This window comes from Entelurus aequoreus, linkage group LG04 (assembly GCF_033978785.1).
Source record: "Entelurus aequoreus isolate RoL-2023_Sb linkage group LG04, RoL_Eaeq_v1.1, whole genome shotgun sequence".
Taxonomy (NCBI): Eukaryota; Metazoa; Chordata; class Actinopteri; order Syngnathiformes; family Syngnathidae; genus Entelurus; species Entelurus aequoreus.
In genome coordinates this window covers 52,620,391-52,692,479 of record NC_084734.1, presented here as the reverse complement: position 1 = coordinate 52,692,479, position 72,089 = coordinate 52,620,391, and the positions used below count along the sequence as shown (strand labels likewise).

General features: G+C 38.6%; 1 protein-coding gene across 2 annotated transcripts; it reads right to left on the bottom strand.

Moving 5' to 3' along the window:
• Positions 1-26,092: 26,092 nt before the first annotated feature.
• LOC133648823 (gamma-aminobutyric acid receptor subunit alpha-6-like) lies at positions 26,093-65,459 on the bottom strand. 2 transcript variants are annotated; one of them, XM_062045286.1, is made up of 9 exons: positions 65,142-65,459; positions 64,945-65,063; positions 58,932-58,999; positions 56,514-56,734; positions 53,470-53,552; positions 48,401-48,544; positions 46,684-46,836; positions 40,354-40,610; positions 26,093-27,189 (listed from the first exon to the last, which is right to left on the bottom strand). In XM_062045286.1, the coding sequence occupies exons 1-9, from the start codon at positions 65,228-65,230 to the stop codon at positions 26,647-26,649; spliced, it is 1,677 nt and encodes a 558-aa protein (XP_061901270.1). In that variant the 5' UTR covers positions 65,231-65,459; the 3' UTR covers positions 26,093-26,646. The 2 variants fall into 2 exon arrangements, with proteins under 2 accessions (XP_061901270.1, XP_061901271.1); XM_062045287.1 differs by lacking the exons at positions 58,932-58,999; positions 65,142-65,459 and having other exon boundaries at positions 64,945-64,959.
• Between the last annotated feature and the right edge of the window lie 6,630 nt (positions 65,460-72,089).

Here is a 72,089-nt window from a genome sequence, read left to right as displayed (position 1 = left end):
GTACATAATTTCTGGAAGCTGAAAACATCCCAGTTCTTGCATGGCCAGCATACTCACCGGACATGTCACCCAATGAGCATGTTTGGGATGCTGTGGATCGGCGTATACGACAGCGTGTTCCAGTTCTTGACAATATCCAGCAACTTTGCACAGAGGAGTGGACCAATATTCCACAGGCCACAATCAACAACCTGATAAACTAATAAATAAGCTTTGCTTCTTCCTACTCCTTTTCGGGCATGATGTAAATGAAATTATATGAAATTGTGTGATGTATTATGATGTAAATGTGTTCATGTTCGAAATAAACTAAAAGAAAGAAAGAAAGAAAGAAAACTCTATGCGAAGGAGATGTGCTGGACTGCGTGAGACAAATGGTGGTCACAGCATATACTGACTGCTTTTCTGACACCCCCCAGACCCCCAATAAAGCAAAACTGCAATTTCAGAGTGGCCTTTTATTGTGGGCAGCCTAAGGCACACCTGTGCAATAATCATGCTGTTTAATCAGCATCTTGATATGCCACACCTGTGAGGTGGGATGGATTATCTAGGCAAAGAAGAAATGCTCACTAACACAGATTTAGACAGATTTGTGAACAATATTTGAGATGAATAGGTATTTTATGTATATAGTAGAAGTTTTAGATCTTTGAGTTCATATCATGAAAAACGGGAGCAAAAACAAAGGTTTAGTTCAGTATAAGTTTCTAGCGCACCTGCCTCTGCTGGACTTAAAAAGCACCACACTGGATGAACCGCTCGGTGAAGAGGATGACGATGAAACCAGGCGTGATTTGTTTGTACACAGAACTGACATCTCTTCAAAAAGTAGAGTGTAACAAATGACATCATCCGTGCGGAGAACGCAATCATAGCACTGCGCAATGCAGATGAAACTTTGAGTGACGGCTTGTGCTGACCGCAATAATATTTAAGAGCCTGCCTCATGCATTTAAAGCCTTCTCTGTTCACGTGACAGAGTGATGACAAGTTAACATTTGTTGAGTTTAAAACAAAGCTGAGGAGCTATGAGAGGAGCTATGCTGCTGGCTTTAGAGAAGACAGCATGATGAAAGTCAAGGGAGAATACAATTGGAAGGAGAAACTCACCTGTTACAGCTGTGGCAAGAAACGACACAAAGCAGCGGAATGCACGTCAACCAAATCATTCAGAAAAATAGTACGACCTTTGACATTCATATAATTGAGCTACTGTTTTAAGCACTGTCGTGAATAAAGTTGATGAATGTGTGCTACGACATTCAGACCTGGCATGAATTTGTAGGCCACTGCAACTACGTTGACAAGTGTCACCAATGGGATGAATATTAAGGGTAAAACTGAGAAACTTAATTTAACATGTGACGTGTGTTTAAAAGGAAAGTTTGTGTGGTGAACTCGCAAGGCTGCGGCAGTGTGGGACCCCAAGATGCAGGCAACAGGGGAGTGATGTGCAGGTAAGAGTCTTTATTACTGTCACAATAGGAGGAAGCAGTCACATGTGTAAAGGTCCAGAACATAATCAATTCTCGAGCCCTGAGGAACAGGCGAGGCAGGGATAAATAGCAGCCTGATTGGCAACTGCAACCAGGTGTGCCGGGTTGCCAATCAGGGACAGGTGAGGGAACGCGCGCTCGGAGGAGACATGCAGGAAATGGAAATCAAATAGGAGCGCGGGCAGGAAATAAACACAAAACAATGAAACACAAACAGAAGTGAAGCGACAGATCGTCACATTTTGCTTAAAGCAGAAATAGAGATCCAGATGAGAAAGCAAAATATGTACTTGATCTAATTTAAGTTGATCTTGCTGGACCTACAGAGCCAGCAGGTTAAGATGGTTTTAGATATGTCTCAGCATTCACTGACGACTATTCAGGGGCGATATTTAGTTATTTCCTGAAAGCTAAGAATTATACAGATAAAACCACAGAGAAGTTAATTTCCGATGTTGCAACTTATGGAAAAAACAAATGTGCTAGATCAGATAATAGAACGGAGTTTACATCTGCTTTATTCAATTTGATGCTCTGCAACAATGCAATTAGACATCAAACCTCAGCTCCTTATTCACCCCATCAGAATGGGTTAGCTGAAAGAACCTGGAAAACATTGTTTGAAATGGCAACATGCATGCTGATTGAGAGCTAATTATCAAAAGAGTTGTGGACATACGCTGTACAAACTGCTGCTATTATAAGAAATAGATGTTACAACTGACATATGGGGCAGACACTATATTACTTATTAAACTGGAAGACGACCTGACCTTTCTAAGATAAATATATATTTGGTTCAGAGAATTATGCATTTAAATACGACACGAAAAAAATCTTGAAAAAGGGGGTCTTTGTTGGTTATGACAAGAACAGTTCTGCTTATCTTGTTTTCTATCTAGACAAAGGGAGCATACTCCGAAACCGGCTGGTAAAGTTTGTTACAAAGAGCACCATAGTGTGACACTCAGACAGATGGACGTTGTATGATCACCTTGAACATAGGAAGCGAGCTGAGACTCAGTGTCCAAAACCAATCATGACAAAAGTAGTCCTACAAGACATCAAACGGAGACGTGTGACCCTTATGATACAAATGATTAAAACATGAAGTGACCAGTGTAAATGTTATCCAAAGAGAAAGAGAAGACCCCCATATTTTTTTTTGCAGAACACAAGTGTGAAGTCAAATGTGATGAGGATCAGGCACAAGCAAGTATTGATTAATGTTATAGATTTGTATGTGATGTACCCCAAACATTGAAGGAAGCTATGAGCTCACCAAAAGCAGAACAATGGGCTGAGGCCATGAAGATACAAATGGGTTCTTTAATGGAAAACCATACTTTTCCATAAACAACATTACCTGAGAGTAAACATGCAGTGGGGGGAATATGGGTTTACACAAAGGTGTCACACTCATTTTGGCTCAGGGGTTATATAGAGCAAAATCTATTCCCACGTGGGCCGGACGGGTAAAATCATGGCATAATAACTTAAAAATATAACTACTGTACGTCAGTTTCAGATTGTTTTCTTTGTTTTACTTCGGCCAAAATAGAACAAGCACATTCTGAAAATGTGCGTATCAAAAATAATCCTCTTGACAAAACACTTAGATAGTCACAAGATAGTTCAAAATTCTGAGGAAAAAATTATGGTTTCAAAAACACCATGAAGAACACAATGAACTTAGACTTAATCTCAGTGTATCAACAAAATCACTACATTTTATGTCACAGCTCCTTTAGGATTAAACAACATACTAAATAAAGCATAAATAAAAACTCTTCTATCAACTACCTCGTTTGTCATTTCCATACATTAATCCTGTGCTAACTCAACAAACCATACAAACTTAGGTAGAAACTATTAAAGAGGGTTGAGTTAATCCCTGCCTTCTAGGCATCACTGTGTATTGATAAAAAATAAAAATAAAACTGTGCAACATGTGAACAATTTCAACAAACCAAAAAAAAAACTTAAGAGATTGACCTTATTGCAGTAAATCACACAATCTTTACTTTATTTAAAATTGCACAGAAGACAATACTTTTCACAGAACTATATCAATGTGCAGTATCTCATGCAGCATCTTAAGTGGGTTTACCAATTGCTTATTTTACTCCTGTTTGTTTTACGTTGGGTCGAGGGGCAGGAGTCGCAGCCCCGCTTTATCGTGTACGTCTTGCTTGGTATACTTACTCGCCCCAGTATAAACTATTTTCTTGCCTAACAGAATTGCTATTGCGACATCTAGTGGACACATTTAGAACGGCAGTTTCTTTCATTTAAAAATGCAGCCCAATTTTACACTTCGCAAACTCATCTCGCGGGCCAGATTGAACCTGTTCATGAGCCTGCATGTTTGACATCACTGGTTTACACCATTAAAGTAATGATAATAATAATCCAATATTTGAGGCCATATATGTGGCAAAAGGTTAGTCAGGTGGCTAGTGATTATGACGAGACTTTATCTCTTAATGTTGATATGACTTGTGTATGTGTTCTCATGCAGCTTGCAGCTCAGTATGACTTAGAACTACATCAAATGGATGTCCAACTCCATGTGAAGACAAAGTGAAATTTGACAATGAGGGTGAACCCGTTGATCCAAAGAGGTATTGGAAAGTAGTTGGTAGCTTTTTTTCTACCTAATGATGTGCACTCGACCCGATTTAAGCTTCATTGTTAGTAATTTGTCACATCTATCAAAACTGAAAGAACAACATTGGGTAGCAGCTAAACATGTGTTGAGGTACTTTAATTAAAACTAATACTCGTGGCATATAGTGACTACGACTGGGCAGCAGACCAGAGTGATAGAAGAAGTGTGACTGGTTACTGTTTTAGTTTGTCTAAGAGTGGGTCCATATTTTCCTGGAAATCAAAAAAACATTCCACAGTTGCTTTAGCCCCTTGTGACACTAAAATATGGTGTTATTAACAACTACACAGGAAAGCATGTATCTGCCAAATTCACTGAATGAAGTAGACAATGGACATGAATATGCAACAGTTTTAGGACAATCAAGGTGCTATTGTTCTTGCGAAAAATCCTGTGTGTCGTCAACATTAGATATCGTTTTGTCCGATTTGCACTGAGTGATGGAAAAATAAGTCTTCATTGCTGTCCAACTGCAGTTATGGTAGCTGGCATTTTCAACAAGTCTGTAACTACAAGTTTATAATGAGAATGGACACATTTGTAAATATAGGTACCTGGATATGGAAACATGTGTAATGCACTGTGTTGTTTCCTGTCAAACCAAGAACATACAATAACTTTTTTATTGTATGTTCTTGCTGACTGTTGGTCTGACTCTTGATGTGCGCCTAATCATCAATAAATGGCAACAGCTGGTTGATGCAGTGTGCAGGCAAACACAATGCTTTGTGCTGTTTGTCATCCTCTGTTCTCCGGCATTTCTAGCTCTTGCTAAAATGTCCGCACCAACAGTTACACTGGAGAGCAGTCAAGACTATGAAGTGATTTTTGGTCCAGAACATATTTCGCTTTATTCATTGTTGAAGTATTTCTTGCTGCCTTATGTTGTATATTTTTACACGAGATTTCCACTTCATTTTATCATGTATTATTACACCCAGAAATGTGATTTATTTTACTCTTTCAATGTCTACTCTGTCTATTTGTATTAGTGTGAATGCCAAAAGGCATTAACATATATGTCATTCTGATTCAGCTATAGTCCGTAGAAGTTTGACGCCCTTCTTCTTCCACAGTTTTCATTGAATCGGACCCGTTCAAGTATCAAAACGCTGGGCTCGGCTGGAACACCATTGCCAACGTTTTTCTTCTTTCTAAGTATCCCAAGTTTCCAGACAATTCTTGGTTTTCTAGTACATTTTTCCCATTGAAAGTGGGTGGGTCATTTTTCAAACATTCACAACTCCCACATTTCTCACCGGATTCTAACCATTCCACCATCCACACTCTCGACTCACCCTGGACATTTAAGCCACAATTACAGATTTTCCCAGAATGAACGTTTAACCAGGATTATGCAATGAGGGCGGGAGGCACTGTTTTTTTTTAAATGTTTTTAAATGTAGAGCACTTTGTGCTACATTATGTATGAAACGTGCTTCACAAATAAAGTTTGATTGATTGATTGATTAAAGCCATTCATGTTGAGATGTTAGCGCTGTATCCGTATTGGTTGTCAGTGAGTGTTCCACTTCCATTCATCATTCTTCTTCCGCTTATCCAAGGTCGGGTTGCGGGGGCAGCAGCCTAAGCAGAGAAGTCCAGACTTCTCTCTCCCCAGCCATTTCGTCCAGCTCCTCCCGGGAGATCCCGAGGCGTTCCCAGGCCATAGTCTTCCTAACGTGTCCTGGGCCGTGTATTTATGATTTTTTCCAATCTGCTGGTAAACAGTTTTTTAATAATTTTACAAAATTGTGGAAGTAGAGAAACAGGTCTGTAGTTTGTAAACTGGTGTTTGTCTCCAGTCTTATAAGTCGACAACTTTTGCTATTTTCATTTTGTTTGGAAATTTGCATGTTTGAAATGAAAGGTTGCTGATATATATTAAAGGTTTTAAAACCTCTTCAATAAGCTTTTTTATTGATTCCATATCAAGCTCATTATAATCAGTTGGATAATCATTCACAATTTTGATTATTTCCTCTTGTGTCATGTCTGTGAGGAACATTGACATGGGATTTATGTCTATGGTGTCTTTCGAGTCCTCAACTGACCCAGAATCTGGAATATTTACCAAGTTGTAAATATTATTACATTACTTCAGAAAACTACTGTAGTTGTTTATATGAAATTCTATTCTATTGTTTCTCATACAATGTTTCTTTTTAAAGGCATGTTTTATGTCAAAATTGTGCTGTTTTGAAAGCCAAGCTCCGATTAAATTGATTATTATTCATTTCAATGGCCGACGCTGTTTAACAGTGCACGGTTTTCGAGCTGTGATCTGCATCATAGTCTAATTAAACTCGAGGTATCTTATTACTTGGATTGCTTGAAGCATCTTTCATGTAGAAAAGCATCAGTGTGCTGACACCTCTGCACCAGCACCATTTGATTTATCAAACATGTGAAACGTTAAATGGAAAGTCAGCCAATACGAGGATGTGTAACGCTTCTCTCCCGCAGCTTTGGATGCATTTCATGTGAGTGAGCATTTATCTGCCGTCAGGGGTAACACGGCTGAAAGAAAAACAACAAAAAAAGGGAAAAAAAACATCTCCACAATATGGCGCTGGCAGCTCCATCAATCCTGCACACACTTATTTAGAGCGTGTAAACAGTGAACATCAATCTGTTGTTGACAAGCTCCTCATTAGTACGTGGTGGTGCTCTGCTTTTCTGCAGAGATCCATCCTGCATGCTGTGCTGGGAGCGCAACACAAGGGTAATAACGGCAAAATCAATTTCCCACCTGACTGCCTTCAGGAGGGATGAGTGGCGGCTGGCATCTTGATCTGTCTATCAGCCCGCGTGGCAGCACCATCCCTCCTGTTAGGCTCACACACGGACGGCGGCCAACGACCACGCGGCTGGAGAAACAAGGCACCACCGCATGTTCAACACACACACACACACACACACACATCCTCCTCTTCACACACTCCAGGATTCTGGCACTCAAGTCTCAATGAGGGGACAAAAGTATTGGGACACATGGCCACACAGTAGAAGCTGTTTAAGTGGACATCTCTGCTCTGCTGACCCGTATCCGCTCGGGATGGTCTCCTGCTGGCCCCACTATGGACTGGACTCTCACTATTATGTTAGATCTACTATGGACTGGACTTTCACAATATTATGTCAGACCCACTCGACGTCCATTGCATCCGGTCTCCCCTAGAGGGGGGGGGGGAAGCAACCCCGGTTCTTAACCGGGGTTGCTTCTCTTTTCTATTTTTATAGTTGGATTATTTTTATAGTTGGATTATGAAGAATAATGAGTAGAATAAAAATAACACTTACATTATAAACATTAATCAGGCTGTGGATTCAACAGTACACAAACTAGTAATTCATTGTGGACAAATGTGACTGCAATGCGTCCAATTGTGACTGCAAACATTATTTTGGCGACATTGGGACAAGCATACCAGCCAATAAACCAAGCTCTAATCTCTTTATTTTCCTGGTCCAGTTCCCAGGCAGCCTGTTGAGTACTTTGTCAAGTTTGTCATCTTGTGATCTGTTTTGTGTTTATTTTAATATATATGCATATGGATATGCCATTATCTTGTATTTTACACTGCAAAACAAATCTATCTTCGGGTATAAATAAAGTCACTTGACTTGAATTGACTTGAATCATCTTTTGCTTTCCACACAGAAAGACATTAACGAGAAGTGGCAAAACACACAGAAGCCTCATGTTAAAAAATACATTTATTAACACAGTTCAATAGACATATCTCAATAGATTATATTTATTTTGTGGTTTTAATATGTGTTTATTCTATTTTTCATCACGTCAAGTGAGCCTCTGCTTTTCTGCCTCCCCTGACCGCATGTCCCTACTTCATGTATAAACAGAATACTGCTGATTATCTCAGGGGGTGAACAAGAGGATGGGTCAAATGCAGAGGTTAATTTCACCACACCTAGTGTGTGTGTGACAATCATTGGTACTTTAACTTAAACTTTTATTAGTACACCAACAGAGGATGCAAATGTAATTATTCAGTGCTCACAATTTGATTTATCAAGGCTAAAACTGTTCTGCAGCCGCTGGTTGTGTCAATATTTAGCACATTTGAAATCTATGTACAAATGTGCACAGTTACACATACTCATGGCTGTAAAGACAGACAATGGACAGATAATATTCCGTCCTTCATGTGTTTGTCAACATAATTGGACTGTCAGATATGGAAACAAATATTAGACATATTGTCTATTCAGCAATAGCATTTTATAATGTTATAGCTCAGTGGTTCTTAACCGGGGTTCGATCGAACCCTAGGGGTTTGGTGAGTCGGGCTCAGGGGTTCGGCGGAGGTCAAAACACACCCGACTCATCGTGTAAATAAAAACTTCTCCCTATCGGCGTATTACGGATAGGGCAACAGCAGAAGTCAGACTGATTTGCAGGTGTGTAATTTGTTGTGAGTTTATGCACAGTGTCGGTTTTGTTGTTTGAACAAGGTGATGTTCATGCACGGTTCATTTTGTGCAACAGTAAAAAAACATGGTAACACTTTAGTATGGGGAACATATTCACCATTAATTAGTTGCTTATTAACATGCAAATTAGTAACATATTGGCTCTTAACTAGTCATTATTAAGTACTTATTAATGCCTTATTCGACATGGCCTTATTATAACCCTAACCCTCTAACCCTGGCCCTAACCCTCTAACCCTAACCCGAACCCTAACCGTAACCCTAACCAAATAACTCTAAATTAAGTCTTTGTTACTTAGAATATGTTCCCCTAGTGTCCAAAAAACTCTAAATGAAGTATTTGTTACTTAGAATATGTTCCCCATACTAAAGTGTTAACCAAAAACATATAATAATAACTTTGTCTTGAATTTGGAAAAAAAGGAGGGTTCGGTGAATGCGCATATGAGAGCCCCCCTAAAATGTTCTTAAGCCCCCCTAAATAATTTGGTGTTAAAAAAAAATAAAAAAAATAAAATGTATTTATTTATTTTTTTTTTTACAAATACATCCTGACATATTCATTATAAAGTGGCCCGAATATGAGTTTATATAAATAATCATATAACCTGTCATTATTCACTCAGTTTCCCCTCACTTCATAGCGTAAGGTAGAGAGCCCTTTTAGTGCGTCGGTATCCAATCCATTCCACTTGTTCATATAGAAAATGCCCACATCACTCAAAATCCAGTCCGCATTTTCTATGCGACCTTGCTTGCGGTCCTGCAGGTGTACGAATCACATTAGCACACAGCACTGCAGAACAAGAACCTTGTGTCTGCAATTGTAAATAATTTAGTTTTTAAGTTGTGTGTTTCTTGTAGAATCTATATAAAAGAATCTATGTAAAGTAATATACATTAGCCTGTTGTTAAAATAATGAAAAAAACATAATTAAATATATTTGTTTTATTGTATTGTTACATTAATAGCTGTTGTATTATTATAGGATGGCTTGTTAAACATTTCATAGGATTTTCAGAGGGTGGAAAAACATTTAATATAAAATGTAAAATGAATAAATACATAAAAAGAAAAAGAAAAAAAATGGTTAAAAGCCATCGTCCCGGGGAGCATTTAATTTCGTCCCGTGCATTTTTTTTTACCATCCCCGGGACGACAGGACTACGTTAATCTCAAGCCCTGGAAGTTACATTTTATTGTTTGCATTATTTGTTTCAGCATTGCACTTTGAAGATGGTCCCTCAGCTTTTTGACAGCTTTGGCTCTTTTTCAGATCAGGACTCTAAGTCATTCTTATTTACAGTATATATAAAAGTTTCTCATTTCTATTCAGACTTCCATATATATTTAATTTCCTTAACAGCTTGCCATAATATATATATATATATATATATATATATATATATATATATATATATATATATATATATATATATATATATATATATATATATATATATATATATATATATATATATATATATATATATATATATATATATATATATAGACTACCGTTCAAAAGTTTGGGGTCACCCAAACAATTTTGTGGAATAGCCTTCATTTCTAAGAACAAGAATAGACTGTCGAGTTTCAGATGAAAGTTCTCTTTTTCTGGCCATTTTGAGCATTTAACTGACCCCACAAATGTGATGCTCCAGAAACTCAATCTGCTCAAAGGAAGGTCAGTTTTGTAGCTTCTGTAACGAGCTAAACTGTTTTCAGATGTGTGAACATGATTGCACAAGGGTTTTCTAATCATCAATTAGCCTTCTGAGCCAATGAGCAAACACATTGTACCATTAGAACACTGGAGTGATAGTTGCTGGAAATGGGCGTCTATACACCTATGTAGATATTGCACCAAAAACCAGACATTTGCAGCTAGAAAAGTCATTTACCACATTAGCAATGTATAGAGTGTATTTCTTTAAAGTTAAGACTAGTTTAAAGTTATCTTCATTGAAAAGTACAGTGCTTTTCCTTCAAAAATAAGGACATTTTAATGTGACCCCAAACTTTTGAACGGTAGTGTATATATATATATGTAAATATATATATATATATATATACATATATATATATATATATAAATAAATATATTATATACAAGCCAAATTATCCCGATCCAGATATTACTTTAATTCAAGTAATTAAGTAATATTTCCAGGGCTTGAATTTACAACCATTTTAGTCACATATGTGCCCAGAATGTAATCTGTGCAACTTCAAAATATTTGGGAACAAACAATTATTGTATTGTGAGCTAAAGTGGTGGCAATAGCCTCTATGTTGTGAATTAATAATATAGAGGCCAATGCCATGACTTTCATTGTGTTTCAGTGTATCGTGCGGAGTTCCCCAGGGTTCGGTTCTTGGCCCTGCACTCTTTAGTATTTACATGCTGCCGCTGGGTGACATCATACGCAAGTACGGTGTTAGCTTTCACTGTTATGCTGATACATGCCCCTAAAGCTGACCAACACGCCGGATTGTAGTCAGCTGGAGGCGTGTCTTAATGAAATTAAACAATGGATGTCCGCTAACTTTTTGCAACTCAACGCTAAGAAAACGGAAATGCTGATTATCGGTCCTGCTAGACACCGACATCTATTTAATAATACCACCTTAACATTTGACAACCAAACAATTACACAAGGCAACTCGGTAAAGAATCTGGGTATTATCTTCGACCCAACTCTCTCGTTTGAGTCACACATTAAGAGTGTTACTAAAACGGCCTTCTTTCATCTCCGTAATATCGCTAAAATTCGTTCCATCTTGTCCACTAGCGACGCTGAGATCATTATTCATGCGTTCGTTACGTCTCGTCTCGATTACTGTAACGTATTATTTTCGGGTCTCCCTATGTCTAGCATTAAAAGATTACAGTTGGTACAAAATGCGGCTGCAAGACTTCTGATAAAAACAAGAAAGTTTGATCATTTTACGCCTATACTGGCTCACCTGCACTGGCTTCCTGTGCACTTAAGATGCGACTTTAAGGTTTTACTATTTACATATAAAATACTACACGGTTTAGCTCCAGCCTATCTCGCCGATTGTATTGTACCATATGTCCTGACAAGAAATCTGCGTTCAAAGAACTCCGGCTTATTAGTGATTCCCAGAGCCAAAAAAAAGTCTGCGGGCTATAGAGCGTTTTCTATTCGGGCTCCAGTACTCTGGAATGCCCTCCCGGTAACAGTTAGAGATGCTACCTCAGTAGAAGCATTTAAGTCCCATCTTAAAACTCATTTGTATAATCTAGCCTTTCAATAGACCCCCCTTTTTTAGACCAGTTGATCTGCCGTTTCTTTTCTTCTCTCCTCTTCTCCCCTGTCCCTTGCGAGGGGGAGTTGCATAGGTCCGGTGGCCATGGATGAAGTGCTGGCTGTCCAGAGTCGGGACCCCGGGTGGACCACTAGCCTGTGCATCGGTTGGGGACATCTCTGCGCTGCTGACCCGTCTCCGCTCGGGATGGTTTCCTGCTGGCCCCACTATGGACTGGACTCTCGCTGATGTGTTGGATCCACTGTGGACTGGACTTTCACAATATTATGTCAGACCCACTCAACATCCATTGCTTTCGGTCTCCCCTAGAGGGGGGGGGGGGGGGGGTTACCCACATATGCGGTCCTCTCTAAGGTTTCTCATAGTCATTCACCGACGTCCCACTGGGGTGAGTTTTTCCTTGCCCGTATGTGGGCTCTGTACCGAGGATGTCGTTGTGGCTTGTGCAGCCCTTTGAGACACTTGTGATTTAGGGCTGTATAAATAAACATTGATTGATTGATTGATTGATCTTGAAGGATCATGCAAGTAATTGTTTCTTGTTGATGCTGTAAACAAAATGTCACTGTGCAAACCCATGTTTGTTGTTGTACTGAACACAGATTGAAAATAAACCCACTGAAATAATAATAATAACAATGATTAATTTCTAAGTCTTTGTTAGCCGTTTGTGAGGTTTTGTGCTCGTGCGCTACATTCGCTCGCATCCCGTGCATCTCCTGGGGGCTAAGCCCCCCCCTGTCCTTAAAAGCTAGTGACGCCCCAGTTGGCCACCCTCCTCAGATGTTAGCTCCTATGAAAACTTTGATAAATTTATGAAAATAATTACCAAAAATAAATAATGTAATAGGAGATTTTAACGATCTCAGTGCTATTAAAAAATTATAACTGATAAATATGATTTTGTGCAAGTAACTAAAAGACCAACTAGAATAACCGCCACAACCAGTATCCAAATCGATCTAATATTCACAAAGACAGGATCACTAAATCGAACAATATGATTACTGGGCTTTCTGACAACAACCTCAAACTGGTGGCCAGGAAGCTAAATAACAAAAGATTCCACCCTCATATTAGACATAGACTCATTTGGCATTCCAAAACACCTGTATGAGCACGTTAAAACTGCAGTTTAGGACATAGATTAATTGGGACCACATTCTTGTTTATGAAACAGACTGTGAAAAAAACAGTAACTTATTACCAGTGACGTGCAGTGAGGTTTGAGGTTGGGGAGGCACTGACCCACTAGTCAGATTTACAAACATACAGTATGATGTTAAGTCACTGACTCACAAGTCAGATTGACAAACATACAGAATGATGCTAAGTCACTGACCCACTAGTCAGATTTACAAACATACAGTATGATGCTAAGTCACTGACTCACAAGTCAGATTGACAAACATACAGAATGATGCTAAGTCACTGACCCACTAGTCAGATTTACAAACATACAGTATGATGCTAAGTCACTGACTCACAAGTCAGATTGACAAACATACAGAATGATGCTAAGTCACTGACCCACTAGTCAGATTTACAAACATACAGTATGATGCTAAGTCACTGACCCACTAGTCAGATTGACAAACATACAGAATGATGCTAAGTCACTGACCCACTAGTCAGATTTACAAACATACAGTATGATGCTAAGTCACTGACTCACAAGTCAGATTTACAAACATACAGTATGATGCTAAGTCACCCAACACTGCAGCGCGAGCGCAATGATGTCACGTTATCGATAATAATTAAACACTTTTAAACTTGGGACTTCCCGCGGGCCGTATTTTGAACGCTGGCGGGCCGTAGTTCGGGGACCCCTGCACTAGACAGTATGTCTTACCTTTACTTGTAAATGAAGTCCATTCGCCTTTCCTTCTGGATGAAGATCTCTATGACTTTGTTGTAGAAGTCCTCTTTTTTCTCTTTTTCTCTGAGTTTTAAAAGTCTCTCTTTCTCAATTGAGATAATTGCCACGGAATGTAGCACAGCCACAAAGCCATTCTTTTCCAGAATACCAATCCTTTTGAAATGAACAAGTTATTTTCTGTCCTCAAACCACACACGTTTGAATCAAATCTGGCAGCTCTGGTGTTGGTCTCCTACTAACTTCTTGCTTTTATTGAAAGTCCAGTCTTGAAAACTTCCTTATTTTAGAAATCAGATCCTCCATTTTTAGGGCGAAAAAGCATCACAGCTTGCAGGAAGCGTAGCAGTTGTCTGTTGTTTTCTTCTTCTACTTCTTAAGGGTTAACCGGTGTTGGCAGTTCATTAACTGCAAGTTGACAATATATCGCTCCCTACTGTGAAGCAGAGGTACTTGCTGCCTCATGGCCTGCCTTTTCCCCATGGCAACAAGCACGCTCCCCCTCACACGCACACGTTCAATACACTTTGTGTGTAGCCGTGGAGGCACCACCTGCCTTACTTCTCATCTGCCGCTTTATTTTCATCAAGAAACACGGAATTTCCGCGTTTTTGACCATGAAAATTATCAAAATATACAGGAACCACACCAAAATCACATAGAAAGCATAGACCAAAAGAGAAATATTAAAACGTATTTTATTTTATTACTTCTTTTTTGAACATACCAGGACAACAAAGGAATAATGATAAAGGACTTGAAAGTAAGATATATGGATAACTCATTGTTATTTAGCACACAGTTTCAATGAAAATGTCATCGAATCAGTAGCCGCTATTGCACAATGTTTCAAATCTGGCAAAACCATGAAAAGAGTCAAATACTGTCACTGAAATTATACAAGTTAAATCATCTAGAACCAATGATATTTTTGGAATGGACACTCTTATGCTAAAGGATCTCACTTCCTCAATTAACCAAAACCTTGAAAAAAATGTTAAAAATCTGTCATTCTGCCAAGGCATACTCTCAAAGAATTGGAAGTCAGCAGCAGTCATCCCAAATTTAAGAGTAGAGATCCACATATTATTAACAATTACAGACCCATATCATTCCAACACTATCAAAAGTAGCAGCAAACCGGATAATTTCACACCCTAACACAACTGAATCTGGCTTTCATCCAATGTACTTTGGATTAGACACCAATACTCCACCGAGACGGCCAACAGTTTTTTTGTTGAGAACTTAAAATTCTTATTAGATAGGGGATGAGTAATGGGGGCAGATTTTCTTGACTTTAAAAAATATTTTGATACTGATACATAAACTACCTTCCAGAAGTCTCCTAACACCCACACTCAACTTTATGCAGACGATACGGTAATATACACACATGGCACCAGCCCTGCACAGGAGGCAAAAGTTCTCACACAGTCTATGTGGTTTATGTCTTAACTTGGTTGAATCAGTCATGCTTACAACTTAAAGGTGTTGTTTGCAACTTGCTCACAGCAACATTTTTCCAAAGCAAAAAAATATAACGAGAATCCCACCTGCTAACTTATGTTACCATTAGTGGTTTAACAGAATACAATTGTTTGACAAATATATTTTTTTTTCACAATTAAAAAGTTTATATAATAAAAAAATGTATTGGTCTGAATAAAATGCATTTTTTTCACCTTAGAAAACACTTGGTACCACACCAAGTACCACACTAATGACCAACATTTAATTACAACAGCATAGTAGGCCTAAATATTAATTAAAACAAGGCAGATTTTGTTACAGTATGTAACATGTATATTTAATATTGGCCACTGTATCATTACATACAGTTTGAACCGTAACACTGTGTTTGAATATTTAATTAGGTGATTCTTTGGGTTACCCCTAGATGGAGCTCGCGTACCACCAGTGGTCGGCGTACCACAGTTTGAGAATCACTGTTCTAGATCATTTGAGCGTACGCTTGCAGTTAGTACCAGCATCTCCCAGAGCACACCTTCAGCGTGCTAAAAGAGTGGGCTCCAATGTAAATACATTGCAGGACTGCTTATAAAACACACATGAATAAAATAACTGCATTATTCTGGCAGTTGCAAGGTTAAAAGTGTCACACATTTGAATTATGCTGTATGACATGCAATATTTGTGTGTAAGTAGTTTGCATGTGTATTGTCATACAGTCAGCAAAAACAACTCGTCACTCAGCTGACAGCCTTATTGTTGTTGCCATGACAACCTTAACAGAGGCCGTCTTCCTGTGCTATTTATTGATGTCATGACCATCGTCGTGGGAAAGAAGCTTACTGTAACGTCATTAATTGTCGTTACTACTTTCTGTCGGCCTGATCCATGCGCTTTACTTCACCCATTTTGTACAAGAAAGACATATAGGTGAATAAAGCAGGAAGTGTTGTACAAGGAGCTCTACACACCAAATGTTACCTTTGGTCAATACTAAATTCAAATCTCTTCACCTGATTTGTCTTGGGGACGTCTTAGCATCAAATTTGTCCTCATTTCCAAATGTTAGTTTGTGCCTCGGTTTAAATGTTCGCCACACATCAATTGTTTCATTGTAACATGCATCTCAGTTGTAGTTTTGAGTACAGAATTTGGAGATGTTAAAAATCGCCTAGTAAAATCGCTAATGCTAATCAGTAGATCATATTTTCCGGACTATAGAGATTCACCGGGATATAAGCCACGCCCACTATTTTTATTTTATTTGTTCCATATAATAACTGCAATGGACTATAAGCCACAGGTATATACGTTGTGAAATGAGTTATTTACACAGAACGATTCTGTAAATGTTTATTTACATACCTTAATTGTTTCCAAACGGTGTCTTCAAGACGGCAGTAAAACGGCTGATCAAACAAAACAGATGTCATGGATCTACTAGCTGCAGAAGCAAGCTCTACAATCAACTAAACAGACTCAATAAGTCCACGGTGATGTTTTGGTCAATTTACGAAACTGAAACAATACAAAAAGAATGACATTGTAAGTCAAAAATTCTAACAAAGACATTTGTAAATGTGATAGCATAGTAGCTAATGCTAACGGCACTAGCTTGATTGCATTACGATAGCACATTCAAATATGCATGAAAACACTTCTACAGACATCACACATAGGACGGTATAGTAAGTATAAACAACTTTAGTTATACTGTAAAACTTACAAACGTTGTTTGATATGATAAATGAAGAATCCATTTGAGTACAAACGGCAATTGTACTTCCTGTTGAAAGAACTAGTCAAAACAGAAAGGCAATGCAGCGCTCCACTACCTGCAGTGAGTGAACTTGTCCAAAAGATGGCGCCATTGTACAAACTATAACACATTTAGTCAGTGTATTTGCTTTTTTTTGTTTGTTTACTTTTTGCATTATGGCTGTGAGTGAAGAAAAATACATAAATTAGCTGCACGGTTTTAAACACAGGAAAAAGTAGCAGCTTGAAGTCCAGAATTTACGGTAGCATCAATCTAGCACATTTGTTTTAATATACAGTGGTACTTCAACTTACAAGTCTTTTGAGATACAAGCTGTTTCTTGGCTTTTTGTTCTGCTTTAAATTGCGAGCATATTTTAAGTCACAAGCCTGCCAGGCCGCCGGTTGAAGTAGTGATTGTCCACTAGCCCAGAGGCAGAGATCCACACAATCATGTCCTTCAACCACTGAGAAATTTAGAGCGAGTTAGTGTTGGTTCCGATTGTTCCATGATGGAAAAGCCATCCACTGGGGATGCCACATTAGTCCTGTCCCCACGGTAAATGCTGAACTATATTATTACATTATTTCACAACACCACTAAAATTGTTTGTAGTATATACTGTTGTATTCATCCATCCCTCCATCCATTTTCTACCGCTTGTCCCTTTTTGGGGTCGCGGGGGGTGTTGAGCTGTGAGAACCACTAAATATTTTACACTTTGGTACGTGTACCAGTACTGGTACGCAGGCTCTATCTAGTGGTACGCCAGATAATCACTTGATTAAAGTACAGTGTTTTATTTTCCTATATTCAAACACAGTGTTACTGTTCAAACTGTGTGTAATGTTACAGTGGCCAAAAATATAACACATACTTGTTAAATAAAACCTCTGCCTTGTTTTTAATGAATAACTAGGCCTATTACACTACTGTATTTTATAATGTCGGTCGTTATGATGGTACTTGGTGAGCCAAGTTTTTTCTGAGGTCGTACTTGATGGAAAAAAGTTTGAGAACCACTGGTTTGCACCATTCTTTACCAGGAGGTAAAATCTAATTATCCGCAAAAGAGACTTGTTTTTTGCATTTCACAGCTGAATATTCCGTTTTACTACAGAAAGTGACGAGCGCCGCACTGCCTTTGCCGCACAAACAGACAAATCCATCAAAACAATCAGTACATTGAAATTTGATGACATCATCCAACATCAGTGCTCATGTTCGCTCGCTTAGTGTCTATTTTGCCGTGATTGTAAATAAATTAAAGCGTCAATAATGACAAACTTTGATGAAATCAGTGAGTGTGTGGTGCCCTCGCCTACTAAAAGCAAAAAGAGACGATGTCCTAAAAAATCTGAGTGGTCTGTGAGCAAGAAAGGTCAACACACCAGTCTATTGCCTGTGTACATAATGTACAAGATACGTGTGCACTGCAAAAAGTCAGTGTTCAAAAACAAGAATAAAAAATACAAAAATGAGGGATATTTCACTTGAACTAAGCAAAATTATCTGCCAATAGAACAAGAAAATTTGGCTTGTCAAGACTTTTCAAAACAAGTAAAATTAGCTAACCTAAATGAACCCAAAAATACCTTAAAATAAGTATATTCTCACTGATAACAACTGTACTACTATATGAGTACGTATTTTCTATTGTTTCATTGAAAATAAAACAGAAAAGTCCATTTGGCTGTCATCTGTTTTAATATGAGACACAATTGTGTCAAAGTCATGATTTTTTATTTCATGCTTGAAATAAGAAATTATTACTTTAAAAAAGTAGTTTTATACTTGTGAGTGTTGATGACACAGCTTTGCAACAGTTGATATTCTAGTTCCAAGCATGTTTTACTCAATAAAGGTCATAAAATCTCAGCAACAAGCTGTAAATATCTTACTGAGATCATTTAGGACCAAAACCCTTAAAACAAGTAAAACACTAACATAAAATCTGCTTAGTGAGAAGAATTATCTTATCAGACAGAAAATAAGCAAATATCACCCTTATTTGAGATATTTCATCTTACTTAGATTTCAGTTTTTGCAGTGTGTAGAAACTACTCTCTCCAATGACAAACTGAATTGTGTGTTTACTCTGCTGTTGTTGTCTTGTGATGAAGCTGTCAATGTAATGATGTCATGATGCGGCGGTCAATGTAAACCCCAGGCCCACTGTCCAGGGATCACATAAAATAAGGTTTTTTTGGATTCAATTAATTCATTACAGTGATTGAATAAGCATACCAAACACTATAAAAATGGGACCCATTACCTCCCTGCTTGGCACTCAGCATCAAGGGTTGGAATGGGAGGTAAAATCACCAAATGATTCTTGGGCGCGGCCACCGCTGCTGCTCACTGCTCCCCTGTGGGGATGGGTCAAATGCAGAGGATAATTTCACCGCACCTAGTGTGTGTGACAATGTGTGTGTGACAATCATTGGCACTTTAACTTTAACTTTATTCCTCTGAAAAAACTGACCTGTTTTCACTCATTGTTAGGGCCACCATATAGGATTAGTCTGTTTTTGCAAAGAAACATTGTCTGGAGTTAATTGCTTTTGCTGCTAAATGTGTAAAAATGTTTTCCAAAATTCCATGTTGTAATTAAAGCTGCATTTTTTAAATTGAGAGTTTAATTCTGGTCGTTAGAAACACTGTTTTTGTGTCTGAACGTTACGAGCTTGGTCGTGGAACCAAATGAGTTTGTAAGTTGAGGTACTACTGTGTTTCTTTGATGTTGGAATGTCCCAGTGATGTTCATTTGTATCTCATCTAAGTTATATTGACATACTTTATTCCTGCATGTTCACTTTTACAGCATTTTGAATGAAAGACTCTTAAAAGGCTCTGAAATGGAGACAGCATGTGAACTGTATGCTAAGCTTGCAAGAAGAGACGTTGACAGACTGCTTTTATCGGAGTTCTTATATCGGAGATTTTAGATGCAGGCCAGTATAATCCTGGTTTATTTGCTGATGTTGTCTCTGGACATTTCTAACATTTCATTTTCTAACGACTAATCTTTGGACAAATTTTTCGAATAGTCAAATAATCTAAATGACTAATTTTTAAACCCGATCACATAATAATTTCAAAACAGGTTACTAAAGCTTTAACTTTGGCTGCTGACATATCCATAATGCGTGCTCAATTTTTGGATGTGGATGCTCAGTGCAGTTGCTTTGTGTAGTTGTTGTATGATTCTATATCTGGACTGTTATTAATTTACTTGATAATCTACTGTTTCATAACTGGTTTCTCTCTTCTTGAACGCGGTTATAGCTACACTGCTGTTAAAATATACTAAGCCACTGTTCTTATGTTGTTTTCCTAATTAGAATTTTAGCTAGCTTAGCCGTCAGCATGACTTCTCGTCCTGTCCTGCTCTCTCTTGCTCGGTGTCTCGCATGTTTAACTATTCATTGCCCACCAGTGATAATGCTACTTGTAAGAAATGTACTTTATTTGCCGTTATGGAGGCAATGATTAGTAATTTAGAGGAGCGGCTATGTACTGCGGATGATCATTATTTAGATGCACCCGTGAGCCCTGTGTTGCCCGGGAGAGTAAAAACAAATAGGCAGTCAACAGTGAAACAAAGCATCTACTAAAAATATTATGTCGACTAATATTCAGGGTTGAATATGTGGACTATAACACTAGACAACTAATCATTCAAATTTACAATTCTCACCAGCGACGTTAAACGTGAATAGAGTGTTCTGTGGACGACTCAAACTCAGAGATGTCAAGGGTCGTTCGCCTGGACAACTGAGAGTCTTGGGGCACACACAGGGGGTGTGTCACATGCAGGCAGCGCGGTTGCTTTGCATAAAAATGAATGTCTCGCAACTGCAAATTGATTCTCATTATTCACTTAGAGGGGATATATAATCATTTTCTTCTTGTCGGACCTATACATATTAAATAATGCCGAAACGTCAAATCATAAGGTTCATGCATTTGGACGTGCACTTGCAAGCAACTTTGGATGCCTCTGAATGTTGTGTGTTTTAAAAAGGGGATCAGATTGATGTCAATACTTACAAAACTACAACCAGTGAAGTTGGCACGTTGTGTAAATGGTAAATAAAACAGAATACAATGATTTGCAAATCCTTTTCAACCTATATTCAATTGAATAGACTACAAAGACAAGATACTTAACGTTCAAACTGGTAAACGTTGTTATTTTTTTTGCAAATATTAGCTCATTTGGAATTTGATGCCTGCAACATTTTTCAAAAAAGCTGGCACAAGTGACAAAAAAGACTGAGAAAGTTGAGGAATGCTCATCAAACACTTATTTGGAACATCCCACAGGTGAACAGGCAAATTGGGAACAGGTGGGTGCCATGATTGGGTATAAAAGCAGCTTCCATGAAATGCTCAGTCATTCAAAAACAAGAATGGGGCGAGGGTCACCACTTTGTGAACAAATGCGTGAGCAAATTGTCGAACAGTGTAAGAACAACATTTCTGAACGAGCTATTGCAAGGAATTTAAAGATTTCACCATCTACGGTCCGTAATATCATCAAAAGGTTCAGAGAATCTGGAGAAATCACTGCACGGCCGAAAACCAACATTGAATGCCCGTGACCTTGGATCCCTCAGGCAGTACTGCATCAAAAACTGACATCAGTGTGTAAAGGATATCACCACATGTGCTCAGGAACACTTCAGAAAACCACTGTCAGTAGCTACAGTTTGTTGCTACATCTGTAAGTGCAAGTTAAAACTCTACTATGCAAAGCCAAAGCCATTTATCAACTACACGCCGCCGGCTTCCCTGGGTCCGAGCTCATCTAAGATGGACTGATGTAATGTCTAAAAGTGGTCTGACGAGTCCACATTTCAAATTGGTTTTGGAAACTGTGGACGTCGTGTCCTCCGGACCAAAGAGAAAAAGAACCATCCGGACTGTTATAGGCGCAAAGTTCAAAAGCCAGCATCTGTGATGGTATGGGGGTGTATTAGTGCCCAAAGCAAGGGTAACTTACACATCTGTGAAGGCACCGTTAATGCTGAAAGGTACATACAGGTTTTGGAGCAACATATGTTGCCATCCAAGCAACATCTTTTACATGGACACCCCTGCTTATTTCAGCAAGACAATGCCAAGCCACATTCTGAACGTGTTATAACAGCGTGGCTTCATAGTAAAAGAGTGCGGGTACTAGACTGGCCTGCCTGTAGTCCAGACCTGTCTCCCATTGAAAATGTGTGGCGCATTTTTGAAGCGTAAAATACGACAACAGAGACCCCGGACTGTTGAACAACTTAAAGGCCTACTGAAACCCACTACTACCGACCACGCAGGCTGATAGTTTATATATCAATGATGAAATCTTAACATTGCAACACATGCCAATACGGCTGGGTTAACTTATAAAGTGCAATTTTAAATTTCCCGCTAAACTTCCGGTTGAAAACGCCTTTGGATGATGACGTATGCGCGTGACGTAGCCAGTGAAACAGGAGTATTGGTAGCCCATTGAAGCCAATACAAAATAGCTCTGTTTTCATTTCATAATTCCACAGTATTCTGGACATCTGTGTTGGTGAATCTTTTGCAATTTCTTTAATGAACAATGGAGACTGCAAAGAAGAAAGTTGTAGGTGGGATCGGTGTATTAGCGGCTGGCTGTAGCAACACAACAAGGAGGACTTACTTGGATAGCAGACGCGCTAGCAGACGCCAACCGCATCTGTGATCGGGTGAAGTCCTTCGTCGCGCCGTTGATCACTGGAACGCAGGTGAGCACGGGTGTTGATGAGCAGATGAGGGCTGGCGTAGGTGGAGCGCTAATGTTTTTATCATAGCTCTGTGAGATCCGGTTGCTAAGTTGCTAAGTTAGCTTCAGCGTCGTTAGCAACAGCATTGTTAAGCTTTGCCAGGCTGAGAATTATTAACCGTGTAGTTACGTGTACATGATTTAATAGTATTGTTGATCTTCTGTCTATCCTTCCAGTCAGGGATTTATTTATTTTGTTTCTATCTGCATTTGAGCCAGATGCTATCACGTTAGCTCAGTAGCTAAAGAGCTTCGCCGATGTATTGTCGTGGAGATAAAAGTCACTGTGAATGTCCATTTCGCGTTCTCGACTCTCATTTTCAAGAGGATATAGTATCCGAGGTGGTTTAAAATACAAATCCATGATCCACAATAGAAAAAGGAGAGAATGTGGAATCCAATGACCCAGCTTGTACCTAAGTTACGGTCAGAGCGAAAAAAGATATGTCTTGCTCTGCATTCTAGTCCGTCACTCTAACGTTCCTCATCCACGAATCATTCATCCTCGCTCAAATTAATGGGGTAATCGTCGCTTTCTCGGTCCGAATTGCTCTAGCTGCGTTGAAAACAATAGGAAAATATGAGGAGGCGGACAACTGACTACGTCACGCTACTTCCGGTAGGGGCAAGGCTTTTTTTTATCAGAGACCAAAAGTTGCGAACTTTATCGTCGTTGTTCTATACTAAATCCGTTCAGCAAAAATATGGCAATATCGCAAAATGATCAAGTATGACACATAGAATGGATCTGCTATCCCCGTTTAAATAAAAAAAAATCATTTCAGTAGGCCTTAAAGCTGTACATTAAGCAAGAATGGGAAATAATTACACCTGAAAAGCTTAAAAAATTGGTCTCCTCAGTTCCCAAACGTTAACTGAGTGTTGTTAAAAGGAAAGGCCATGTAACGCAGTGGTAAAAATACCCTCGTGCCAACTTTTTTGCAATGTGCTGCTGCCATTAAATTCTAAGTTAATGATTATTTGCAAAAAAAAACATGTTTCTTAGTTCAAACATTAAATATCTTGTATTTGCAGTCTAATTAATTAAATATAGGTTAAAAAAGGATTTGCAAATCATTGTATTCTGTTTTTATTTACGATTTACACAACATGCCAACTTCACTGGTTTTATGGTTTGTACAGTATATGGGCAACCTTCTCCCCCTCTCTGCCTAAAGCTGTGCATTGCTCTGCAGCTTCAGCGCTATTGAGCAATAGTTCTAAGAAAATGTTTGTTCAGACATAAGGGGAAGTTAGCTTTGTTTAGCTTTCCTAAAAAATGCAAGTATCAGGCAGTGGTAGAGTTGCTTTTTCCCGATCAACAAAAGAACGTTTATTTTTCCACGACATTTCCCACTGGACTGTTTTGTCACCAAGAGCCAGTACGACATTACTATTTGGTCGTGTTAAAGATCCATAAAGAAGAGCAGCAAGGTCAGAAAAAGCTTGAGGGGGCGGGGCCTGAAGGGGTTAATTTGCATCTAAAAAGACCTTTTGTGCCAAATATTTACCCCAAAGCAAAACCAATATATACAGTCACGATCAAAATGTTACATACACTTGTAGAGAACATAATGTCATGGCTGTCTTGAGTTTCCAATAATTTCTACAACTCTTATTTTTTGTGATAGAGTGATTGGAGCACATACTTGTTGGTCACAAAATACATTCATGGAGTTTGGTTCTTTTATGAATTTATTATGGGTCTACTGAAAATGTGACCGCACCTGCTGGGTCAAAAGTATACATACATCAATGTTAATATTTGGTTACATGTCCCTCGGCAAGTTTCACTGCAATAAGGCGCTTTTGGTAGCCATGCACAAGCTTCTGGTTGAATTTTTTACCACTCCTCTTGACAAAATTGGTGCAGTTCAGCTGAATTTATTGGTTTTCTGACATGGACTTGTTTCTACAGCATTGTCCACACGTTTAAGTCAGGACTTTGGGAAGGCCATTCTAAAACCTTAATTCTAGCCTGATATAGCCATTCCTTTACCACTTTTGACGTGTGTTTGGGGTCATTGTCCTGTTGGAACACCCAACTGTGCCCAAGACCCAATCTCCGGGCTGATGATTTTAGGTTGTCCTGAAGAATTTGGAGGTAATCCTCCTTTTTCATTGTCCCATATACTCTCTGTAAAGCACCAGTTCCATTGGCATTAAAACAGGCCCAGAGCATAATACTACCACCACCATGCTTGACGGTTGGCTGGAGCGGGAGATGGTGGACGAGCTACCACCACCATGCTTGACGGTAGGAATGGTGTTCCTGGGATTGACGGCCTCAACTTTTCTCCTCCTAACATATTGCTGGGTATTGTGGCAAAACAGCTCATTTTTTTGTTTCATCTGACCACAGAACTTTCATCCAGAAAGTCTTATCTTCGTCCATGTGATATCAGATGAAACAAAAATTGAGCTGTTTGGCCACAATACCCAGCAATATGTTCGGAGGAGAAAAGGTGAGGCCTTTAATCCCAGGAACACCATCCCCACCGTCAAGCATGGTGGTGGTAGTAGTGGAACTGGTGCTTTAAATGGGACAATGAAAAAGGAGGATTACTTCCAAATTCTTCAGGACAACCTAAAATCATCAGCCCGGAGGTTAGGTCTTGGGCACAGTTGGGCGTTCCAACAGGACAATGACCCCAAGCACCCGTCAAAAGTGGTAAAGGAATGGCTAAATCAGGCGAGAATTAAGGTTTTAAAATGGCCTTCCCAAAGTCCTGACTTAAACATGTGGACAATGTTGAAGAAACAAGTCCATGTCAGAAAACCAACAAATTTAGCTTAACTGCAACAATTTTGTCAAGAGTGGTCAAAAATTCAACCAGAAGCTTGCCAGAAGCTTGTGGATGGCTACCAAAAGCACATTATTGCAGTGAAACTTGCCAAGGGACATGTAACCAAATATTAACATTGCTGTATGTATACTTTTGACCCAGCAGATTTGGTCACATTTTCAGTAGACCCATAATACATTCATAAAAGAACTAAACTCCATGAATGTTTTTGTGACAAACAAGTATGTGCTCCAATCACTCTATCACAAAAAAATAAGAGTTGTAGAAATGATTGGAAACTCAAGACAGCCATGATATTATGTTCTTTACAAGTGTATGTAAACTTTGGATAGTGACTGTATAATGTAGACCACAAGGAAGTGTGGGAACCGGTTCATCAACTCGACAGGACTTGTTGATACGTTGAAATGCACTGCGTAACACGAAGTTCAGACATTCTCTGTACTTTTTTATTGAGTACGACTGCAAAATAATCCAGCATGAGGCCAAAAAATGCCTACCCTCCTTAAATTTAAAAAATGACTCGAAGTCGAAAAGGTGTCGTTCATGCACCTCTCCTCCCTCTCCTCCCTCCGTTCAACGTTATCTCTGTGATAAAGATGTGACATATACAGGTACATTTCATTCTTCATTTACATGTGCTTCATATAGCTTCCTGCATGTAAAACTATCAATGTTTTGTCGCCTTAAATGGGTTTACATGACTGCTTATGGGGAAAATGGTTTCGTTTTCGTCCTATTCAGTCTTTGTCAGCCCTTTTGGAACTTAGAACAAAAATTGAGGTACCGCTGTACGTTGAAAAAGATGTATTTACACAACATGTATACAGTTTGCTCATATACAGATGCGTGATATAAAAATAGGAAATGCCATGCTTTATCTCGACTGCACTGTAGCCAATGAGGATGTGTACGAGCACACATCCTTCAAGTACTTCCTAATTGTTGTCCTCATGCGTGTCGAAGGTTCCTTCTTGTATTCTTTGCATCTGCTTGATGTTACCCCCCTTTAGCGACCATGGTGTCCTTGGACAGGTAGACCACCCAGTAGACCATGTTAAACGCCCCAAAGGACACAGGGAAGAGGATCCGTGCATACTTGTCAATTTTGCTGGTCCCGCCCATGCCAGCAGTGGTGGGCTGTGAGCACGGCGTCTGCTTTGGCTCCGCTTTGTTCGCCATCATCTGGAGGCGTTCCAGCTTGGGCCCCAGCAGATGCTGCAAGGAAGCGGAGGAGGTGTTTTGCTCGCACGGCGTCCCCACTGTCACGTCGGGCGCGGAGGCCGCTGCCTGCGGCGTGCTTTTCACCAGCTCTTTCTCTTCAGAGGACGAGGCCCCGCTGAGCACGCTCTCGGTTTTGGGGCTGGAGCGGGAGATGGTGGACGAGCTACCGTTGGCTCCGCCGGTTAAAGGTCGCAACGGCCTGGCTCCTCCCGCTCCTGAAATGTTGGTTGTGGGCTGGGCTCGCTGGTGATTGGTGGATTCGTGGTGGGAAATATAGTTCACACGCTTTCTCAGGTTGCCGTTGCTGTCGGGGTTTTGCTGTGAAAACAAATATAATGTTGCAATGTGAGAAAATACATGAAGAAGAGTCACATAAATGTTTATGGTCCGTCTGTGGAAATTACAGCTACATTCATGAATAATGATAATCATAATAATAATGGATTACATTTATATAGCGCTTTTTTCTAGTGACTCAAAGCATATGAAACAGATCCACATTCACAGGTTGCTGGTGGTAAACTACAGCTGCCCTGGGGTGTACTGACGGAAACATGGCTGCCAATTTCTCCGACCAATTTCTCCGACCACCACCAAACATTTATTCACATTCAGGCCATGTCCACACAAACACGGAGAGTTTCAAAAACACATATTTGGGGTTAAAACAATCTCCATCCACACAAGTGTAGTTTCAAAATTGTCTTTGTCTACACACAAACACATACACATGCTGCCATGCACATTTTGTCCAATCAGAAGCCTGAAAAAAGCAGCAATAGCTGACTTGGTGCAGCATTACACCTCATATTGTGTTTATTTTGATCTACTTTAGACGTACAATGACACGTACATTATCTTTAAACCAGCCTGCACGTACACAGAGGCCTGGGAACATTATTAAAGAGCTAATTCACGCCTTTGCTGCTGAAAGCCAACCCTCATAGAATTATAACATGTTCAGCAACATGGTGATGACATGTGCAGTGAAGTCTACATTATTTCTAAAATCAGCACGCACTAACGAGCCAAGGAAACTATTTTGCATGTTTAAGTACCTATATAAAGCACATGGACGTGTGTGTGCCGCTGCAAAACTCATGGAATTGTAAAGCATTTAATGATGGATATAGTGACATAGTACATGTGTAATGAAGTGTATATTGTCTTTAACATCAGTACACACTACAAGGAGGACGCTACATCATGTCTTTTTTTAAGTTGGACAAGTCGCCACCTCATCGCAGGGCCAACACAGACAGACAGACAACATTCACACTCACATTCACACACTAGGGTCAATTTAGTGTTGCCAATCAACCTATCCTGATATATCCATCCAACCATCTATTTTCTACCGCTTGTCCCTTACGGGGTCGCGAGGGGTGCTGGAGCCTATCTCAGCTGCATTCGGGCGGAAGGCGGGGTACACTCTGGACAAGTCACCACCTACTACAGGGGACTACAGATGAAAACTAGCCTTCTGTCTTTGGAGGTGGGAGGAAGCCGGAGTACCCGGAGGGAACCCACACAGTCACGGGGAGAACATGCAAACTCCACACAGAAAGATCCCGAGCCAGGGATTAAACTCAGGACTACTCAGGACCTTTGTATTGTGAGGCACATGCACTAACCCCTGTTCCACCATGCTGCCGTGAGCTGATATCGTTTCGGATTATTATAGGTATCGGCCAATACTCAAGTCGCCAATATCGGAATCGTATCTGAAGTGAAAAAGTTGTATCAGTACACCCATAATTTGAAGTGGCAGTCGCCATTTTATCTTATTTTGAAATTGTCTACACAAAGGTTTGTGCGTCCTTCATAGCGTGCCGGAGTAACTTAAACCTTTCCATATTGATGTGATTACAGAGGCCCTCACACAGATGGCCTTCATCATCGAGCAGACATCGGAGTCACTTATGGAGGATTTTACTCATTTCACACCAGCTTAAGACAGAAAGTAGGTAGCACTGCATCATGGTGGGAAATGCAGTATGGAGTCAAAGGAGCTTATCCTTTGGGAGTAGATGTTTTCAAGCAGGCACGAGTGTGATGCTGCCTGCCACTAAAGCATTTGCAGGAATAATCCACCCCCTCACCCTCGCCCGGAAACAGAAGAGCCTCAATGTTATTGTTGTGTCCAATGCGTAACACAGTAGGTGTGTGTTTGTTGAAGGTGTGTCATGCTGACCACGTGGACCCATCACGCCCTGACCCTGATGTCAATTCTTCAGTCGGGGTCAGCAGAAGGAAAATACTATTTCCCTGGCGGCACAGCATCTCTGAGACCTATACAGATGCACTCAGGCTGTGTTGCCTTGGCAACCTGCTAATCCACTGAAGTGCTGTTGTCACTATACAGCATTCAGGCGTGATTATGCCATAGTGGGATTTGGACCGGCGGGGGCAACTTAAAGTAGTCAGTGAAAAAATGACATATGCATTGCTGGGTCCTGTCACTGCTCATTTAAGATCTTCGCAAGAAGAATATGCACTTGAATATTTCCAATGTGAACAAAGCTTTGAATATCTTATTGAAATAACTTCAGCCCAACTCTTTGATCACACTCACTTCTGACAGTAATTCAGAAATAGAAGTACGTTAAATAGAAGTATGTTATCAGACCACAATGGTCTGACTACGGTAATATATATCCATCCATTTTATATATATATATATATATATATATATATATATATATATATATATATATATATATATATATATATATATATATATATATATATATATATATATATATATATATATATATATATATATATATATATATATATATATATATATATATATATATACATATATGCACACACCCTACTTGCCAACCTTGAGACCTCCGAATTCGGGAGATAGGGGGGCGGCGGGGTTTGGGAGGGGCGGGGTTTGGTGGTAGCGGGGGTGTATATTGTAGCGTCCCGGAAGAGTTAGTGCTGCAAAGGGTTCTGGGTATTTGTTCTGTTGTGTTTATGTTGTGTTACGGTGCGGATGTTCTCCCGAAATGTGTTTGTCATTGTTGTTTGGTGTGCGTTCACAGTGTGGCGCATATTTGTAACAGTGTTAAAGTTGTTTATACGGCTACCCTCAGTGTGACCTGTATGGCTGTTCATCAAGTATGCCTTGCATTCACTTATGTATGTGTAAAAGCCACATAAATCATGTGACTTGGTCGGCTCGCTGTTTGTATGGAGAAAAAGCGGACGTGACGACAGGTTGTAGAGGACGCTAAAGGCGGTGCCTTTAAGGCACGCCCTCAATATTGTTGTCCGGGTGGAAATCGGGAGAGATTCGGGAGAATGGTTGGTAAGGGATATTATCGGGAGGGGCACTGAAATTCGGGAGTCTCCCGGGAAAATCGGGAGGGTTGGTATGTATGGCACACACACACACACACTTATATATATATACACGTATACTCACCCTTTATAAACAAAGTCACGCACAGGCATCCTCCATAAAGGGACACCCCCCTACCAGGAGGATCGTCATACTCGTTTCAAGTGACCGCCGATGATGATGATGATGATAAACTGGTTGGTTTACTTGCGCGAGAAGCAGCTGGGAAAGCTGTTGTCATAATTTTATCTGTTTGCTAATTTACTATATTGTTAAATTTCAGTATTTTTGATTCAATACATAAAGGATTTGTATGTTCTCTACTTTGAGGCAGTTTGTTATGAATTCCCCTGTGAAGTGTTTTAGCCGGTTGATGAGAGTGCCACTGGACGTGACGTCACGTGCAACAAAGGTATCGAAATATGATACAGCTTATTTTATTTGAATCGGTACATGGTAGTACCGATGGAATTCATTCTGAACCTATAAAAGTAACCAGTGCGGACTGGGAATGATAGCATTACGCAATGTGCATAGAGAAGTCAGAAACATGGCGCCCGGGCGGAAGTAGCGCTCCAAAGTTTGGCTATATTTTACAAGAAAAGATCGTAACTGCGCTACTTGCAATAATTGCAAGGTTGCCATTTCATCAAAAGTGACATAGAATAGAATAGAATAGAAAGTACTTTATTGATCCCTGGGGGAAATTCAGCAATGCGAGCAATATGCTGAAACATTTGAACTCACACAGCATGCAATAACTATATACGAATATCGCATTTTAACCGCTCCGATCTCATCCCAGGCAGCAGCAGACATCTGGTGTAAATACAACAGGTCCTAACTAACACGCCTGTAATATGCCGTCAAATTACTACCAAAACTCCACAACTCAAACAAATGTTTTACAAAGTCAAAAATGTTTTACAAACTCAAAAAAATGCTGCACAAACACTAAAGGATTCGCAAGTAGAAAAACAATTTTCTTCAAGTCATTACTTTTGGTAGTGCTGCTGTGATTTGCGACACTGCCGTCAATAAGAAAATAACAGAAGAAGAAGAGACACTTTATGAAAAGCCCTCGAGGGAACGCCCACAGTGTGCTGACAACGCGAGCGTGGACACTTGAATGTAACGTGATTCAAAATGGCTGATGCAACGTATGTAAATACTGTAATCTATATTTAGCTAATCCAAACATTAACAGCTTATGGTTGTTATTATGGTTGTTGTTATTTCGGTTGTTGAATGTATTGCGTGTTCGGCTGAATAAAACAATACACAAAAAATGTTTTGTGCCATTTAAGTAAGTGAGAATTACAAATGTGTACCGGTCATTGCTTACCTATATAGCAACTACATATAAGACATGTATTAATGTATATTTTATAAACAAGTTGTTTATAAACCTGTATTTGTTGTTTTAAATGACTTAAGGCTCAGTTTAAAAGCAATGTAAATTAACTTCATGATGTGGTTTTATTTTGGCTGTATCTATCTGACAGGAAATATTATGGAAGTGTTTATTTCTCCAAGAGTGATGTTTTGTTGTTTGTTGTGTTTGGCTCAAGACAAACTTTAAACTTGTTCTGTCTAAATTGTCACCATTAAGCATATATATTTAAACTGCATAGAGTTGGGCTGTGGAGGCTCAATATTTGACATTTATGGCATTTATTATTGTATTAGACATGCATAAATACATTTGCATTCATCAGATGAAGAAAAAAAAAGTAACCAAGGTGAATCCAAAATAACAAGGAGTCTTTGTTTTAATGTGGAGTGTGTTGTGTCTTCGAAAGGATGCCAGTGTTCTCTCTCTAGTTGTGGAAACCTGCACTTTTTAATATCTCAATAATTTGTTTAAATAGTATTTAATGTATTCATCTTGATTGTGTAGGTTGACAATTCAGTTAATTGTCGCTTGTTTGAGGAGTTAAACATTTTGAAATGCCAAACTTACACATTTTTCCTCGTACAGAACAAAACAACAAGGTTTTGTGATGGACAAAGCCAACAAGAGCCAAAAATAGATGTGGACATCTTCCAGTGTCCATATTGCCCATACAGGGACAGGCTTGATGGGCTCATAGCTCACTTGCAGGGCCACCAGGGGTCCCTTGTGAAATACGGAGGTGAGTACATCTACATGATCATGTTTTCTAATCAAAATTTACATTTTGATCGGTAATTAGCGATTAGTAATACCTCCCCTCTTATGAAATTACTTATTTCTCTACCTGAGAATATTTTTGAACTACTGTATGTAGTGGCTATTTCCACTGGTTACGTACTTCCTGCCTATGAAGCATAGTTCTAATCAACCACTTCAGAAGTAATGGCACAGGAATGGGTGTTTCTCGATCAGTCGGCTGGGTGTCAACTAACACAGTAGAACAACCATGTAGCTCTCCTGTCACCATCAACATTTTTATTGATGTCACAGAACACATTTACCTGTTCAGCTCACATACAGGCGAAAGTTGAAAATCTTCAAATTAAAGTACAGTGATAATTACAACATAATGTGTCACTTATACTGCACATATACGTATATTCCTTGGAATGAACTTAAAGGGGAACTGCACTTTTATGTTGCTAAACTGTAATATCGCCATATATGGTTCATGGGCATACAATTACAACGTGATACACCACCATTTCCAGTTTCTCTTTTCAGCACGTTCGAAAAGAAGTAGGAAGAAGCAGAGCTTATTTAACTGTACCCCTTTTCCATTGTGTAGCTAAATTATACAAATATTTCGCAAAAATCTAAATGCAAAACGCACAAACTATGTCTCTGCTTACAATACACGGAACAACACTAGTGTGACAATCTGTAACACACATAATATAGGAAAATGGAACATTAGATTACTTGTCTAGAAGGAAAACAGCCACTTGCACGTCCAAAGTTAATACAAGACTGGCCCGCAATGCCCTTCATCTTGAACATGCCAAACCAATATTTGGCATATCTTTCTTTTTTTTAGACATACGGAGTCTTCCTTTTCTTCCTCTGATTTCCTCTTTTTGTGTTTTTTAGCAGTATATGCTGTAAAGGCAACCGCAGGTATTGCGATCTTTCCAGGTGAGTGTTTAGCAACCATACTTTACTGAAAACAAGTTTGCGCCATGCACGCTTCACTTTACATTGCGTCAGCCAATGAGGAGGCTCCTTTGTGGGCTCTGCTCACCCCTCCTTTCTCTAAATCCTGTGGTTGGATCTAGATGGGTTGACCGCCAGGAAGACAAATGAGTTTGTCTTTCAGGGTTTTATTTACTAAACACTTAATTATAAGGCACAGACAGCACGCAGACGTACAATGTTTTCAGAAATTATTACTGTTACGTTATACTGTATGATGCTAATATGATTTTTTTTTTTTTAGTTAAACAATATAACTTAGATACCCAAGCTTTAAATCCCATTTCTTCATATTATACAACACATCACAATAACACAATATAAATAATGTATTTTGTAGCAAATGACGCTTACACCATAACACCCACACTTCCAATCAAGGGTGCCCATTATGTCGATCGCGAGCTACTAGGGATGATGTTTGATAAGAAATTATCGAGTTCGAGCCTATTATCGAATCCTATTATCGAACCGATTCCTTATCGATTCTCTTATCGAGTCCAGATAGGTTGTTGTATATGGAAAAAAACACAATATTTGGTTCAACAAATCACTTCACATTCTCTACTGCTCGCTACTATAGTATTACCATATCTGAGTTATTGTGCAGAAATGTGGGGAAATAACTACAAATGTGCGCTACATCCGTGAACCGTGTTACAAAAAAAGATCAATTAGACTGATACATAATGTTGGATATAGAGAACATACAAACACTTTATTTATTAAGTCAAAAATATTAAAGTTTGATGATTTGGTAAAATTGCAAACAGCTAAAATGATGTGGAATTAAATGATGGAATGGATTAAGTAAATAAGTTAAACATTGTACTGATATGATCCAGTTTAAGAGGTTGTTCAAATGAATAGTGCTTACAAAGTACAAAGAAGAAGAATTATGAGAAATACTTTCAACCTTATTGAAAATAAGATATTCTTCATCTCAGTATATTAATAATGACTGAATTAATTAATTACATATTACAAAACTGTTGTATATACTACTTCACAGATATTTTATCATAAAAAGGTCAGCAAATGATTCTATATATTTGTCGGATCATGTTTTGTTTAGTTATGTTCTGTTAGTTTTGGACTTCCTTAGTTGTTTTGTGCACTTCGGGGGTTTGTTTTAGTCACCATGGTTACTTATGATTTTTTGTACGCGCACCTGTTGCTCATCAGAGACTCTATTTAAGCCTGCCTTTTCCGGTCACTCATCGTGGCTTCATTGTTTGCATTTGCAACAGTTACGTTGGCATTCTGGTTTTCGAGCTCATGATTCCTGTGCTAAGTTACCTTAGCTTCTAGTATTCCTGTGCTAAGTAAGTTTTTGCTTTAGCTTCTCGTGCGAACGGCACGCTTTCCTTTTGTTTCGTTCCTGTCTGTTGTGATGTGTATGATTTATGAGAAATAAATCATCTCCTACCTGCACGCTTTCGTGCGGAGCCGTCAGTTTTGCGTCCCGGGAGAACGAACCGCAGCACGCTGCACCCCACCGTGACAAATGACTGAGCTACGTGACGTCATTTCTTGTGATGTCCTACGGGGCATTTCTTGTCGGGACGGGATTCGTTCCAAGTGATTCGAATAAAGAACCAACTCTTTTTCTTTACTATAGTGGTCTCGATAACGGGTACCGGTTCTCAAAAAGGGATTTGAGTCAGAGGACTTGGTTCTTTTCTTATCGAACAACCGGGAAAACCGGGTTCGAGCATCATCCCTACAAGCTACCTGTTGATCTTGGAGGGGGTGTGGGTCGATTGTAGTCCGATGTTGTAGTCCAGTAGTTCTCAAACTATTTTCCCCAAGTGCCACCTCAGAAAACATTTGGCTCTCCAAGTACCTCCACAATGACCAACATTAAAATACAGTAACGTAGTAAACCTAAGTATTCATTAAAAACAAGTCAGAGGTATTATTTAACAAGTATAGTTCATATTTTGACCACTGTAACATTACACGCCGTTTGAACAGTGACACTGTGCTTGAATTGTTAATATGGGGATTTTATTGGCCGTACAACTGCGTAACTGCCGGCTGGTGTGAGTTAAGTATTTTAAAAAAAATCGACAGGCAGGAAACACTTTTTATTTGAAAGAGATACTTGCCGTCAAATGTATAAAGGCAAGTTCCTGTCTTCACAATAAAAGTGCTGCTCAATCCTGCCTGCATTAACAAAATAAAATTGGCCTGTGCACAAATGCTTATAAAGTATCCATTTAGGAAAGTGACTATTTTAGGAGATGGCTCAAGAAGCTAAACACCAAATAAATCTAACTAGTGCCTTGCTTTTAGATTTCTTGCCCAGGATAAAAGCTGAAATGTTGAAGTGAGTTTATAATAAATATCAAAATTACATTTTTAAACACAAGATAAATGATAGTGAACCATGTGTTCTTGCAGTAACTACCTTGACACACAACCTGCTAGACTATTTTTGCAGGATGTCCTTACTGGACAAAAATCAATCTCCTTGGAAAAACAAGGAGGACCGGGTCGTCCTCTTCTTTGACGATGATAACCAAGTTGACCAATTGTTGTCCTTCTATTCTTTGGTTATTAAAAATACACGACAGTCAGGAGGTTTGCAGATCAGGTGGCCTAAGTGATGGATGTGCTTCTGCTAGAGGTGAGATTTTACTGCCCTTTGTATTTATGAAGAACATCATGTTTTACATATGTCACGCTTGAAGCAATGCTCCATATGCAGAACAATTGTTTTATTTTCTCATGTCAAATAACTCTCATCACCCGCAACATGACATACGTTTACTTGTATTTACTTTGTATTTTTCATATAATAGTAGGAGTGTGTTGTTATCTTTTAATGACGCAGGCAACAGTCCAAGCTGTACACTTTGTTTCCCTCGAGAAAGCCAAGAAAATATACAAACCAGGACCAGAGTATGATTGGATGTGAGCTACTTTGTAACCTTAGAAAAACATACAATCTTATTTTATGTAATAAAAATGTACTTGACTTTATTGTTGAAACAGTGAGAAACAACTCTTTGCCCCACCGGCCCACCAAGAACCTGATTGAAGAAGACCAAGAAAGACTAAAACAGTTTGAGGACAATTAATTAATTAAAAAGGCTTTAAAGGATTTTTAAATAGGCTTTGATTTTTTAATAAAAATACATTTTGAGCTTGTATTGTTTGTTGTTTTACTACACAGCATATTTTTCACACACATGCACACACACACACACACCTGCATGCACGCACACACTCGCACGCGGTCTATATAAGTGTTTTCTCTTTTTCATGACTGTTAACAACTTTAAGATTAGGGTAACAGGTTTATGAAAAGTTGACACATGATTCGAGTATCTTACCAACTTCATTCAAGAGTAGGGTTACAAAATTCCGGGAATATTCAAAGTTGGAAACTTTCCGTGGGAATTAACGGGAATATATGGGAATAAACATTGAATGCATTATGCTAGATCTTGCAGCATGATTATTAGCTAAAACAACCTAATTGCATGCAAATTCAGTAGAATTTCAACCCTGCACAGTGCATTCCTCCATCACATGTGCAGCGCATTCTTCCATCACATGCACAGATAATTCCCAGCATGCTACACACTTCAGCGGGGCTATTGAGGCCACACTAGTATTTGAGCCCAAGTACTTCATCCAGTCAGGTAAGTGTTGATGATATTACTGGGGTAAATATATTTGATATATGGTATTTAAATTTAATAGAGGTGTAATTGCTTGTTACTGTATGACTGTAGACTACTCCAGCAGGCTTCCACTCAAGCTAGCTAGCTGTTCCTGTACTTGTTAAATGATTTTGGGGCCAATATCTCTAGCTAGCTAGGTTTATGTACCACCACAGTCTCATAATGAACCGAAAATATTTCTCCGTTAGCCGTGATGCTAATTTTCTCTATGTTAAATCCCATTCATTTATACTAACAACGTTAGCGATCCGAATTTACCTTTTTTGTGATCTGTAAAGTTCAACTAGCAAATACTAAATCAAAATGTGTAGTTTCCTCTGCTTTCTGTTCTGCTAGCCATTCTGTTGTCATACAAGAATGTAGGTTATAGTTTGATTTAGCATGCTGATTGAGTGATCATTTATTCATCTAGCCTATTTCTATTCATTTGTCCATCAGAAAAATATTTTTAAAGACTACTCCAATTGTTTAGCTGACTATTTATATCTGTGTGTGGCATTGCATTAGTGTTTTACAAGAATAATTAAATACAAACAGAATAATGCCAAGTACACCATCTGATGTGTGGAGACATTTCACCCCAACCAATGTAGGCGGAAAGGCTGTGTACATTTGCAAACACTGTGCAAATAGCTACGTCAAAAATGCCACAAAGATGTAGCAGCTTATAGACGAGTGCCCAATAATATATAATTATTGTAATTCCCCATTAATTCCCATATATTCCCATTAATTCCCATGGACGGTGTCCAACTTTGAATAATCAAAAAATGGTCAATATTTCCAAACTTCCCGAGCTTAACTTCCCGTGGTAAATTTACCGGAAACTTTCCACCCCTTTGCAACCCTATTCAAGAGTAGCCTCCAAACTAGAGAGGGCTCCAATGCAACAGTTCTTAAGAAAAATTCAAACTGAGGATCCTCTTCATGACTCCAAAGTATGTTTACAAATAAAGCAGTAATGGGAGATTGTAATGGACACATTACACCATATATTCATACATTCGTACTGAGGAACATTATATTCATCATGAAAATGGATCTTAAAAACACTGTTATAGTATTTGGTCAATAACGCACATGAAAAATAAATACTTCTGGACCTGCAATTGGCAGCTAAGGGGCTTCATGTTTGATAGATCAAGGAAAAGTTGACAATGGCAGATAGTGAAATGTTTACTACACACTAGATTAGTTGTTTGAAAGTTGAATTAGCAAATAAGTTTGAATCATTGGAGCCAGGATGTGAAATGTAAAACATTCATAGGGCATTAAGTAAAGTGAAAGTAACAAAATATATGATTTAGCTTATTAGTAGGTTCAGTGTGGTGCAAAAAATACACAATTAGAACCATGGTCGAGGTGTAATGACACCATCAATAGAAAATACACAAATATGATCATAGTTGAGATGCAATGACATTATCTATGAAAAATACTAAATTATAATCGTGGTTGAGGTGTAATGACACCATTAACAAAGTAAAATACATGTGAGATTTGGGCAAGAGACTGACATTTTTTCAGGTGCAAACCCTGCATTAAAAGCATTTGATGATCCCATAATGTGATGTTTACAAAATATAAAATTATTTTCATTTTGAAACAAATTATACTTGGATGTTCTTAAATATCAGTACAATACAATCTACTATATCTGTACATAATTTTAACAATTAGGCAACCCAATCCATAGTTTATTCGAACTATTTTTGCTTAGTGATTACTAAAATAACAATTCATCTATGATCTACATACATGTTCTTTTTTTTACGCCACCCTTTGTTTGCATTCATTTATTGATTAGATCATATTATTTGCGCTGAAAATGGCTTTACTGCCATTGTCGAAACCACTGTGGGCGTTCCATTAGAGAAATAATTGTCTTCTTCTTCTGTTATTTCTTATTGATGGGAGTGTCGCAAACCACTGGCTATGTCGGCCTTAAATTAAATCAGCAGCACCCACTGTCGTTGGAGACTGCGACCTACGGTTTCTTCAAGCGAGCAACAAAAAATTGCGCACGTGGGAGAAAAAGTAGAAAAAATGTGCCAAAAGTATTAACTTGAAGAAATTTGTTTTTCTACCTGCAAATCTTTTAGTGTGGTTGTGAAACTTTTTTTTTTGAGTTTGTGAAACTTTTTTTTAGTTTCCGAAACGTTTTTTCTTTTAAGTTTGTGAAACATTTTGGAGTTTGTGAAACATTTTTGGAGTTTTGGCAGTAATTTCACTCCATAATCGTGTAAAAGTCTATTCATGTCAGCAATTCAACTTCAAATGGGAAATTAATATGTGATATAAATTCATGCAAAGTGAGATAAGCCAAGCCTTTATTTGACACAATAATGATGATCGTATCTTACAGTATTTGAAGACTCCAAATTTTAAGAAATTTTATTTTCAAGGTTTTCATAAGCTTTAAGCCATAATCATCAACATTGTATTAAAACAAAAAGGCTGTATGTAAAAGTTTGCATGTTTTGAGCCTGTGTCATATAATATGTTCACTTTGTACTGTAAATCTAAACAAAACTTTGCACGCTATTCTATTATTTTTTATATTTCACCTGTATATGTTTTAGGGAGATGATAAAGATTGTAAAAAACAACAACAATGTCACCAAATGTTACATTCTTGTGTAATTTCCATATATGTTTTATTTTGTAAAATTTTACAAAATAATATTTATTTATTATATTTATTATCAAAAACATATTTATTTTCTTTATATTTTTTCTATGCTATGTACGTACCTCTCATGACCTCACTGTTGGCTTTGTAAGGTCATGTTAGCTCGAAACTAAACAAAGTTAAAGTTAATTCACCCTTTTGTTCTCTTTTTTCCAAATAAGAATGGACAAGAGAACTGATAAGGAACCAAATTGTAAAAAATATTATCCATTCCCATCCCTAGTGGTGGGTAACTATACTTTTGATCATTTAAAAAAAATATTGAATTAGTATGTGAGGCAGAGTTAGGCGCGTCAAAAACAGGCATTTTCAGGGATTATACCTTTTTTTTTTTCACTACTTACAGGGGTTTTGGAACGTACCCCTCATGATTGACTGTACATGGACGTGTATTGAAGACGGCAAACCTTTTTCAGGTCAATCTGATAGGTAAAAAAAATGCCTCTGTGGTTCTGACTGTCACGCCACCTCCAGGTCAATGAAGGTCCTGCACTAAGCTCATGATGCATGAGATCTGCTGTGTAAGCGCTGCTTCAAGCAAAGTGCTATCACATGATCAGCCGTGCTTATCTCTGACAGACACAACACTCACCTGCAGCACTTCTTCTGTGTCCTTGGCCTTGACTGGCGTGGTTTGGGGCACCGGGGGACATTTGGCCGGCTTCTTTTTGGCTCGCTCCATCTGCGCGTTGGTGAAATAGTTGACGGCAGCAAACTCGATGAGGGCGGAGAAGACAAAGGCAAAGCATACTGCGATGAACCAATCCATTGCAGTGGCGTACGACACCTTGGGCAGGGAGTGGCGAGCGCTGATGCTGAGCGTTGTCATGGTCAGCACCGTGGTGATGCCTTCAGGGTTAAACAAAATGACAGATGGTAAATGCACAAGTGAGAGAAATACTGATAGATGTTGGTTTCGGTTTACACCGGGAATAAAAGGAACTGAACCCTAAGGGCCTGATTTACTAAGATCAAAAAACACGTGCAAAATAGCATGTGCAAAGTAAAAAATAGAATATAGTATTAGCAGGTGTGGGAGCCACTAAGACTGAGTGTATAATTAAAAACAACTGCAAAAGTGGTGCAGACCGCCCTATTTAAATGAGGATTTTGCGTGTACTAAGCGGGTTCACCATGGAAACATGCATTTACTGCACATTTATGTTATTATGCTCTCCAACCTGTGTGTAATGTTGTTGAAAAAATAGCACACTTTTATTATTTGTAACATCTTTCTGCAATATACGTCAGCTCCTTAAGTCATCCATCATATTATAAAATTATATTGCTGAATAGACGACATGTCTATTATTTAATTAATGACAGTTCAAATATGTTGACACACACACGTAAGACAAAGGATTGTCTGTCCATCTGGGTTTGCACCGCAATCTCCTTTCTCACAGCTGTGGCAGTTTGCACGCAAATGTCAGACATACGAAATGAAGACACAAAATAGTGCCGAAAAACGGTTTTAGCATTGATAAATCACATTGCACGTACAGAATATTTATGCTAGTATCTTCTCCTCCAAGTATTGTGAGCTTTCTGATAATCAGCATATATTCTGTATATTCATGAAGACAGACATGCTAAATCGATTGCGCTCACTAATTTTGCTCACTTGGGAGACGCAATCCTCTGTACACAAGTTTAGTAGATCAGTTTTGCGTGCGCTATCAATTTTGCACATGTTTTTGTACACGCAAACTTTTAGTAAATCATGCCCTCAGCGATACATTAGAGCGCACCACACTGTGTCGACAAATAAGTACCATAGGAAACCATCCTAAATTATTACCTTCATGTTATTGCCAGTTAAAAATTGACTGAAATCATTCACACGGTCTTTACCAGAACAGTTGATGTTGTCTTGCACTCATGTGTATATTTAATTTACTGAATACACTATCTACATCATTCACCTCATTAAATCTAATGTACATGATTACATAACTTCTGAGGTGCAGCACTGTCACATGACCACATTTTTATGACAACTATTGCCCAAGAGGTCTCTTGTCTATAGGCTCCCTGGAGCTCAAGCTCAACATTCGTCTCAAGTGTCTTTATTTGAACAATTTTGCAGTCTAAAATAGCAAATTTGTCAATACAAACAAGTATCAAATCATTATAGTTACATATTACTTACACATACAATGTATCCAAGGCTGAAGCGTATTCAAAAGTATCCAGTAACTAACATGTCCGCATCATTCAACTTACTGCGTTATGAGCTTAACTCAATGAATTACTTTATAGCCACTTGGTGTCGGCAAAAAAACTACTACCACTCCACTTCCACAGCTTTTCAGCCCATTCCAGATGGTTAACATGGTTTGTTTGAGTAATTTCACTTGATCAAACCTTTTCTAACATTGCACACTACAAAATAAAATGTGTACTGATATCGTATTGTGTCTGTATCAGCCAATGCTCAAGGCTCCGATATCAGTATCGAATTGGAAGTAAAAAAGTTGCATCGGGATACAGCTAGTTTTTAAGCCATATTAGTATTTTTCTTGAGTTGTTTGCTGCATACAACACTCCAGTTGAACGGCACAAAACCAAGACTATGGCACTTAGCTTTTTAAAATTAATTTATCATCATTATTGTGTTTTCAAAAGCAACTGTATTGTGTAACTCACTGTTCAGGTTCAATTTCAAATCTGTCTATACATTTATCCTGCAGTGTAGCGCATAAAGTCACACACTTGAGCTAAACAAAGGTGTGCGTGCATGACAGCGCTTAAGGACACAATGTAATGAATTAGATAGAATGTCACATTGTCGCTGTCACTGTGCCATGAAAAAACAGACAAGAGGGTATGCAAGAGAGTTTACAAGGACGAGTGTGTACAAAAATAGAACACACTTTATATATGCTCACAGTGCACCACTCACCGTCAATGTATTTAATTAAATTTAGGTAAATAAAAAAATAAAAAAATTCCTTCACATTGGCAATTTAGAACCTTCAGTGCCTGCCATAGAGTCCTTCCACAACGTAATGCATCCCCCATGTCCGGACGTGCCCCTTCTATAATTGCCTGTCATTCAAAGGCAACAGAAATACAGTGATAGGTGCAATGTAGCTGTAGGCCGCCAATGGAGAATGTTACCTTTTTATAGTAGCTATTATCAACATAAGGAACTGCGTTTTGCAGTGTTAAACCTTTCCATGACAGTATTGTCAAATACCGGCGGTTATTTTGTGCTACGATGTTTCATGTTACGATGTTTTGTGTTACAGCTTTTTATGTTGTGTTACAGCATTTTATGTTGTTGCGTTTTGTGTAACAGCTTTTCGTGTTATGTGTTGCTGCATTTTGTTACAGGTTTCTATGTTGTAATGTGTTACAGCGTTTTGTGTTACTGCGTTTTGTGTTGTAGCTTTTCGTGTTACGACAGTTTGTTACGATGATTTATACGGCATTGGGTGTTACAGTTTGTGTTATCACCTTTCATGTTGCGCACTTTCATGTTACACCCTTTTATGTTACGGGGTTTTGTGTAATGACTTTTTATGTAACAAGGGTTTTTGTTTCCCCGTTTTGTGCTGCGATGTTACATGTTACAGTTTGTTACAACATTTCATGTTATGGCATTATGTGTTGCGGCGTTTTGAGGAACTGTCTTTCATTTTAGGATTTTTTTTTTACCACAGTTTGTTTCACGATGTGTTACAGCATTTAATGTTATGGAGTTTCGTGTTTCATATTTTTGTTATTGTGTTGAATTACGATGATTTATGTTATAACGTTTCGTGTTAAAATGTGTCACAGCGTTTGGTGTCATTACATTTCTTGTTATAGCATATCGTGTTATGGCATTTTATGTTACGGCGTTTCGTGTTACAATGTTTTACAGTATTTTGTGTTATGGCATTGTGGGTTATGGCGTTTTGTGTTGATGTGTTTCGTGTTTTGGTGTTCCTTCTTACATCGTTCTGTGTTACAGCATTTTGTGAATACGCTTGCTGGTAGAAAACACTGTATCGTCTTTTTTAGCTACTTTTGTACCCTTCATGATGTCTTCCAAGCTTACAGATTCTTCTGATGGCATTGTGTCAAAGGATAGAGATGGTATTGTATGGATTGTGTCATTTCTCTCTTGGCTCTTGGCAAAGACAGTCAAACTCCTTCCCCTCTCCGTGTCTGCCCTGCTTGCTTTTTTGTTTTGTCTTGTCCTAACCTTCTTGTTGCCTCTTTTTGCACTGCTCTCCAAATCTAAATAATGGAATTGATCAACTTTCCTCTCAACAAAATTGACAAGATCAGGATCTCTGTCTGTCTTTTCGGAACGGTTGTTGCTGGACGACACCCAACGGACTCTTGGGAGAAGCGAGTGCTGCGTGCCTGGCGACCCTTTCAGTCAAGGACACTGACGATTTCTACCTATATGGAATCATGATAACAGGACATCTCCTGATTGGAGTAAGTGTTGGCCTGTATCGACAAATTGGAAAAAGTGCTGATATCCTTTCAAGGCACCCCAAAGCTGCCACAAATGATTGGAAGATGCGGGCAGATCTGTGGACACTCACTTTTGTGATTTTGGATAACATAAATGATAAATGATAAATGGGTTATACTTGTATAGCGCTTTTCTACCTTCAAGGTACTCAAAGCGCTTTGACAGTATTTCCACATTCACCCATTCACACACACATTCACACACTGATGGCGGGAGCTGCCATGCAAGGCGCTAACCAGCAGCCATCAGGAGCAAGGGTGAAGTGTCTTGCCCAAGGATACAACGGACGTGACTAGGATGGTAGAAGGTGGGGATTGAACCCCAGTAACCAGCAACCCTCCGATTGCTGACACAGCCACTCTACCAACTTCGCCACGCCGTCCCCATCAGACTGTCTGCCCTGCAGGATGAATTTGAGGACCAAAAATAAACAATTAAGGGTAAAAAAGTTTTCAATTTGTTCTCACTCTCAAACACAACCATTCTAATCTTGTTTTCCCTGGCTGCAACTTGGCAAACGTGTGCTTCAAGATTACCCTCGAGGACAATGCAGCGAAGACGAAACAAACTCCATTCTGTCAACAACACCTGGAAAGATCAACTCTGTTCCCTTGACACCGCTTGCAGAACAACTCCAAGACCTACAGACTTCACACACACCTCATGGACCATGACTCTATATGCACACATACCCCCACCCCCACTCCATGCCTTTGCCACCGCTTCACCCCATGTGGTATTATGGACAACAGAGCAGCTCCCTAGTGGCTGGCAGCTTCAGTGACGCTCCCCAACTTGTCTACTTGCAAGAGGATCTCCTGCTGGCCCCACTATGGACTGGACTCTCACATTATTAACCGCATCCACTCGGCATCCATTGCATCTGTCACCCAAGGGGGGGACCCCTCATCTGCGGTCCCCTCCACGGTTTCACGTTATTTCCATTGGGTTGAGTTTTTTTCTTGCCCTGATGTGGGATCAGAGCCAAGGATGTCGTTGTAGCTTGTGCAGCCCTTTGAGACATACTGTATGTGATTAAGGGCTATATAAGTAAACTTTGATTGATTGATATTGTGCACATTTTGTTGTTTTTGATTAACATTCATATATGCAGTTAAGAGTGAGTAATTTTGTGCAGTCCCTTTAAGTGACTCAGAGTTTTACCCAGAGGTGGGGGTTTGTTGTGACTGCCATTTTGGAATCTCTGTATGTACAAGAGAACTACTGCTTGTGTGATTAAACGGCGCACACATTTGTGTGTTAAAGATAGCTCAAGTTGTCTTGCTTTCGCATTACAAGCGCAACACTCAGTATGTGTCCATGCACCAAATTAGTCCGATTTCTCAAATAGTTTGGCTCTAATTGAGCCTCCTCCAGCCCATGGAAACCCCTTAATCCGATCGTGTTCGGTTTTTGAAAAGTCGGACTAACACACCTAGATTATGCGATTGCATTTTAAAGTGCATCGATGATAGAAAAAAAGAAACAGGGTTTTATTTAAGAAGGTAACTAAGGAAAAGTTGAATGCCGGCTTAATGCGTACTCCCAAACGAGATATGAGAGAGACTGACGCACGTATTACAAATTACAAGGAGAATGCAAGATAGTCCAGAAAAATAGCAACCAAGTTCATCTAGAACAGTATGCAGTCGGGGCACGAACTGACTTTTTCTTCAAATTTAAAACTCCCTCCATCAATCCACAGAGAGCCTTTGCTGCCTTATGAATAAACTCAGAGACATTCAAAAGTTTTGTTTTCATGATTCTCGGTCCAAAAATTCCTTCGAAAAAACTCTCTGCCGTCTGTCTTTCTTGACTTCGGACCTGCCCCCGCTCCGATACATTCTTCGCATTAGCGTCATGTTCGTAGTGCAATCCAAGATCATTTCTTGATGCTGTCTACTATTTAACATCATCATAGCCATTAGAGACATAATATTTCTAATCTGTGTCAATATTACAGCGGACATCACAACATAGCTAGGCTCTTAACTTGTCAGAAGCCACAGACGCCTAGTGTGACGTCATATAGGTCAACCGGGAAATAAATAAATTAACCTAAAAGGAAATAAGCGCCCCACAGTGTACGAGAGGCACACTGCGTATGACCAATAGTCGCAATAGAGAAAGTGCATGGACACTTGGACTTGACACGTAGGTGTGAAAATACAAAAAAACTAACTATTTGAGAAATCAGACTAATTTAGTGCATGGAAACGTTGTGACTGGTGACCCTGACGCCTCACTGGACGCATTCAGTGAATTCTATCGACCATGACGGTGAATGCTGTTTCTCTGAAGCTGCCTGAGTTCTAGGAATCTTCCTCGACTCCATGTGTAATGTCTGCTATTCCGATTATCTGTAATTACGCTGCAAGAGGAGGCACTCCAAACGGATGAACAGCGAGCAGAACGACCTGCACACAATGAGTGAGGTCTACATACCGAAAACTGTGCGTGCCGGGACAGACTCTTTATTTATCCAGAAGGACACTTGGGACAGGATGACTGTCATTATGCAGGGGATGTACGTCTGGATCATGAAGTATCCCATTTTCCGCTTCAAGTGGAAATAGACGGTCATGACCACATATTCACCTGCAGGATCAACACAGATAAGTTTGTTATCTTCACAAAACACTTTTCACCCAGGAAAAAAATTGGACAGTTGATGCTTTTAAAGCATTTCCCCTCAAGGGAATAGCTGCCACATCAATGTGATGCTGCTAAAATGTTATTTAGATTTTTTATTAGAGTATTGATGTGTGCTGAAAGCTTTTTTTATGCCACTGGTGTCATCTCTGAAATATTTGCTCATTTGGGAAAATATGTCAGAAAAGTTCCAGAACTAGTGTCGCCTAAGATATCTTTAAAAGTTTTCCAGTTCCATGTAATCCTCCTGGATTTCTACGCACTGAGCATTCTCTGCCACGCCTTAATGCACTCCTGAAAGAATTCTTCTGGCATTCCTCGCATCTTGATGGGTCCACACACTTATACACAGACCTCGCACTGTGCGTAGGGCCCCTGTTTTGCGTGAAGCGCTCCGTATAAAATGTCATTTAATGAATAAAAGGGTGCCTCATATTAAATGCTACCCCAAACTTGTTCATAGCCCCTTCCTGCTCCGTCACTGATAAGAATATAATGTCAAGTTTTCTTAGACATTCACGCACAGCGTTAGTGCTGGTTTTGTAAGACAGTCTTACTGGGTTCCTAGTAAGGACACATGTTTCTCTGACGGGTTTGGTCTCTGGGACTTTTAGAGGCATTCTTTCACCACAAGTGGCCTCAAAGGGAGTGGGGCCTATTTACTGGTATTTGCGATAGTCCATGGACTTATGGAAAATACTTACATATCCAATTCACCCCAAAAAAGGACCCTCTTAACCCCTAAAGATCCAGAAGGACCCTAAAAGTGCAGACGCTCCAAAAAGTCTGAAAGATTCCAAGGGTGGGGACAGGGCTAGAGCTCTTTCAGATCCACTTTTTGGGCACTTTATTTATCAGTGGGAACATTTGGATTCAATTGGGACTTTCCCAGGCCCCTCCAGGACTGAAATAAGTACAATTGGGATTGCATAGATAATTTGGGGAAAAAAAGCTAGGGTTACTGTTGGTAAAAAAAATTAAAAAATTAAAACAAGTAAGTCATAGTACTTCCTAACCCTTCAGTTGTTGGGAGTAATTTCAGGAAGGTTTGAAAATTAATGTTTTATTTATGTTCAATTTGTTATTTTGTACAAACAAAATTCACAATTTATCGGCCATTAATTTGTTTTAGAACAAAACATGCATCACATAAAATTTAGGTTTGATTAAAAAATTATAGACATTGTTTCACATGAATAAAAAGTGTAAAAATATTTTTGAAATCAAGGGCCTCCAAATAAAATTTTGCTAAAGGCGCCAAATTAGCCAGGGGCAGCCCTGGATGCACAACTCCCCAACTCTTTGTGAGCACGCTTATTGACAATCTGCACTTGTGGCAAGAATTCGCAGTAAACGTCTACAAATGTCCTGGAACTTTTCTAACACACCTTTTGGATTGCCAGTGGGAAAAAAAAACAACTGAGGTTTAAATTTAATTCTGGCAGACAGCTGGACATACATAGTACATCCAAGAAAAGACAGCAGATGAGCACGACTGACTAAGTCTCACCTGTGATGGATTTAATGGTTTCACTGGAAACCGTCTGGCCGATGAGATCATACTGAACCAGGCTGGAGGATTCAGGAGGTACCTCTACGGAGTGCTCGGACCCTTTAGTCCAAGTATAGATCATCTCAGTTATGGGATAGGCATCTGTGGGCAGCAAAGGAACACCAGTTACTCATTTACAATACAGTCACTACATTCACACACACACACACGCACATATTTATATACATACACATACATATACATATACACACACACACATTTATATATATATATACACATACATACATACATATAACACTTATGGATATACATACAGTATGTATATATGTATGTGTATATGGATATGTATCTGTGTATATGTATATACAGTATGTATGTGTACATATATGTATATGTGTATATATATGAACAGTATATGTATGTATATGTGTGTATATAGTTTATCTATACACAGATACATACACACATATATACACACACATAAATGTATATACATAAATATGTAAATATGTACATATATATACATATATGTATATACACATGTGTATATATATACACATATACACATATATAAATATACAAATATGTATATACACATGTATATATACATATACATGTATATATACACATATACACGTATATATATATATATATATATATATACATATGCATTAGGGGTGTGGGAAAAAATCGATTCGAATTCGAATCGCGATTCTCACGTTGTGCGATTCAGAATCGATTCTCATTTTTAAAAAATCGATTTAAAAAAAATAATAATTATATATATATATATATATATATATATATATATATATATATATATATATATATATATATATATATATATATATATATATATATATATATATATGTATTTATTTTATTTTTTTAATTAATCAATCCAACAAAACAATACACAGCAATACCATAACAATGCAATCCAATTCCAAAACCAAACCCGACCCAGCAACACTCAGAACTGCAATAAACAGAGCAATTGAGAGGAGACACAAACACGACACAGAACAAACCAAAAGTAGTGAAACAAAAATGAATATTATCAACAACAGTATCAATATTAGTTACAATTTCAACATAGCAGTGATTAAAAATCCCTCATTGACATTATCATTAGACATTTATAAAAAAAATTTAAAAAAGAACAATAGTGTCACAGTGGCTTACACTTGCATCGCATCTCATAAGCTTGACAACACACTGTGTCCAATATTTTCACAAAGATAAAATAAGTCATATTTTTGGTTCATTTAATAGTTAAAACAAATGTACATTATTGCAATCAGTTGATAAAACATTGTCCTTTACAATTATAAAAGCTTTTTACAAAAATCTACTACTCTGCTTGCATGTCAGCAGACTGGGGTAGATCCTGCTGAAATCTATGTATTGAATGAATAGAAAATCCTTTTGAATCTTGGCAAAAATCTTACCCACACGATTATCAAATGTAATAGGAAAATTAATTCATACTGACCAAACTGGCTTCATGGAAGGTCGACAATCTTCAGACAATACAAGGAAATTGTTTAATGCTATTTACTATGCTAGAAGTCCCCCTTATCCCACAGCAGTATGTACTGTTGATGCGGAAAAGGCATTCGACCGCATAAACTGCTCATTTATGTTTTGCACATTACGTAAATTTGGATTTGGAGATAATTTTATACAATGGATTAAGATGCTTTATACAAGGCCCATGGCATCAGTCAAAACCAATAATCATATTTCAGAACCTTTTTCGTTAAAAAGAGGAGTAAAACAGGGATGTCCTGCATCTGTATTATTATTTAATTTGGTTATTGAACCCTTAGCTGCAAAAATAAGAAGTGAAAATAATATTCATGTTATAAAAATTGGCTCTCAGTATAATAAGCTATCGATGTATTGTGACGACATGATTCTCTACCTGTCACATGTTAACTCCTCTCTACACTATATCAATAATGTCATCACTGAATATGGCTGTTTATCAGGGTATAAAGTCAATTGGGACAAATGTGAAATATTACCACTTAACACTGCAAGAAATCACAAGTTCAGAACTCCAAAATTGGGTTTTGTTTTGAAATTGTATTGCATTATTATGGTATTGTTGTGTATTGTTTTCATTTTAAAAAAAAAAAAAATCGTGTTGAATTGAAAAAAAATCGATTTTGAATCGAATCGTGACCCCAAGAATCGATTCTGAATCGAATCGTGGGACACCCAAAGATTCCCAGCCCTAATATGCATGTATATACATATACATGTACATATGTATGTATGTATGTATATATATATATACACATACATACATACACGTATACATATATATAAATACATATATATATATATATATACATAAAACATTTACATATACACATACACACAAATATACTGAATACATACACACACATACATATACACATATATACATTTTATATACACATTTATATATATATATATATATATATATATATATATATATATATATATATATATATATATATATATATATATATATATATATATATATATATATATATATATATATATATGCTTGAGCTTGAGCTTAATAGAACACGAAAACCTTTAGGCAGTGATGGGCAGTAACAATATACATGTAGCTAAGCTATGTAGCGTTACTACATTTTGCAGTAGCTTGGCGGTAGCTTAGTTACTTTTTTAATGAGTAGATATTCCAGTAGGTTAGTTCATGTTCGACCCATGTAGCGAGGTAGCTTACATCAAAGCTACAAACTACAAAGAGAGAAAAGGGCCTGTGAATCCAGGCCGGAAAAAATATTGAGAAAATACAATGACCTGGATGAATGAGAACATCCATTTGTACGAAGAAAATCCATGATGAATGGTTGGTGTTTGTATGATGAGTCACAATTGGCTAAGTTTAGGGCGAAACATTACGGATTGGCCAATCAGAGGCAAGGTAAGGCGGGTCATCGAAAACTAGTAAGCAAAACCATAACAGTCATGCACTCATGTCACATGATGATGAGGGAGTCAGAGACAGAGGGACGCTTCAAGCTGACAACTCAGAGAAAAAAAAAAAAGAACAATAGTTGAACATGGCGGAGGGATTCTCTTCCTTTAGTGATGAAGATGACGTGCAGGAAACCCACAATAACGTGTGTCCTTGGCCATATTTAGACAAATGTATACGTTTAGAGAAAACAATGCCCAAAATCTTAGTTTGTAATTGTGAACCAAAATCACAACTGCTCTCTTCATCTCAGATGTGGAACACACTAAGAAACAGATATTAAGGTGAGTTGAGTTCATGAAAAGTTTTACTGCACATAACCATTACAAACTGTTCCCAAACAACATACAAGTCATTGTTTTTGTCAAGATATAGATAGATGCTGTTTTTACTGTAGATAGAAAAATTAATAACACTATAGAGGTGGGCCAAAGAAAAGGCAAACTAAATAAATACATACAGTGGGTTGCGGGGACCCCTAGAGGTAGTGGTAGGGTGTCCCCAGCTAAATGGCAGATAGTTAATAGTAATGGAACCTTATTGTGTCCATTTGTACACTCTCAGTTAGATTAACCTTGATATTATACATGTGGGTCTATAGATATAAATACCGTTAAATATAGTTTTGATGTAGCAAACTACTTTTGAAGTGTAGCTTGTAGTGTAGCTTGCTACAATTCTCTGGGGATAGCTTCCCCTGTAGCTTAGCTACATTTAATCGAGAGTTACTTGTAGCTTAGCTTACTACAATCTGATGCCTGTTTTTGCTAATATCAAACTGATATCAATACAAAATAATATACAATTCAGACAATCTTAAGCTCAAACCCCCTCCTGGAGCTGTTCTTTTGGGGTCTATACAGTGTTACCTAAATTTGCTACAGTTTTTCTTCACTCAAGGTTGCAAATATCTCCTCCTAATGTTGATGAAAAAAACTTGGGAGAGGCTATTCTTGTCAAGGTGAAAAGCCAGTGCTGCAATATAATTGGATCCAACTTGCATTCTATGATTATCCATCCATCCATTTTCTACCGCTTGTCCCTTTTTGGGGTGCATTCTATGATTAAATGTATTCAAATGTGTTCTCTTGCAATAAATACAAGATTGTAATACTTTGGAATAACTTCAAGGTAAGTAACATATCTGACAATGGCTGCAATTAAATCCTGCAGCAGTGTGACTGGCGGCGTTTAGGGACAAAAAGCATATTATTAAGATTGCGTTTTAATGTCCCAAAGTTTGCCACCAGAGTGCTTTGGCCACTCTGTAGATGCGCCACAAAATGACAGCTGTCTTTGCGTCGCACTCCCTATGGGACTCAGCACCAGCAGGACACCAACTGTGCTGCCAAAATGAAATGACTCTGGTGTGTCATGGAGTGTGCACACAAGTCCAGATGGAGAAGCAGAAAAGAGAGAGGGAGGAAGAGGGGGAAGTGAAGGCAGAGGAGAACGAGGGGAAAGTAAGCACACATACACACACACACACACACACACACACACACACACACACACACACACACACACACACACACACATGAACCATCTATGGAAAATAGCTGCATAGGTCTTTGCTATCCTCAGGCAAAGGAAGGGATTCTGACCTTTCCTTTGCTTGAGGCCACATCACATCGGGGGTCACTTTCTCCTGACTGGAGGTGAGCGCCAGGAAGAGCAGGACGACAATAACCTAAAATATGTCCTCTACAATGTCACCGTGCTGCGTAAATGACGGCAGATTGGCCAAGAGGAAAGGCAAGGCCTGATTTCCATGACTTGTCTCTCTCTCTCTCTCAGATATCCTCTCACAAATCTGCTGCCTTCGTCTGATAAGAACGAGCTTGTCTGTTTGGGTAGCTACTTGAATTGAGATAAGGCATTTCTGCTGACCAGTCAGCCAGCCACAAAACAATGGCGCTGAGTTGGGCTTTCATTGTTCACTGTGCTGAAATTGTGGTGATTTAGCACCGTACAAGTTTTGTGCTTTGCAGTAAAGACTCCATGATTGTGCAAGAATGGGAGAAGTAATGGGATTGAGACACACACACACTCGCACTACACTTACAGCTTCCGAACTTGAGGGGGCACGCATGTCCGTCCATGGGGAAGTCCACCAGCTTCATGGGACATTCTGCACTAATCGTCAATCTGTTGCCAGGCAGAAGAAAGGAAGACCAGTTAGTGATGGACTAGAAACGTGAACATAACACCCAAGACTTCTGCCACCTTGTTATGTTGAAAGCTAGTGTACTGGTGCGCATGTGTGTGTTTATATGCAGTTTGTCATAGAAGACCTTTCGCCTCTTATCCATGCGGGCGTCATCAGTTCCTCTTGTTGTGGGGCAGACTGGCCACCAAATTTGAGATAAAATAAATATGTTCACTTACATTAGCCGCATCGGACCATAAACCGCAGGTAAATACCGGTACAAAATAGTTAGTAAATGTTTATTTACGTACCTTTAATTGTTTCCAAATGGTGCCTGTAACATGCAGTAAAACGGCTTATCAAACAAAACAGAAGTCATCGCCATGGACCATCCCTGAACAGAGGTGGACTGCAACAGCAACTATCTCCCACATACAACACCGTCATTTCATTAATAAATAACAACAGGACATAGGCACTCTTTGGTTGATGGTAGAGGGCACTTTTCAAAATCTTTTTTTGATCGTTAAGCCACATAATACTTTAATGCTAAAAAGGGATGATTCCATTCTATTAGCTGCTGTTGGTTTTGGTGTTGTTGTTAAGCGATTGGTACTTCTGCACAGGACTCAGAAAGATTGTCTGCTTGAAGTCCTCCTCATAAACCGTAGCAATTTTGTAAAACATGCGGGAGTGCAGGTCAACAGCCGACATCGAGAGCAGCAAAGCTCAGTGGTTGCACACGACGTCGGGAAAGGGTTGCGTCCATCACACGCAAAGGAATGGCGGTCACACATGCGCAAAACCTACGTTGTTATCCTCACTCCATTTGCGAAGGCGCCGACCTTGCTTGTCGCCAGATGACCAGAAACCGCTGGTTCCTGAGGATTAACGTCTCCTGGGTTTTAATCAGAGCCCTGTTAGCCGGGATGTGGCCCTAATACCGCTGGGTGCCCGACCTGTCCGCCACAGGTGGCCCTACCAGGAACCATAGTTCCAAACGGCATAGCTACGACACTACAACATTGCCACCACCCCTACGATGGTGAGGAAGGGTTAGACTTTAGGGGGGGCTCCTTTGCATCTTAAAAAGGTGTCTTTTTTTGTTCTACATTTAAAACATTTCCTTGTGTAATGGTAATGGTGGCTCTTAGGTCAGAATTTTGCATGATTTTGTTTTACAGACCATTTTCAAGACACTTTCTGACTGTCTCTTCAGAATGCGCCATTTTAAGTTGTTTTGTGTTTTTTGTCTTATTTACGTGCAGAAACCCTCATCCAGTCCAAGCCCCCTTCAACTGCGTCTCCACCTCGTTGTCCATGTTGTAGTTTTTTGCGCTTTTATATGGAGTCTACTGACAGATATAAGTTAAAACTATACGCTACTTTTTATTAGAAATGGCAACAGTGGAGGATGAATGTGCTTGTACGAGCCAGTCTGAACCACAACAAGACGATAGTGAAAATAAGGAACTTATCAACTACAACTGGATAAAAATGGCACACTTGGGTAAACCTCTACCATATATGGAGATATCTGCTGACGTAACAAAGGTAAAATACATCACTAATGCCTCAAATTGGAGCATGTTTTGAAGAAACGCACGCTGAACAAAGCATACGTAGCAGGATATCCTTGTAAACATGCTGGTTTTAGGTCCGAAAATGCCATCAACATAAAGTCCTGGAGCTTTTCTGGCGCACTGGGTGTTTTTTTTGGTTTGAAATGTAAATTATTTTTAGTGGAATTGGGCAATTAAACAATTAGTTGATCAATAGGTGATAATTGTGACAAGTAGAGGTGGGAAAAAATATGGACAAGGCAATATTATCTATCTATCTAATCTATATGTCACAACAATTTTTAACAATTACTATTTTCATTTTTTTTTTCGTTTAGTTAAATGTATCTCAAGGACAACCTCCGCACCTACACTTAGCAAAGTGTCACTGCACTTCTACCTCGCTAATGGGGTGGTGAGCAAGGCAGTACAAGAAGTGGACAGTTAGAGGGTATTTTTTTACATTTATGTGGCTAAAACCGGATTGCACAATTGCAATAAATGGATTGGATCAATTAAATGACATTGTTTTTTGTCCAATGAAATATTACTGAAGTCTAGTGTACATACATACAACTTGTATTTTAAGCTGCCCTTTGAATGAGTCAGTCAATGATTTACAATATCGAATTATATGGCAACACTGTTTCGTATCGTGACTCAAGTGAAGTCCTTGCCAAACCCCAGACCTAATGACAATTGTCAGGAATTGTTCATTAATAGCTTCTTTAAAAATGTTTTGTTTGTGAAGTACTCTTACAGAGCTAGTGACCTGAATAACAAACTGTTTTTAATATGTTCATTAGTATGCTAGCATTAAAACAAGAGTTCAGAACATTCAGGGAAAGATTACAAACCTTTGACTGCAACCTTACACACTGACGCCAACTCAGTGGCACTGCATTGCTTCATTGCTCTTCTTTTTGGGGTTTTTGACAGGATTAAAGTTCTAAGTGTTTGGACAACTGTTAAAAAGTTATATATGTGGAAAAACATCAACATTTTTACACTGCAATGGGGAAATTAGCTCATTTAAGTGAAGCCCAAATACTTAAAGAAAAAAATGCCGTTGACTCCTCATCCTTGAATTGCTAGTCCTGAAAACGTCATTCAGGACATGTTTTTCGATCAATATTTAGCAGCTACACTCAAATATATTTCATGGAAGTGTTTTTGACTGAATGTTGACCCAAAATAGTTTACACCAAGTACGGACTTGATCTCACAGGGAATTTGCCTGACCGCTCAGCTAAGTCTGTCTTGTGCTGTCATCTGAAATAAACGCAAACTCTGGCAGGCTATGAATTATGGATTCCCCTTCTGGAGATCTTGTTTAATACGAAACCCATTATCGAGTCCTGCCAATGTAATCGATTACGACGGCAATGGGCATAGCACCTCATGGTGTAGAGAATGGTGCCGTTCTTCATGATGCGGAACAGTTTGTTGGGCGCCGTCATGTTGTGGGCCACCGACTTCTTGCCGTTCCTGAAGAAAGTGTCTGGTGTCCAAACTTTGGTCACCATCAAGTTGTTGAGCCTTAAAATCTCAATGGGACCCTCGTACGTCAACCTTCGGTCCACCCACGTTTGCCGAAAGAAAACATCCATCGTATATTCCTAAAAAAAAAAAAACAAGGCAACTAAAAATCTACATTTCCAATGTGTTGTTGGTTGAGACTCACAATACACTGCTCAGAAATATGAAGGAAATATCTCAATTACGCACCCCGGATCTATTCCAGATCGTAGTTAAAAGTCTACTTTAGTTGCATATTCTCACATGTCATTTATTTGCCATAAGTTGTACATTATTACTTTTTTAATGGTAGCCTAAATAGAGAATGGTTTGAGTTTGCATGTTCTCCCCGTGACTGCGTGGGTTCCCTTCGGGTATTCCGGCTTCCTCCCACCTCCAAAGACATGCACCTGGGGATAGGTTGATTAGTATGCTAGAATTACTAAATTGGCCCTAGTGTGTGAATGTGGGTGTGAATGTCGTCTATCTGTGTTGGCCCTGCGATGAGGTGGCGACTTGTCCAGGGTGTACCCAAGTGCAGCTGGGATAGGCTCCAGCACCCCCCGCGACTCCGAGAGGGACAAGCGGTAGAAAATGGATGGATGGATAGATGGTTTGATGACGCAATCTGCAGGTGGAAAAAAAGAGTACTGCAGCTATGAATCCAGCAGAGAGTGCTGTCTCGAAAGTCAAACCAGCAGGAAGATGCTTTGACAAGACAAGATGTTGTGTAACTGCACGTTTTGTAAAACACTATATACTCTAATTGTTTCTTCATGTCTAAAACTCAATTTAAAATGTGTTTAATAACTGTGAGAGGCATATTAAAATCAAGGGTGTCCCGATTCGATATTGATATCGGATATCAATACGATAAACAAAAGCACAAGTATGGGATTATATTGGCTTGTATCTAAAATCTCCGATACAAGCAGTCCTGCGGCACTTTTACTTATTTATTTAAATGTCCTCCAATAAGCACACAAGTGTGGTATTTTCTTGTACTTTAGTCCAGGGGTGTCAAACTCAAATACAGAGTGGGCCAAAATTTTAAACTGAACAAAGCCGCGGGCCAAGGTTGAACAAATTAACCTTTTAATAGGGACCTAAACAAGTTTTGCATTGAATATTGAACAACCAAGGCTTATATAACTTTATAGTGACATGCAAAATCGAGTTTCAAATAATAATAATAATAATTAAAAAATATCAATGGCATATCAAATACAATTTAAATAAAAATTGAATGCCTCTTTTCTATTTGCAGCCTTCTGAGGTAAATATCAACATTAACTTTTTCCACAGGCTAATAAATTTTAAAATAAAATAACAATGCATAAACCAACCATTCAGAACTTTAAACTGCTCAGTTTGCAACACACTGATCTAATCTGATGTGCCCAAGCCAGATACCTGCCATCTTTTCTTGGATGCTAGTTCATTAATGTCGGGGCTCAGGCTTTGAGCTGAGGCAACCTTCATTATCGAACGAAGGTGTTCATCAGTCATTATATCTCGTAGTCCACCCGGACCACAGTCCTGGGGGCCGTGCCTTAAAGGCACTGCCTTTAACGTCCTCTATGAACTGTCGTCACATCCGCTTTTCATCCCTTCTAACAAAGTGCCGGCCCAGTCACAAGATATGTGCGGCTTCTATACGCACACACACATGAATGCAACGCATACTTGATCAACAGCGATACAGGTTACACTGAGGGTGGCCATATATACAACTTTAACACTGTTAGAAATATACGCCACACTGTGAATCCACACCAAACAAGAATGACAAACACATTTCGGGAGAACATCCGCACCGTAACACAACATAAACACAACAGAACAAATACCCAGAACCCTTTGCAGCACTAACGCCACTTCCTCTTCAATGCCAATCTAATTTTTGTATATTCCGGCATCGTATGCAGTGGACATTAGATTTTTGTCTATTTATTGTCAGAGTTACGAAATTCGAAGAAAAAAAAATCACAGTCTGTAGGAACGCTTTGCTGTTTTTAGGACCTACTGCAAAAAAAGATCGGTTTATTTGTGGGGAATCACCGCTAGTTGCTCTTGATAGCATACATGCCAGCATACAAAAGAAAGGCTTTGCCCAAAACCTAACGACTATGTACCTTTTTAGTCCAGGACAACACCCTAGTGTACTTACTGATGTGTACTGACAGAACTTTTCCATTTGGTGTTTCACTGTGAAGATCATGTGTACCCGTTACTTTTCTGAGCAGTGTAAAAGAGCAAAAACACAACCTTTCATGCGCTAATAACTGGAGTGCGTACCATTTCAACGTCGGAGACAGGCCCAAAACTTGTCACATAAATGTCTGTCTTGACCTCAGTCACGGGTCCTGATGAGACAACGAAACACAGTTCATCTTCAAATGAGACACCGGTCCTGAACACATCTTCCTTACATCTAATAGGTCAAGTAACAGCTCACCTCACCCGCACTCGGCAGCATATACATTATGACCATATTTTAAAAACATCATCCCATTTGATTAGTTTCCCCTCTAGTGAAGGAATGCAGACAGTAAGCGTGTTCTTTCAAATAGCTTATGTTACTAAAAGTTCTGGAAGTCGGATGTGGCTGTGCAGAAAAACAGAGCAGTGACAACTGGGTTTTTTTTGTTGTTGTGCATGAGAAACAAATCCTCACTTTTAGCACTCAAACTGTGCATTAAGTGTTTGTCTGGTGATTATGTAACCACACTGACATTACGTGCCAGCTTAGGAGGCTCTTCTTCTGCGTGGCATAAAAAGCAGGATATACATTGGAGTGGGGCTATACTGCAAATGTCCCATGCTAGGCAATGTTATATGGAAGTATTATTGTAGCAAAATTATTTACAAACGTGTATCTCAATCTGTGTGTGTGTAATTAAATTGACGTGCATGTGTACTAATGTGTGTGTCTGTATATTAATCCGAGTGTGTGTAATCAGATCCGCATACGTGTGTTTTAAGTTGTCCATCTGTCCCTAATCAGAAAGAACCCTCGATAGGCTGTCTACTTACACGTGACTTTTGCGTCACTTCTGCCGTGTACAATTTGTGAGCGTATAATACAACGTGTGCATGTAATACAATTTGTGTGTGCGTATCTGAGGTATGCCTACATTTAACCAACTACGGTTGCATTAACCAATGCAATTTAAACTAATCAGAAACAACGTACAGTTGAGGTGCGTAAAAGAGAGACGCCAAGACCCGCCTAATGTTGTATCTGATTGGTTTGAATTGCGTAGTGTCTTCCATGGTTGGTTAAATGTAGGCGCAGTGGATTGATGGCTTGGTCTGGGATTGGATATTTGGATCAATCAATCAGAGTTACTCGAACTACGGCAAGTTGCGGAAACCAAAGTTTATTATTATTATGAAAAAATATACAAGTATTGAATGGGAAATATAAGCGGGAAAAATGTCAAGTGCGGCATGTAGCGAGAAAGGGTTAAATTGAGTGTGAATTGCTCAGTGGCCTAGTGGTTAGAGTGTCCGCCATGAGATTGGTAGGTCGTGAGTTCAAACCCCGGCCGAGACTGTGCTTGTCAGAATTGGGGGTTAAATCACCAAATGATTCCTGAGCGTGGCGCACGCTGCTGCTCACTGCTCCCCAGGGGGTGGAAAAAGGGGATGGGTCAAATGCAGAGGCTAATTTAACCACACCTCGTCTGTGTGGGACTTTAACTTTAAGCTTGGCAGCTTTTTTAGCAAGTGTTTGAGCATGGTCCATCGTTGTTGACTTCAACGCAGAATAACATGATCAGTGGCTGCAAGGCGCCAACTAGTGGAGAGTATAAGGAAAGGCAAGGGGGACTTACAGACAGAAAACTCTGTCACATATAAAAAAAAACGACAGCCAATAAAGGTTTCCTGCTTCTGACAGATCATAGATACATACGCGCAGATTGTATTACACGCATGCACTTCTGAATGTGCGTACACGTTGTATTATTACACGCTCACACATCTGGATGCGCTCACTCAAATCTTACACGACAGAGGTGTCGCAAAAGTCACGTGTAAGTAGTTTCTGATTAGGGACAGTCAGACAGACAATTTAAAACACACGTGCGCGAATCTGAATACACTCAGATTATTATGCAGACTCACACATTATTACACACGCACGCCAATTTAGTTACACACACACATGTTGAGATATACGTTTGCAAATAATTTTGCTACAATAAAACTTCCATAATGCATGTTAGGCCATGTTAGGCAAATACAGGTCCAGTATTGCCACTACTACGTAAAAAATATTTGGGCCAAATAGAGCATTTTCCTAAACAAAGTTATTTGTGAACAATATACACAAATACAACAATACAAGACAATATCTACAAATTAATATTGTTTCACCTTTTATTCCATACAATTGTTTGAGTCAATAGTGCATATTAAAACCAAACAGAAGTATAACATAAAATAGGCTTTCATTTAAATATTAGAATACTATCACGAACTTGAGTATAGATATTAGTGAAATAGATACAAATATAGTTTAGAACTAAAAATATAAATCCCATGACGCTAGTTTCACAGTATGGATATTAGGGCTGTGAATCTTTGGGTGTCCCATGATTCGATTCAATATCGATTCTTGGGGTCACGATACTACGGAGCCCCTAAAAGGACATGGGAATTTATTTTTTTTAGACATGTATCTCGTGGCCACGAGAAAGTATCTCGTGGCCACGAGAAACTTTCTCGTGGCCACGAGAAACTTTTTATAAAAAATAAATAAATAAATAAATTCTTTTTTTTTATTTTTATTTTATTTATTTTTTTTATAAAAAGTTTCTCGTGGCCACGAGAAAGTTTCTCGTGGCCACGAGAAAGCATTGGATGCGTGCTGATGGTTTGGTGTGTGTTAAAATGGCAGTTTAGGAGTTAATATGGCTGTATTTCCAATTAGGACTTCCCCCCATGTGTGTTGTGGCAAAATGTGAATGCTTGATTAGTAGGTGTGAGACAAACACTTTATCTTCCTGGTTATTGTAACGCTACGTGTTTGACATTATTGAAGACTTTATCATGCCCGGGAAAGGACAGTTTTCCTCTTCTGTGGCTGTGGGGGGTGGGCGTGGCTTGCGGACCTGCAGCGAAGCGGAGTGTGTCAGTTAGTCCCATGTTGATGTGATCAAACTTCTTTCTTGCTTGGAAGATACACACACAATTGTAACTGTTATTTCTTCCTGCAAATAATAAATATGTACAACGTGTTTGGATGTATTCATTTATGTAAAATTGTCATTAAATGTAATATTGCCTGACAAAAAGTGATTCGACGTACGTAATATTTTGATATTTACACATCGCATATTTACACACGCGCATCTGACTAGAATACCCTTATGTGCATTACATATATCAACATCAACTACCTACTGTACTGTTTACTTGTTGAAATACCCTTTTTAGAACAAATATCTACCCACATAATTTATATGTGCATATATAATATATATATATATATATATATGTGTATGTATATATATATATATATATATATATATATATATATATATATATCTATATATATATATATATATATATATATATATATAAATATATATATATATATATATATATATATATATATATAGATATATATATATATATATATATATATATATATATATATATATATATATATATATATATACATATATATATATATATATATATATATATATATATATCATTGTGTGTGTGTATCTATATATATATATATATATATATATATATATATATATATATATATATATATATATATATATATATATATATATATATATATATATATATATATATATATATATATATATATGTATATATATACATATTAAGTATAAGCATGTATATATATACTCTACCGTTTAAAAGTTTGGGGTCACATTGAAATGTCCTTATTTTTGAAGGAAAAGCACTGTACTTTTCAATGAAGATAACTTTCAACTAGTCTTAACTTTAAAGAAATACACTCTATACATTGCTAATGTGGTAAATGACTATTCTAGCTGCAAATGTCTGGTTTTTGGTGCAATATCTACATAGGTGTATAGAGGCCCATTTCCAGCAACTATCACTCCAGTGTTCTAATGGTACAATGTGTTTGCTCATTGGCTCAGAAGGCTAATTGATGATTAGAAAACCCTTGTGCAATCATGTTCACACATCTGAAAACAGTTTAGCTCGTTACAGAAGCTACAAAACTGACCTTCCTTTGAGCAGATTGAGTTTCTGGAGCATCACATTTGTGGGGTCAATTAAACGCTCAAAATGGCCAGAAAAAGAGAACTTTCATCTGAAACTCGACAGTCTATTCTTGTTCTTAGAAATTAAGGCTATTCTACAAAATTGTTTGGGTGACCCCAAACTTTTGAACGGTAGTGTATATATATATTATATATTACTGTAACTTGTTCTTAAAAATAGTAGTTATTTTGTTTGTCAAATTTAGTGTTTGTGTGTATATATGTATACTGTATATATGTATGTGTGTTTCTTCCTATACAGTATACATGTATATGTGTGTGTGTGCGTGTATATACTGTATATATATATATATATATATATATATATATATATATATATATATATATATATATATATATATATATATATATATATATATATATATATATATATATTTATATATTATATATACACATATAAATTATATGGGTAGATATTTGCTCTAAAAAGGGTATTTCAACAAGTAAACAGTACAGTAGGTAGTTGATGTTGATATATGTAATGCACATAAGGGTATTCTAGTCAGATGCGCGTGTGTAAATATGCGATGTGTAAATATCAAAATATTACGTACGTCGAATCACTTTTTGTCAGGCAATATTACATTTAATGACAATTTTACATAAATGAATACATCCAAACACGTTGTACATATTTATTATTTGCAGGAAGAAATAACAGTTACAATTGTGTGTGTATCTTCCAAGCAAGAAAGAAGTTTGATCACATCAACATCGGACTAACTGACACACTCCGCTTATATATATATATATATTTTTATTTTTTTTTTATAAAAAGTATCTCGTGGCCACGAGAAACTTGTGGCCACGAGATACTTTCTCGTGGCCACGAGATACATGTCTAAAAAAAAAAAAAATCCCATGTCCCTTTAGGGGCTCCGTACGATTCGATTCAAAATCGATTTTTTTTTTTCAATTCAACACGATTCTCGATTCAAAAACGATATTTTTCCCGATTCAAAACGATTCTCTATTCATTCAATACATAGGATTTCAGCAGGATCTACCCCAGTCTGCTGACATGCAAGCAGAGTAGAAGATTTTTGTAAAAAGCTTTTATAATTGTAAAAGACAATGTTTTATCAACTGATTGCAATAATGTAAATTTGTTTTAACTATTAAATGAACCAAAAATATGACTTATTTTGTCTTTGTGAAAATATTGGACACAGTGTGTTGTCAACCTTATGAGATGCGATGCAAGTGTAAGCCACTGTGACACTATTGTTCATTTTTATTTTATTATATAAATGTGTAATGATAATGTCAATGAGGGATTTTTAATCACTGCTATGTTGAAATTGTAACTAATATTGATACTGTTGTTGATAATATTCATTTTTGTTTCACTACTTTTGGTTTGTTCTGTGTCGTGTTTGTGTCTCCTCTCAATTGCTCTGTTTATTGCAGTTCTGAGTGTTGCTGGGTCGGGTTTGGTTTTGGAATTGGATTGCATTGGTATGGTATTGCTGTGTATTGTTTTGTTGGATTGATTAATTTGAAAAAATAAAAATAAAAAGTAAATAAATAAAAAAATAAAAATAGAAAACTGAGAATCGATTCTGAATCGCACAACGTGAGAATTACGATCCGAATTCTAATCGATTTTTTCCCACACCCCTAATGGATATGTACAGTACATATACATCCTACATTGCGTGCATTTAATGGGGGTGAAATCCACGATGGGATTTCGTCACAAACTTCCAAACATATTAAATAAACAGCAGATTTATTTAAAATGGCATTCATGCCCACGAGTGTGCCAACGTCTAATAAAAACAATAAGTCTTTCCTCTGGATGTTGAGTTCAATGACGTGCGCAGTAGCTAAATGGTGCGTTTAAGTACTTAAATGACCAATGTTATATATGTTGCTTTTATATGTGAACGAATTAGCTTACCTAACGAAGTTAAATATTTTTGAAATGTGAATTGGGGGTTATTCCAAAAAAAAAAAAAAGAAAATGTATACATTTTCAAATATATTTGTAAATTAAGACAACGTACCTCCAAATCCCGGTCTTAGCCTGTTGTCGTAGCCGTCAAGAAGTCTGTCTAAAATCCGCGTAAAATTCTCCGGATAGATCCTTTCATCCTTCCTTGTGTGCCCGCTGGTGTTTTTGACACTGGAGATGTAAAATCAGTACACTTTAGAGACTTAAAAAAAGAAGAAGTTTGGTCGCCACGGTCAATGTGGGACTCACCAAGTCGCCAAAGAGAAAAAGTAGAGCAAAGCCAGAACGCAAGCGGGACGCATCGCTGCCACCATCTCCTTCTTGTTGGCAGGACGCATCTTTGCATGCCATACTTTAAGCCTCTTCACATCGCAACACTTCCAGGTGCCTCTTCGGAATGACGAGAGAGGAGACGCGAGTTCTCCCGCAGGCTCTCCTCCACCGCGCCAAATACGCGCGGAGCAGACCCTCACCTCCAAACCTCTTCCGGCTTGGATTTTCTCGCTCCAGTTGCAACATTCAATAGTCCTGATGCTGCTTCATCCACTTCGCATCCCCACCTGCTGTGGTCCTACACAGCGTTTAAACACCTCTGACAAGCACCTTGTGGAGAAGCATGATGTCATCCTCCTCATCCTCTCATCCTCCTCATCCTCCTCATATTCTCAACTCTACTCAACATTTGCTGGCTCCTGACAGGGTGACCTCCCCTGCTGCCTTGCATATTTCACACAAGGCGCTTTCTTCCATCCAGCATTGTGCTGCTTTTTACTCCATATAGCTGGTGGGGAGAAAAGTAATCAACTTTTATATGATCAAACTAAATAATGACGACGATGCCCCCCCCCCCCCCCCCCATTGATGATGCAGGATGGAGGAAAAAAGGTGTGAGAAAGTGGAGAAGGAGACTTACCGTACACTGCTGTAACCACGGACGCAACCGTCATAGACGGTACGATTATAATCACGCTTTCACCATTATCACCATTATGCACACTAAAAAATGCTGGGTTATTGTGATAACCCAGTTTATGAGTTGTGAGTGTTGGGTTAAATTGTTGAGTTATTTTAATGAAGATTAATCCATTTTGTGGGTAATAAGGGTATTATTTTAACTAGAGATGTCCGATAATGGCTTTTTTGCCGATATCCCGATATTGTCCAACTCTTAATTACCGATTCCGATACATACAGTCGTGGAATTAACACATTATTATGCCTAATTTTGTTGTGATGCCCCGCTGGATGCATTAAACAATGTAACAAGGTTTTCCAAAAGAAATCAACTCAAGTTATGGGGAAAAAATGCCAACATGGCACTGCCATATTTATTATTGAAGTCACAAAGTGCATTATTTTTTTTTAACATGCCTCAAAACAGCAGCTTGGAATTTGAGACATGCTCTCCCTGAGAGAGCATGAGGAGGTTGAGGTGGGCGGGGTTGAGGTGGGGGCGGTAGGGGGTAGGGGGCAGCGGGGGGTGTATATTGTAGCGTCCCGGAAGAGTTAGTGCTGCAATGAGTTCTGGGTATTTGTTCTGTCGTGTTTATGTTGTGTTACGGTGCGGATGTTCTGCCGAAATGTGTTTGTCATTCTTGTTTGGTGTGGGTTCACAGTGTGGCACATATTTGTAACAGTGTTAAAGTTGTTTATACAGCCACCCTCAGTGTGACCTGTATGGCTGTTAAACAAGTATGCCTTGCATTCACTTGTGTGTGTGAAAAGCCGTAGATATTATGTGATTGGGCCGGCACGCAAAGGCAGTGCCTTTAAGGCACGCCCCCAATATTGTTGTCTGGGTGGAAATCCCCCGGGAGATTTTCGGGAGGGGCACTGAAATTCGGGAGTCTCCCGGGAAAATCGGTAGGGTTGGCAAGTATGACTGGGAGAGGCGACTGCTCTGTACTTCTCCCTATGTCCGTGTACCACTCCGTACAGCGGCGTTTTTTAAAAAAAGTCATACATTTTACTTTTTGAAACCGATACCGATAATTTCCGATATTACATTTTAAAGCATTTATCGGCCGATATTATCAGACATCTCTAATTTTAACTCAATTTCTGGGTTTTCAAAACTATGAACCATTTTTGGGTTGTTTTTCAATGAGTAACGCATTTTTGGGTAAAAGCCTTTTTTTATTAAAACGGTACTTTTTTCTTGAAGGGAATTTTATTAAGGATTAATCTCATTAACATTATTTACAATCACACATCTTATGTACATACACTGCTCAGTGGCCTTGTGGTTAGAGTGTCCGCCCTGAGACTGGGAGGTTGTGAGTTCAAACCCCGGTCGAGTCATACCTAAGACTACGAAAAATGGGATCCATTGCCTCCCTGCTTGGCACTCAGCATCAAGGGTTGGAATTGGGGGTTAAATCAACAAATGATTCCCGAGCGCAGCACACGCTGCTGCTCACTGCTCACCTCCCGGGGGGTGAACATGGGGATGGGTCAAATGCAGAGGACACATTTCACCACACCCAGTGTGTGTGTGACTATCATTGGAACTTTAACTTTAACTTGAACTTGACATGAAAATATTTGAGCATGCTGTATAGAACTACTATTGTCATGATCCACTGCCCGGATCATGTTTGTGTAGTTTTTGACTCCCTCAGTTCCTGTTTTGAGCACCCCTGAGTTTGTGTTTTAGTTGCCATGACTGCAGATTGTTTTCACCTGGCCCTGATTAGTGTCCGGGACGCTCACCTGCTCCTGGGCACTAATCAGAGAGCTACTTATTCCCTGCTGTTCGCCACACTCAGTCTGGCTTTCTTATTTGCTTCCACGCATCAGTTACGACGCCTACTAATTTGATTCCTGAGCTAAGCTTTGCCTTTTTGTTTGCCTGTTTACATGCTAAGCTTTTCTTATTCGCTATTCCGTTAGCTTCCCGTGCTGTCGGCACGCTGGTGCTCTTTTGTTTGTATCCGGCATGATTTTTGAACAGTAAATAATTTCCTTATCTGCGCCTTGCCTCAGGAGTCCTGTCTGGATCCTGGGAGAACGATCCATGCAGTAAAATGCGACCCCGCCGTGACAACTATGACCATACATGGCAATTCTTGTAAAAAAAAATGTCACTCGTATCTTGCTTTTGAGTATATTTTAATGGAATAACAATAATTTTGATCAGCAGTTGGGAAGAAGTAGGACAAACCAGCAGTAAAATGTATATTTTTTAACCAACCATTGGGTCAAGGCGCGCTAAATTGCGCAACCCAATAGTTGGGTTTGGTATAACCCAACATTGTAGTGAGAATACCTCATCTTTTGTGTTAAATAAATTCAACACAATAGTTGGGTTATGAGTCAACCAACATTGAGTTAGCATAACTCAACTTGGGTTAAATAATTTAACCCTATATTTTGGTTGGCATTAATCCAAAACTAAGTTATCATACAGTACCTCAAATTTTTGGTTAAATAATTCAACGCAAAAGTTGGGTTGAAAAAATTAACCCAAAATGTTGAGTTAAAATAACTCAAATAAAGGGTTTGTCCTTTTCCGAACCAGCAGTTGGGTTAAAATTGGATTATTTTTTAACCCAACATTTTTAGTGTGATGCACTGATTATACCTTTCTTATTTACCATTTACCTATTTGATATTTATTTAGTTCCTCATTTATCTGTGGTGTGGCTCAAATGGTAGAGCGGCCGTGCCAGTATCTTGAGGGTTCCAGGTTCAATTTCAGCTTACGCTATCCAAGTCACGGCCGTTGTGTCCTTGGGCAAGACACTTCACCCACCATGCTCCCTGTCCCGCTCACTGGTGTATGAATGTCAATGAATGTTTGGTGGCGGTCGGAGAGGCCGTAGGCGCAAATTGGGAGGCATGTTTCTGTCAGTCTACCCCAGGGCAGCTGTGGCTACAAATGCAGCTTACAGTGTGTGAATGTGGAGTGAATGAAGTTAAAGTACCACTGATAGTCACACACACACTAGGTGTGGTGAAATTACCCTCTGCATTTGACCTATCCCCTTGTTCCACCTTCTGGGAGGGGAGGGTAGCAGTGAGCAGCAGCGGTGGCCGCACTCGGGAATCATTTTGTTGATTTAACCCCCAATTCCAACCCTTGATGCTGAGTGCCAAGCAGGGAGGTAATGGGTCCCATTTAGTCTTTGGTATGACTCGGCCGGGGTTTGAACTCACGACCTACCGATCTGAATGATGGGCTATTCGTTTTCTCTGTCAATAACTTTGAGTGTCTAGAAAAAACGCCATACATATCTAATTCAACATTATTAATATTAACTCACAATTTTTTGTATTTTTTATTATTCATTGTTGTGTTATAGCTTGAGTATACACAAAAATGTGCTAGAAATTGCTATGAAACGAAAAGGGGTAGAATTAAATAAACTCTGCATCTTCTTACCCTTTTCAGACATGATGTATAATGAGAAACGGTATCATATTGTAATTGTATGAATGTTCAAAATAAATTACACTATAACCATAACCATGATTGACTTCACATCAAAAATGTATACAATCACAGATAGTCCTTGGAGATGTTGATGTAATAAATAGAAAGTAATAGTATGTATAATAACAATACAAAATAATAAACACAAAATAGTATGAATATTGAATAAATTCATAATTTTTTTGATAAAAGACTAACATTAACTTGATTAATCCACCAAGGGAAAATATTATTGATGTGGGTAGTAATAAGCTCAGCTGTCATTCATGCCTATTTAATAATTTTAATCATCCATGTTATGCTTTGTAAACACAATTCAACTTAGTTATCACATCTTACCTTTACTATACGGTTGGGAGAGCGGCCGTGCCAGTAACACGAGGGTTCCTGGTTTATATTACCGTGACTGGATATTTAGTTTGCTTTAATTAAATGTTTTTTAAACATTATGCTTTTTTGAACACCTTAACACAAAAAGGGTGTTAACATGTTTTTAAAGAGAGTTTTAAAAATACCTGCAGTGTGTTGGTGTTTTGCCAGATTTTGTATAATACAGAATTAGAATTTCTGCTGTAGGAGCACTTGCATTAAGAGGAGGAGCTACACCATGTTTTGGTACCAGTTTTACGCAATAATAACACACAATTTAGATTGCTATGTTTATAGTTTGATTGTCAAAGATGTTTGGTAATGTAAAATGTGATATTTGTACCTGAATAAATTATTCTGATATTCTGTATATTACATGTATGTATAAGTTAATGGTATTCGTATCTCTGCATGACAATGTCTTAACCTTCTCATTTTTCGGTGGTTAGACCGGGTGTGACGCATAGCGCTATTATTGGTAAGCTGGAAGTGTGTGATTGGTATGAGAATAGATGTCATGATATGTTTTGACAAAAGTCTCAGATTAAAGTGACTCTAGCCTTCATCTCGACCCTCTTTTTTACTGCTGAGCTTTTATTCCATTTTACTAAAAGAGTTCGAATAACATCCATCCAGCCATTTTCTACTGCTTGTCTCTTTTCGAATGAATGTTTGTGTGTAATCTTTCCTTTTGTTATCACATTATCCTCTTTGCCTTCATGCAAAAAACTATTGTGATGAGAACGTGGAGGCAGGACTTTTGACCCCCATCCATCCATCCATTTTCTACCGCTTGTCCCTTTTTGGGGTTGCGGCGGGTGCTGGAGCCTGTTGAGTATAAATTCACCATTGCAACCTCCGACACCAAAATCTAACTGGTTTCAAGATGGAGTTGCATACAGTGTGACAATTCAAATGGGTCATTTTTGTCGCAATAAGTAACCACACACACACACACACACACACACACACACACACACACACACACACTCATGTACACTGCTGGAGGAAGTGGGACAAGCCACATGCTGCGTCACACATTTCTCTGCACATGAATGTGTGTGCTGCTGTTCAATTCTGCAGTACAAAACACACACAAACACAGTTTAAGTTGAAAAAACATCTAGTAAATTCCTTACATGTGAAGAACATACACTCTTCCCAATTCCCTGCACTGCCACCCACCCTAGCCCACCCACAACACACACAACCAAGGCAGAACTGTGGGGGATGACAAGTGCAGCCTTTCTTCCAAGTGTGTGTTTTTGAAACATATCATTACTATTCTCTTACTTGACAAACTTCGAATAGCATTTAATAGAAATTCAATTGTAGTTCAAAATGCATTCAATTACGAGGATAGATAGATAGATGGATAGATAGATAGATAGATAGATAGATAGATAGATAGATAGATAGATAGATAGATAGATAGATAGATAGATAGATAGATAGATAGATAGATAGATAGATAGATAGATAGATAGATAGATAGATAGATAGATAGATAGATAGATAGATAGATAGATAGATAGATAGATAGATAGATAGATAGATAGATAGATAGATAGATTCCTTGAAACTGTCCCTTCATGCTTTGTAAGCCGCACACCCTGCAGCAGAGATAACTGCTAAGATAACCTACTTTTGTCCGTGTCCGTGTGTGTGTGTGTGTGTGTGTGTGTGTGTGTGTGTGTGTGTGTGTGTGTGTGTGTGTGTGTGTGTGTGTGTGTGTGTGTGTGTGTGTGTGGTGTGTGTGAGCGAGGATGGTAGAAAAAGGTAAAGCATGACCATGTGATCTAAGGAGTTAAAGGGGGCGTGGCCGAGAAGGGTCATTACATTACCTTTTAGATACATGCTGAGCTTGGTGACACAGACACACACGTGCGCACAAACGCACACAAACACACACTAGCCGCCGCATCAGGAACACAGTATGATCCGGTGTTCTTACTGTAATTGTACAGGCAATGTTGCATGTAAGATGTTTGACTTTACTAACTCATACCAGTGTAAAAATAAGTCAAGCACTGTATTATTAGAACACTTAACCAAATAAAAACAAATATTTAAATGCATACATTTCATTTAGACTTCTTCATCTGTCTTCCTGTGCATATTTGATTCTCACACTGGTGTGCATCACTGCGTTCACTTCATGAATCTTTGCTGCATAAACTGACATAAGTCTGGTGGAAAATGATGATATATCATGGGATGTCGCATATGAATGAGGTGTATTTGCATTTTGCTCAAATTCAGAGCATTGAAACAACATATTGTAAAGGCCTACTGAAATGAAATGTTTTTATTTAAACGGGGATAGCAGATCCATTCTATGTGTCATACTTGATCATTTCGCGATATTGCCATATTTTTGCTGAAAGGATTTA

Coding starts and splice junctions, on each gene's coding strand:
- LOC133648823 (XM_062045286.1), bottom strand. CDS start 65,230: ATGCGTCCTGCCAACAAGAAGGAGATGGTGGCAGCGATGCGTCCCGCT. Junction 59,000..64,944: donor GCTAAGACCGGGATTTGGAG/GTACGTTGTCTT, acceptor TTGTCTCATCAG/GACCCGTGACTGAGGTCAAG. Junction 53,553..56,513: donor ACCATTCTCTACACCATGAG/GTGCTATGCCCA, acceptor GCCTGGCAACAG/ATTGACGATTAGTGCAGAAT.